Source organism: Octopus bimaculoides, chromosome 27 (assembly GCF_046866305.1).
Source record: "Octopus bimaculoides isolate indiv1 chromosome 27, ASM4686630v1, whole genome shotgun sequence".
Classification (NCBI taxonomy): domain Eukaryota; kingdom Metazoa; phylum Mollusca; class Cephalopoda; order Octopoda; family Octopodidae; genus Octopus; species Octopus bimaculoides.
This window is the reverse complement of record NC_142954.1, coordinates 4,393,728-4,446,227: the sequence shown is the minus strand read 5'-3', so window position 1 is coordinate 4,446,227 and position 52,500 is coordinate 4,393,728. Positions and strand designations below refer to the sequence as shown.

The window sequence follows — 52,500 nt, the reverse complement described above, 5'->3', positions numbered from 1 at the left end:
CAAAACATCGATAGAATAAGTATCAAACTTTAAAAATAAAATAACAACAGTAACTACTGGGGGGGTCACTTCGTTCGACTAAAACCCCTTAAAAGTGATGCCTAAGCATGGCCGCAGTTCAATGACTGAAACAAGTGAAAGATAGAACGTTATAAGACACAACTGCAACGAAAAGAAATTAAAAAAGGGGGGGATTTACTCCCAGGAATAGGCAAAATTAACCATCTTACGATTAATCTATTTCAGTTTAGAAGCCTCAAGAAAAATAAATGACTAAAGGCGGTGCTCCAGCATGGCCACAGTCAAATGGCTGAAACAGGTAAAATAGTAAAAGAGTAACAAATAGCTTTGTGGCTTGTTAAAACGTCCCAGATTCCTGAAGTAGAATGGTCTTACGTCAGGACACGAGACTGTTTTCAAACCGTCAGGAAGTCTAAATGCATAATACATGTGTGTGTGTATGAGTGAGTGTGTGTGTGTGTGTGTGTGTGTGTGTGGGACTATGTGAATAACTGTGAGTCTGTGTGTCAGTGTGAATGTGTATAAATGTGTATGTGTGTGTGTGTGTGTGTGTGTGTGTGTGTGTTCATCATGGACATCTGACGCGCATTGTGTGTGTGTGTGTGGGGGACTATGTGAATAACTGTGAGTCTGTGTGTCAGTGTGAATGTGTATAAATGTGTATGAGTGTGTGTGTGTGTGTGTGTTCATCATGGACATCTGACGCGCATTGTGTGTGTGTGTGTGGGGGACTATGTGAATAACTGTGAGTATGTGTGTCAGTGTGAATGTGTATAAATGTGTATGAGTGTGTGTGTGTGTGTGTGTGTGTGTGTTCATCATGGACATCTGACGCGCATTGTGTGTGTGTGTGTGGGGGACTATGTGAATAACTGAGTATGTGTGTCAGTGTGAATGTGTATAAATGTGTATGAGTGTGTGTGTGTGTGTGTGTGTGTTCATCATGGACATCTGACGCGCATTGTGTGTGTGTGTGGGGGGGACTATGTGAATAACTGTGAGTATGTGTGTCAGTGTGAATGTGTATAAATGTGTATGTGTGTGTGTGTGTGTTTGTCATGAGCGTTAGTCAGTTACTTTGTTTGTGTGTGTGTGTGTGTGTGTGTGTAACTATGTATTTGTGTATTTGCGTGCGTGTGTTGTTTGTGTGTATGTGCATGTCTCTTACGCTATCAGTATATATGTGTGAACATGTCTATGTGTACACGTATATATGTGTGTGCGTGTGTATATGAGCGTTTCGGGGACACTTTTCTCATATATATATGTGTGAGTTAATGTATGTAACTGTATGTGGATCAGAATACGTGTGTGTGTGTGTGTATCTATGTAGGAGTTTTTATGGGCGTCTAATTGTGTGTGTGTGTGTATGTTATGTGTATGTGTATGTATATGAGTAAAAATGTCTGTGTGTGTGTGAACATGCGTCTGTGTATACGTATCCATATGTATGTGTATGACTAACTTTTGTTATAGGTGTCTGTGTGTGCGCGCGTGTACGGATGTGAACATGTATGTATTCGGATATGTGTGTGTGTGTGTGTGTGTGTGTATGTATAAATGTATGTGTGTGTGTGTGTAAAGATGTGTCCCAATCGGGACACCAACCATACAAAGGACAGCGGGGACGAGGCGGAGGCGGAGGCGAAGTAAGAGGAGGAGGAGGAGGAGGTGGACAGTCATCGGACAGTTAACATGAAGAGACGAGGAAGTAGATGAGTAGTAGGAGGAGGCCGGACAACAGCAATAAGTGACAAAAGAAGAGACAGAGAGAGAGACAGAGTTAGAGATAGAGAGGGGTAGAGGTAAAGGGTAGAGATAGTAGAGGGTGGAAAAGTAGGAGTTAAACGGAGCATAGTATTAAGGAACAGAGAGAGAGAAATAGAAAGACAGAGAGGGGTAGAGAGAGAGTGGAATAGAGATTGTAAAGGCTAGAGAGGTGGTAGGAGGCATGCCTGACAGGCCGGGGGATGCTTCCAGTGCACTTTAGTTGACACCAAGACATAACTAACAGGTCCATTCATTAGAGAGAGAGAGAGACAAAGAAAGAAAGAAAGAAAGAAAGACAGAAGGAAGAGAACTGAGGGTGATATCGGTTAGTTAAGGCTATCATTCTTATCTGAAGAACCATCATGGTATCATCTGATGTTGGTTCCATCCTTACCATCTTGGCAATTATTTCCACGATCTGCCCAGCTTCAACAGAACAAACTTCTTCAACTTTGCGACTTGTTCATGTGGTGAGTGGATTTGTAGATTTACATTTAAGTTTCCGGGTATATTAGGGGTATTTTAGGGTCATTTTTGTTGGTGGAGGATTCTGTGAACTGGGATAACTTTTGTGTGGATGGATATGTGTGTGTGTGTGTATTGTTTATATTTTTGTATCTATACATATATGTGCTTGTACACGCATAGTGTATATTTAAATATATATTTTGTATATATTCAGATGGAGTATATGTAATCTGAACTTTTCCCCCCTTTTTTAAATTATTTTTTTTTACGGAATCCCACGTTTTATCGAAATTTTGCCCTATCTATCTATCTATCTATCTATCTATCTATCTATCTATCTATCTATCTATCTACCTATCTATCTATCTGTACGGCCCACTATCGATCCTTGCGTGTTTGTATAAGAAAAGAACTAAATTTTATGAAGATCCGTAAAAATAAAAAAAAGTTACGAGGGGGTCGACGGGCTTCCACATTCACACACAAGGCTTTTGCCTGCCCGAGGTTATAATATACGGCAATTGCTCAAGATGCCGCACACAGGGACTGAACCCGAAAAACACGTGGGAGCGTCTTACCACATAGCCATACTTGTGATTATATATATATATATATATATATATATATATATATATATATATATATATATATATATATATATATATATATATATATATATATATATATATATATATATATATATATATATATATATATATATATATTAATATATATATATATAAATATTTTCATAAAAATGTGTGTGTGTATATATATATATATATGTATATATATATACACACATTTTTATTCGCATACACAGCAACCCCTGCTGCTATAAAACAATTTTTTTCAGGGTAGTGATCTTTCAGAAAAAGGATTAGCATCGAAAGATCGCCAGTTATAGGATTGCTGCCAAAATTTGGTACCTCTAAGTTACGGCGATGTAAACAAACATGACGCGAGCACACATAAATATTTAAAGATATATATATAAAATATATATTATATATAGAGGGTACTTATATCGAAATTTTGCCCTATAACTTAGCGGTTCTCAACCAGGGTCAATAAAAGATTTTTGGGGATCTACAACATAAAAATAAATCGGGAATCCACACGTGTATTTTAAGACCCCACCTGAAAAAAATTTTGCTTTCGATGTATTTAATGGTATTTTTGGTTTAGATGTATTGTAAGAAACAGCCAGGCTTCTTTCTCCAATGTTTTGACATAGTTCGGTAAACTTTTTACAGACTTCACCCACCACGCTTTGGTAAAAACATTTAAATAGTTCGTTCAACCTACACAAGGAAAAAAGTATCTACGAAACTAGTTTTTTAAATATCAAATGGCCATGCCGGTCCACCAGAATCGGTCAAAATCTAGTGTTTGACCCCAGCAAAAAAAAAAAAATGCGCTGTCGTACGGGGTGGGGGTCGGAAAATTCACATCGGAAATGTTCCGAGTTCTCTCACTAATTTTTTTTCATATTTATTACACTATTTTTTTTTTTTTTTTTGCTCAGGTCAAACACTGGCGTTTGACCCCAGAATGAAGTAGTAACCAGAGGGATCCACAGGTAAAAATTTCTTGAGTTGCTGTGTGGTTAGCAGCTTGCTTTCCAACCACACGATTTCCGGGTTCAGTCCCACTGCGCGGCACCTTGGGCAAGTGTCTTCTGCTATAGCCGGTTATTATATAGATCCGCACCCGGTGGAAAAATTGAAAAAAAACACCGGGTGCGGATCTATATATTAACCCTATAGCCTCGGGCCGACAAAAAACTTGTGAGTGGATTTGGTAGATGGAAACTGAAAGACGCCCGTCGTATACTTAGCGGTTCGGCAAAAGAGACCGATAGATGAAAGTACTAGGCTTACAATTGATAAGTCCTGGGGTCAATTTGTTCGACTAAAGGTGGTGCTCCAGCATGGCCGCAGTCCAATAACTGAAACAAAAATTTAAGAATAACTCGAAATGTTTTCCCCGTTGTTTTCAAAGTGCGTACTTCCAAAAAAAACTTGAAAACTTCTTTCTGAGTGCCTTGGGGGACAGGGAAAGGAGAATAAAACAAAAATATAGATTTTCATAAAAAAAATTTTTTTCCATATATAGCCCCACCCCCATTCAGGCATAGTGAGAAAAATTTCCAGAATGAAATATGACAATTGCAGAGTTACACAAGCAGACTGTTATCTTAACACTGTTGAATGAATGCCTGGTGTGAAATTGATTGGTGAGATAAGCTGCAATGGATATATATCACACAGTGCATTTCAATCAATATACTCACTCTACTACTGGCAGATATACGAGTGCATTTTTTACATGACTTATGGACTCGTTGACAGCTTACACACACATACACACATGTATACATATATAAACATTTATGTATGTTTATATACAATACATAGACATATAAACACTGTGTATATGTACAAATATATATGTATGTATAATATATATTTATATATACGTGTATAAGGGATGACCACTAGGTGGACATCCAATGTGCTAGAAAGAGGTCATCAACGACCCAACCGCAAAGAAAAAGTAATATTTTCTTTGTGGTTGGGTCGTTGATGACCTCTTTCTAGCATATTGGATGTCCACCTACTGGTCATCCTTTATACACGTGTAATACAATTTTTTCTGAATTTTCAGATTTGTTATATGCTAGGCCACTTGGTTTTAAATTGAATTAATATTCTATTTATCACCCTATCTATCTATCTATATCTATATCTATATATATATATAGAGAGAGAGAGAGAGAGTTGTAGTAGTACAACAAGGCACCAGTGATTACTGGAAATAACAGTCGATAAATTTATGACACTATAGTGAAGTTTCACTATGTATATTATTGACAAAGACTTGTGAGGGCAGGGAACATAAAAAATTTCGTCTTACTTCTAAGAAGAACATTAGGATAAATGGACAACCCAGAATCGGATAATCCAGTATCTAAGTTTCGGACTCTTCAAATACGTTTGTTATCGTCAGTTTGATTAGTCTTCTTCAGGTAGATTTTTACCTGGACAATATTTCAAATATTGCCACATGAATACCAGTATACTTGCCTGAACGCCTTGCTGTTAACAGAACTGAGAACAATACTGATCCATGATAGAAAATTCCACAAAAGAGTACGCCATTTGGTGAGAGATAAATATTATTTATTTAAAGGTCACAGTACATGTATTGAAGTGCTCCTAATATGTGGTTTGCACCTGAAGAATACGCTTGAGTTCTCTAAATACATGAAGCTATTAATAGCACTTCAATACATGTGTTGTGACCTTTAAATAAATAAGATATGTATATAACGAGCAAAGTAGCTTGTCCTAAATTCTCTAAACAAGATATAAATAGTAACAATACTAGATGGTAACATTTGACACTACAACATGGTTGTTCTGTACAGCATTATGTTAACTACATTTTGACCTCAGGAAAACATTTTTTTCCAGCTGGTTAATGACATAAAACTTGTGTCTGATATATTGTAAGGGAGTGAATCATTGCCCCCCTGCTTTTGCAAGACCCCAGTAGACCATGGTTTCTGGGTCTTTACCCAATCATTATTACTAGATACCTACCTGCTAGAGATGGCAGTCAATCGTCCCTACTCACAATATAATACATATATATATATATTTATATATCCAAAGTTTTAAATTTAAATTTAAGAGAGAGATTTGACGCTAATATCCATTATTATTGTAATTTATTCCTATTACAATAATAATGGATATTAGCGTCAAATCTCTCTCTTAAATTTAAATTTAAAACTTTGGATATATAAACAAAGAGAACAATCCCTAAGGAGTCTAATTTAGACTATTTTTGCGGTGAAATCTCCTGCTATATTGGTAATGGTTACATAGTTTACTATGAAAAATTATATATTTATATATATATATATATATATGTATATATATATATACACACACACACACACACACACATATATTCAGTCCTAGATTGTCAGGTGTTAACTCAGTTGTCTCTCTGAATATATATTGCTTCCTGTATCTAATTGCTATACAAGTTTATTATGAAACATCTGTGTGTTGTGTTAATCCATTTGCAGTATATTCCAGTAAACACACAAACATGCTCTCTCTCTCTCTCTCTCTCTCTCATACACCACAGACAACCATCTGTTATTGCTGACTTGTGTCATTCTTAACAATGTTATCATGTAATTTCCCAGGCATTTCAGCTGTTTTTGGCATGGTTTCTATGGCTGGAGACCCTTCCTAATGCCAACCACTTCACAGAATCTACTGGGTGTGCCTTTTATATGGCACCAGCTCAGGTGTTTTCTATGTGGCTCCAGCAGAGTCACCAGGTAACTTTCAAGACAAAGACCTCTTAGTTGAGAGAGGGAGAGGATCTGGGGGGGGATGTGGCTGTGTGCCAGGTGAGAGGTTAGAGTATGGTAGTGAGACAGGGATAGTTGCCTTACTATAGAGGAGATATTTGGTGACCCTAATAGGGCAAGGAAGGTGTGACAAAGTTAGGGGGGAGAGAGAGAGAGAAATGGTGTTGGAGATGTGTTGGGGTGGAATAGGAGTAGCACAGAGAGGATAGAGTGGAATGTTCCATGAGAAAGTCTGAGGGAGGATATATTGAGATGGTGAGGGAAATTGGAGAGGCTTGGGAGGGGGTAGGGAAAATATGTGAGAGCAAGGAAATTGTGTGGATAGGCATGAGAGAGAGAGATAGTGAAGAAAAGAAACAAAATCTTTCTTTCTGTTTAAAAAATTTTTACATATTTTTTATTTCCAAATTTTATTTTTTTTTGTAACCTTATTTTCTCTCTTTTTTTTTTCTTTTTTTTCAATATGCAGTTATATCGGCATGGCGACAGATCCCCTATTTCAGATTACCCAAATGATAACTTGACAAATGCTTGGCCAAAGGGACTTGGACAGCTTACAAAGGTAAGTCTAGATCAAAATTAGGGTCCATCATCATATCGACCCTTTAACATTCTCATTGTTCTGCCAAATGTAAATATTTATTTATTCATATTGTTTCCAACTAACCATTTATCATGCTGTAACATAGAGATTCCTATATTGCGATTGTATATCTTCAAAACGACATTGTAGGGTAGGTAAGAGAGGCAGAATCTGGTTAGTTTGAACATAAAACAAGTAGAATATTTGGGTCAGATATGGCTGGATTAAATGCCCTTTTGGTGCTAACCCACCTGAGACCATTTTTGGTTTTATGATACAGACCTAGTTTTAACTCTTTAACATGGTTATTCCAGTCATCATCATCATCATTTAACGTCCGCTTTCCATGCTAGCATGGGTTGGACGATTTGACTGGGGACTAACGAACCAGAAGGCTGCATGTCACCAACACGGAAGCGAGACCACTGCTTTGGCAGTGATCCCGCTCGGATGGTGCTGTTAGCGCTCCACTGGCATGAGTGCCAGTTGTTAAATCTGGTTCAGTTTCGATCTCACTTGCCCAACAATGTTAAATATCTATCAAAAAATAGAATTGATATTTTCTGCAAGTTATGTCTCAATAAACTTGTATTTTAACCAAAGAAAAAGCAAATTCCACTTCACCCTTCCATTCTTGCTTGCTTCCATTGACATGTTGCTGTTTTTCTGTCCCTTCTTTTACCCTTTTGTGACGAGGTATAGGGGGACACCTGAACATTATATATAATAAACTCATTAACCCTTTTCAACTGTGAAATTAAAGTTCATGGTTATTCCAGTAATGACAATATCTACCAAAAAATAGAATTGGTATTTTCTGCAAGTCATGTTGCCTCAATAAACTTGACAAAATCCAGCAGAAAATCATTTCAAATCAGACATTCCTTAACTTAACTTTGATTGGCTTATAAAACTGTTTTTTGCAGTTAAGGTTAATGAAATTTTCTAGAGAATATATCTGATTTCTGCAGTTAAAAAGTTCATTTTTGTATTAAAAAAATTCTAGATGTGAACGAAATTATGATAGAAGATTGACGATGCTTGTATGACGGTGATCGTCATTGACAACTATTGCATAACGTCAAGGTAAGAAAACACACACACGATGGACTTTTAGTTTCCATCTAGCAAATTCATCCAGGGTTGTAGAAGAAGACACTTGTCCAAGGTGCCATGCAATGTAATTGAACCTGAAATCACACCCTATCATTCTTTTTTTACCTGCCCGCACAGTCTTTCTCCAAAACTGGACCTCCTCCATTAAAATTACCAAATGCCACAAAAGACGAAGAATCCAAGCTTTAACCCCTGTCCCATCTCTCTGTCCTTCCATTCTGTTATGTCTTAATTCTTAACCGTTTCTCTTCTGTTGGCGTCTTAAAAGGTTGGTATGCAACAGCAATACGAACTTGGAAAATACTTGAGAAAGCGCTACGATGGATTCCTCAACACTTCTTTCAACGCAGAAGAGGTGAATATATTTTCTTTACTCATTTTACTCTTTTCCTTGTTGGTGTCAGTCAGTAGCTCGTGGCCATGCTGGAGTACCACCTTGCATGCTTCAGTCACTTGTTTGACTTCCGGTATTCTTTGTAAGCCTAGCACTTACTTTATCGGACTCTTTTGCTGAACTGCTACATTATGGGGACGTAAACACACCAACATCGGTTGTGAAGTGATGATGGGGGGGGGACAAACATAAACACAAAGACAAATACACACACACACACACACATATATATATATATAATTAACATAATAGGGTAAAAATTTGATATTAATTAATATCAATTTAATACCAGGAAACTAGCACATTAAAAGAATCAGAAGGTTCAGAATAAATTTTCTGAGATCCTAAAAGGATTATAGTACTTGTGTATATAAAAAGAGGCCCCTAAAGTGGACAGTTAATATGCTTGAATTTTTTAAGTGATCTTTTTCGAGCACATTAACTGTCCACTTCAGTGGCCTCTTTTATATACCCAAGTACTATATATATATATATATATATATATATATATATATACATATATATATATGGGAGAATGTACGAAAAAAAACAACAGACGAGGACAGGTGGTGTAAACAACAAAAGGATGTATTAGTTTGACGCTCGGGAATACAGAAAGTCTTTAACGTTTTGAGCTACGCTCTTCAACAGAAAGAATATGGAGAAAACAAGGAGAAAAACACGGAGAGAAAAAAATTGAATGGTGTTTGGTCAACGATCTATCATGGCTTATCATATATATACATATATGTGATGGGTTTTTTCAGTTTCCGTCTACCAAATCCACTCACAAATTCTTTGGTCGGCCCGAGGCTATAGTAGAAGACACTTGACCAAGGTGCCATGCAGTGGGACTGAACCTGGAGCCATGTGGTTGGAAAGCAAGATTCTTACCACACAGCCACGCCTGTGCTTCTAGTGTTTTTAATTTAAAAAAAAATTTATTTTTTTTTAAACCTGGTTTTATTCTATTTGCCGAATCACTAAGTTACAAGGTACACAAAAATAAAACATACACAGAGAGAGAGGAAAATGTAATATTGATCATTTATGTGCCATGGAAACTCAATCAAGCTCTGGCTTTGGCTATCATAACCATCTATATTTACCACTAGGTTCTGTCGTTATTCTCTGTTTTTATTGCTACACTCTATGTTTTATCTTCTCTATTTATTGCCCTCTTCTGCTGTTATTTCATGTTCTCTTGTAGATCCTAGTGCGTAGTACGGATAAAGACAGAACCTTAATGAGTGCCTACAGCAACCTGGCTGGATTTTTTTACCCTTCTTCTCAGGATATCTGGAACCCTGATATTCTCTGGCAGCCAATTCCTGTCCACACTGTTCCGAGAATGGATGATAATGTAAGAACTGATTCTTAACACTGAAAAATGCAAGCTAGGGGATATAACTCAAGTGGGCCAGTGGCATGACTAGATAAATTAAATAAAGAATAAAGCAAAATAAATTCTTCTCAATACATCGAAATTTTCCTTTTGGTAGGAGAAAGTAAACAACAGCCTAGCAATAATTCTATTAAAATATACTGATTTTCTTTCTGTTGATTTTGAAAATAATGAACAATTTAATGAAATAACTTTGTTGACCCCCCAGAAAAGACCATGTCTCTTACTGAAAATAAAAAAAACAACTCATTTATTATACACTACAGGGAAAGAAATCAATCATAAAGGTCAATGTTTTATTTTGCAGTTACTTTACATGGAATCGAATTGTCCGAAATATATGAAACTTTATGAAAACTTCCAGAAATCAAAGAAATTCAAAGAATTGATCAATGATTACAAGGTGAGACTTTGGCTTTATCTTTAAGGATTTTACTTTATGTGTGATCATGTGGTCAACCAGATTGTTGGCTGTTGTTACATATCGCTGGTCACAATGCACTTTACATCATTTTTAGCTTTTGAATGATGTCACCCTGCTGGCCCCTGGCAAGCAGGCCAACATTCCCCTTGATCCGAAGGTTGGTCTGTCGCAGGGTCAGCCATTCACAGGTGAGTGGACTGGGGACGATGTGAAACAAAGTGTCTTGCTCAAGAACACAACACACCACTCCATTTGGGAATTGAACCTGCGACCTAGTGATCATAAGTGCAACACCCTAACCACTGGGTCACACAACTTCACATGTGTTAATATACACTTGATATCTTCTGTGTAATATATACCCATTACCTGTGTGATAAGCATCCAATATCTATATAACATACATCCAATATCTATGTAATATACACCCAATATACTGACAACATGGTGGAGTCACAATGGCCCAGTGGTTAGGATAGCGGACTCGCAGTTTCGATTCCCAGACCGGGCGTTGTGAGTGTTTATTGAGCCAAAACACCTAAAACTCCACGAGGCTCTGGCAGGGGATGGTGGCGAACCCCGCTGTACTCTTCCACCACAACTTTCTCTCACTCTTACTTCCTGTTTCTGTTGTGCCTGTAATTCAAAGGGTCAGCCTTGTCACGCTGAATATCCCCGAGAACTACGTTAAGGGTACACGTGCCTGTGGAGTGCTCGGCCACTTGCACGTTAATTTCACAAGCAGGCTGTTCCGTTGATCGGATCAACTGGAACCCTCGACGTCGTAAGCGACAGAGTGCCAACAACAACAACTGACAACATGACATATATATATATATATACTTTGTTCTTATATTTCAGGATGTGATAACGCTCGTTAGCGACAAATCTGGTGCCACAGGAGACATTGAAAGTGTGACCTCTGTCTATGACAACCTCTTCTGTAAGGTAAGTACAAATATGTTATTTCATATTGGGGGGGGGGGGGGTTAGCGCCCTCACCGCTATCGTCACCACCGTTGCCATCTTCACCATCACCACTACTACCAATATCGTCAATACCAATCACTAACACCACCACCGGCACCATCTTTCATCACCACTACCACCATCACCATCACCACTGCCACCACTATCATTGTCAACATTACCATCATGATGCCTTACTAAGAGCATTGTACCATCTGTTCTTCATTTGCTAACACTATCTGTTAGCTTGAGATTTCCTAACACTACAACTTGTTTACAGCTTTCATAATAGCCTTCATAATAACCTATATTGGCCAGATTATCAGATGTTGCTTTTGTTTGGTTACTGTTTGTGTACCACTACTTTTGTAATGGTTTTTATCTTATTTATAGGTTTCCTATTTGGAAATAGATAATAAATATATTTTACTTTTGAATTAAGAATCTATATTGATAAACATGTCACTTACAAGTGTTATCATTATACATAAATCCTGACTCCAGCTACATAAATGCCATAGCGAGAAATATATAGTCTGAAATGCTAACTGACATTTTATGCATGCATGTATGTTGAAGATAAATAAATTTGTGTTCTTTTAACTGTATAAAAAAAAAAATGCACAGTTTCATAATTGGAGAAATAAATTTCATTAACAAGTTGAAGAACGTGAAGAAAGAGAAAATAATTACTACATTAGTTTATTTATGTACATTTAGCATTTATAGTACAATTGGAAAGTAAAGTCATTTTGTCGTAGAGAATTACGACTTAAAATTCACACTAGCTAATCCTTCATACTAGAGTTCACAACAATTCAAAAAAGTCTTGTTGGATTTTTATCATAGACATGGCATAAAAAATAGCCAATATCGCAATGAGTGAGTGTTGTGGAGTTTAGTAACATTCAACGATCACTGAGTAATTTCCCAAAAATCAGGGTTTTTATAACTGCTCGTATCCGAATTCTAAGAATCGTATTTCGTGAAAGATTTCTTTGACAAAAGTTTAGAATTCGTCTATGGGCAGTAATTTTAACCAATGGGATACCAACAATTATGTGTGTGTATAATCAGAAATATTTTGTAAATATTTAATTCTGTTTTTGCAGCGTGCACACAATTTCTCGTTACCCAGTTGGGCATCAGACGACATTATGTTGAAGTTAAAGGCTTTGGAGATTATCAAAATGAAGAATTACTTCTACACCCCTTCTATGCAGCTTCTGAAAGGAGGTGAGTTTACTTTCTGAACGTTACAGCACTAAACTTTAACCCTTCAGCTTTCAGATTACTCTGTTAAATGTATTCATACTCAGTCATGTTGTTTTGAATTAATCATAGATTATCTTGTAGATTTTGAGAATGTGATTTGTTTGTTTGTTTTTTTTTCCCACATCTATCAGAGTGCAAAGTGCTCCTCATGAACGCAGGTTTGTGAGACGGTTGTGATCTATAAATAGTTTTGAGTAGGAACCAGAAAGAGAAGTATGAGCACACAATGTGTTTATACACACTGGATTCGTAATTAAATTTGAATTCTTTGCAATCAAATTTTTATTTGTTTCAGGTCATCTTCTCTGGGACATCGTAGAAAATATGAATTTGAAAGTGACCGAACCAGAAACCCTTCGGAAATTTATCATGTATTCTGCTGTAAGTTCCCCCCTCTCTCTCCCTTTCTGTCTCCCTTACGATAAATATATATATATATATATATGTAAAACAAAGAATTGTCAGGATAAAACATTAGAGTTAATGACTGACAAACTTGGTGCATAAGAAAATCGGACATTCCATTCTTAATGACTTGATATATATATATATATATAATACAAATGATATGTACATACCTACATCTACATGTATATATAGATGCATATCCGGGTGCAGGGCATCAAAAAAACGTGGACAAAAAAAGGAAGGGAACATAAACAAAGCACAAAAAAACGAACTTTTTTTTTTCGGACAACAGAATGAACATATAGGAAAACAGACAAGCCACATACATACATATATATATTTTTTTTTTTTTTTTTTCCCCTCTCACTCTCTGGGAGAGAGGCACAAGCACATACACAAACATATACACACACGGCAGTAACGTCTGCCTACCAAATTCAATCACAAAGCTCCGGTCGGCTCGGGGCTATAGCAGAAGACACTTGCCCAAGGTGCCACGCGGTGGGACTGAACCTGAAACCATGTAGCTGGGAAGCAAGCTACCTAACCACACAGCCATGCCCATATATATATATATATATATATATATATATATATATATATATATATATATATATATATATATATATATATATATATATATATATATATATATATATATATATATATATATATATATATATATATATATATATATATATATATATATATATATATAGATAGATAGATAGATAGATAGATAGATAGATAGATATAGGGCAGGGAATTGCCAATTAGTAAATAAAATTAATAATTAACTAACGGCAGGTTTGTTTTCGTTTATTTTCTATGTGTGCCATAAATATCGCCATCCGTTGGAGAAAAAATTGTAGTTAGAATTAGTAGTTCTTTGGCTGCTATTTCTAAATTTTCAGTATGTTGGTGAAGCAACTCATGCTGATCCCTATAGGTTTATAATTATATATATATATGCTGTATATGCAGGTTTTATTGTAAAAGCTATTATACTATGAATAGAACTGAAAGAATTTCAATGGTATTCCTTCAGTAAATGGGGTTTTTTTCTCTTTGATTCCTCAGCATGATTCCACAATGATCGCCCTCTTCATGTCTCTGAACCTTTTCAATGACATTTTGCCGCCATACGCTTCCTGCCTCATAATTGAGTTACACAAAAGCGAGGAGAACTCTTATTTTGTGCAGATCTTTTACAAGAATTCTACTTCAGCCGAACCGGTACCTCTCACGATGTCAGGTATGTAACCACGGAGACAAACACCAGTGTTTTTTTTCTTCTTTTTCTTCTTATTATTTAGGCAGTGTGTTGGCAGAATCGTTAGCACGATGGACAGAATTAAAGAATGCTGAGCAGCATTTCATCCATTTTTACATTCTGGGTTCAGATTCTGTTGAGGTCAACTTTGCTTTTTCTCCTTGCTGGTGGTGGGGATAAACTCAAGTACCAGTGAAGCACTGGGGTCGACGTAATCAACTAGGTCCCTTCACTCAAATTTCAGTCCTTGTGTCTATAGCTGAAAGGGTTATTAGGTGCCATGCAGTGGGACTGAGCCCAGAACCATGTAGTTGGGAAGCAAGCTTCTTACCACATAGCCATGCTTATATATATATATATATATATATATATATATATATATATATATATATATATATACACAACGAGCTTCTTCCAGTTTCTATCTCTGAAATCCACTTACAAGGCTTTGGTTGGCCTGAGGGTTGGGTAGAGGACACTTGACCAAGGTGTAACGCAGTGGGACTGAGCCCGGAACCATGTGGCTGGGAAGCAAACTTCTTACCACACAGCCGTGCGGATATATACATATATATATACGACAAGCTTCTTTCAGTTTCCATCTCCCAAATCCACTTACAAGGCTTTAGTCAGCCCAAGGCTACAGTAGAAGGCACTTGCCCAAGGTTCTAAGCAGTGGGACTGAACCCAGAACCATGTGGTCAGGAAGCAAACTTCTTACCACACAGCCATTCCTGCACCTAAATTATTTATAAAAAACAAAAATTTCCATCTCACCAAATTCTATTCAATGCCTGTCCAAGATAATGTATTTCAAGAGAAATATGGTAACATAAGGATTGAGATATGAATACATCTGCCAATGCTAACCACTGTTAAACTTAAGCGTCTTCCTTCTCTGTTCAGGTTGCGAACAGAAGTGTCTTTGGAACCAATTTGTTAGACTCACAGAAGAATCATTGACTGCAAACATTGAGTTAGAATGCGAACTACCTCAAGATTCATGTAAGTTTTTGTTGTTAAACCTGTTGGTTCTGTTTTTTTGTTTGTGGTTGTTTTTTACTTTTTTCTCCTTTTGATACTCAAAGCACGTTTCGCGATTTGCTGCTGCTCCCCCCCCTTCCTACCATTACTCCTCGCCCCACCCAAATTACTAAAATTGCTGCATCTGCTGAAGCTACCACTAATGCTAATAACTACTATTACTGTTGTTGTTGTTGTTAGGGTCGTTGAATGCGTGGCAGTTTTTAACCCTTTAGCATTTAAACCGGCTACATCCAGCCCACATTTTCTACCTGTTTTATCTCTGGATTGGCCAGATCTGGCCTCTCACACCTGCCCTACAATGCCATTTTATAAATAAACAATCACATGGTCAAAATCTCAAAGCTATGAGATAATGCTTATATAAATAAGCATTATCTCAAATAAATAAGCGTTTGACAAAGTAATCTGAATGCTAAAGGGTTAAAGAACAAAGTACAAGAAACCCAAATTACCCCCTTTAAGGGTCTGCAGCATAGGGCTCACACAGTTGACATAATCCTGACATTACATTACACTTTTTTTTTGCATAAGCCTAAGTCCCTTGTTTATGAAAATAAGGCGTGAAACAGTTGTGCTGATGATTGCTATTGAGGCAGAAACACATGACTTGATACTTGAAATTATCTCCCCTCCTCAAGCAGAGCTGATCTTAATTGCTGTTTTGATAATAATAAGACATCCTCTAGAAGTGGAGATAATTTTAATTAATCAAGAATTTGTCATATGGTACTTGATATACCCGTATTTCTCTTATAGTATTCAAGAATATGCCACTGGCCTCTTTGAGTTATTTCCCATTGCTTGTTTTTGTTTAAGTTTATGGAAATTACCCAGGCCATAAATGGTTTCTATTCTTCTTGTTATAAGTCTAAGTCCATTGTCTACTTGAGATAAGGGTCGATGACAGTTATTGAGGTAGAAACATGTATCCACAAATATCTTCTTATCTCCAGACAATAAACCTGTCTTTTCCCCTGTAATGCCATATCAGCTTCAGAGAATTCTTGATTCTTGAGATTATCTCTCCCTTGTCAAGTGGCAGCCGTTCCTTCTATTTGAACTTGCTGCCCCATGGAATATTATCTGCTCTCACTTGTCAAGTACACCCACCATTTATTTATTTATTTATACATTGTTTATGTTTCAATAGTTCTGTTCTCCAGTTGTTGTTTGATGTATTCCTGGATGTGCACAGGGCCCAAAATTGATAATCTGAAAAATTATTGTCTTTCAATTAAGGAAACACTGCTGCTTTTTTGAGTATTAACCATCACAACTACGGTCTTACCGCTGCCTGCAGCAATACTAACATCGGCTGTTAATTCTTGGTGCTTCAAATACTAAAGCTTTCGAGGGTTTTTTTTTCTTTCTTTTTTTTTTTTTTTTTGAGGGAGGAAAACTGCAAAATTGAAAAGCTTGGATAAGTTTTAAGAATTCTGCATGTTTTGAACGAAGTTGTTGCATGAAAATAATAAAATAATTATAATACTTGGTGGTTGTTAATGAATTATTAACATTTAATATTCTACCTGTTTTGTGCTCAAACTGGCCAGATCTGGCCTTTCACACCTTCCCTACAATGTCACTCCAGAAATAAACAACCAAATCATTGAAACCCTTAAGCTTTGAAATAATGGTCTGATTAATTAATTTTTCTCAAAATGACATTAATAAACATTGCGTTCGACAAAGCAATCTGAATGCTAAACACTTAAATAAAATGTGGGATCTTTTTTAAAACAGGGGCCACATTTTTCATTAACGAAACACTTTGAAACTTGGAACACTGGTAGAATGTGTCATATAAAACATCTTTTTTCTCTTAGTCTTCTTTTAAAAAAAAGAAATCCCTAAGTTATTCCATGTTAAAGTTGTCGTATTTCTGTAATTTCAACCAATCACTGACGTCCATTCAGCCGATATACATTAAGTGCCGACTACATAAACAAACGATTCTGAAACAATTAACCCTAACCCTAAGGTTAGGGTTCCTAACCCTAGGGTTAGGGTTAAAGCAAATTTAAAATAAAAAAAGCAAATAAAACGAAGGTATGGAGATTAAATACGCTTTACACCGCTTAATCAGCCAAAGGAGTAAATGTAAACAACTGAATACTTGTCAGTGATTGGTTGAAATTATCGAAATAAGACAATTTTTTACATGAAATAAATTCGAATACAAAAATATTTTTCTGTTCTATAACACAAAATAGATAAGTATACGAAGTTTGAAAGTCTTTCGGTACCAAAAACACTACGTAAAACATTAATGAAAAATGTGGCCCCCGTTTTAAAATAGATCCATTTATTTTTCTCAAAATGACATGAATAATAAACATTGCGTTCGACAAAGTAATCTGAATGCTATACACTTAAATAAAATGTGTGTATAAAGCTGTGTGTGTGTATATATATATATTTGACAGGAAGGACAACAAAAGAAAGAAAGAGACCTCGATATTATGCAAATAGAGGAATTTATCTGTAAAAATATGACACTTATTCAGTAGCCATGATAAAACTCCGAGTTTCGGATGCCAGGGTGGATAACTGAAGAGATGTTGGCGTGGACCCCCGCCCACCCTGGCATCCGAAACTCGGAGTTTTATCATGGCTACTGAATAAGTGTCACATATTTTTACAGATATATATATATATATAGTGTGTGTGTAAGAAAATTTAATTTTTTGCATTAAACAGATGCCTTACCTCTAACTCCATGTCTAATGTTGAAAAGGAAATATAATTGGGGTGGGGTGGGGTGGGGGGGCAAAATGCACCTTACCCTTTAATGAGCCATAAAAGATCAATAAACAATTATATTTTCATACATATTGATAATATACCATATTTATTCATTTGTGTTATACACTCATATATAATGTGCAGCAGGACTAATTTTGAGCTGTAAAATCAAAGAGAGGGGTGGGTGGTGTCCTATCAATGCTGTGGACTGAGTATTCTTCAGTGTTACTTGTACACTAGGTGGCGCCCGTGCCATCAAAAATGACGGCTAATTGTAGTATTTTAAATATAAATATGGATGGGAAATCAAATTAATACACTTGTCAATGTTATCTAGTGGTTGTCTGTTGAGATGTGACATTGATCATCCTTTGTTACTGAAAGGTTATGGTGTGAGGGAAGAGATTGGAGAGGAGGAGGCTCTTGATGTAGAGGAGCTACATGGCAGCTCACATGTAGGAGAGAGAGAATGAAGGACTTAGAGGTATGTCCAAGGAATAGGACAGTAAATGATGAAGTGTCCAGGTGGCGCCTCAGGTAGCAGGAGCATATATTTGGCAGAGTGTTCTGGATGTTTATGAGTCAGACTTTAAAAATCTGTGATATGAAAGAATGAGAATTCGATATAAACAAGAATCGTAAACTAATGGGACCAAAAACTGGAAACTGTGATTACAAATATTTTCTGGGTTCTTAAATTTTGTATTTTCTAGCTTCTTTGGTGAAGCTGTGACCATTCCTGCTAACCCTTGAATATTGGAATGTGCATGCATGTGTGTTCTTCAAATTTTCTTCATTTATCTGATTTTTGTGGGGGCTTTTTCTTTTGCTATGGCTTTCAATTGGCTAGTATTTATGTAACAAGCAGTTTTACTCTTTCAAAAGTTTTGGTATTATTTAAATTACAATTTACTAACTTTGCCTCCAGGCGACAAATTTGCAGAGAAAAATTGAAGTCATTTTTGTCTAACCTTGCTCCCTTTTCTATTACAAGACTTACCAATTTAGCTTGTCAAATGTGTGCCTGTGTGTGTGTGTGTATATATATATATATATATATATACATACAGATACACCCACAATTTAGCTTGTCAAATGTGTGCCTGTGTGTGTGTGTATATATATATATATATATATATATATATATATATATATATATATATATATATATATAATAATAATATTAGGGACAAAATCCAAAATTACAGGTAAAAAACTCAATTAAAATCAATTTATAAAAAATTAAAATTAAATTGTGCTTTTAATTATTAATTTTTCTATATGTGATAGTGGATTTTCATCGATGAGTTCTTGAAAATTGGTTATTTTCCCTAAAACTATATATATATATATATATATATATATATATATATATATATATATATATACATACAGATACACCCACACACGAGTCTTGAGTTCAGTACCACTGTGTGACACCTTGGGCAAGTGTCTTCTACTACAGCCTCAGGCCAACCAAAGCTTTGTGAGTGGATTTGGTTGAGGGGAAACTGAAAGAAGCTTGTTGTATATGTTTGTGCATATGTGTTTGCCCTACACCATTGCTTGACAACCAGTGCTGGTGTATTTATGTCCCTGTAACTTAGCAGTTTGGCAAAAGAGACCAATAGAATAAGTATTATACTTGTAAAGAATAAATCTTAGGGTTGATTTCTTTGACAAAAAATAACCCTTTAAGGTGGGTGGTGCCCCAGCATGGCCGCTGGTCAGCATGGTCAGTATGGAGCATTTTGTCTCCTTTCTTGCCTGTGTGTTACTCTGCAGATATTGTCAGCCTTTGTTTTCCATCATCCGTTTCACTGATGAAAAACAGTTCATTTCTATGTGTGTGTGTGTGTGTGTGTGTATACACATGGATACACACACACACACACACACACACACATATGCATTTGCATTACAAAACTTTTTACATGATCTCAAAAATGATTAAGAACTATTATAATTATTTTTGCTATTTAAATATTATTTCTAAAATGTTTTAAAACATTTTCTTTGTTATTTCACTGTTTGTTTTGTTACTATATAAACTGCAGTTGACAGTTATTACTATGTTGTTTAGCTATTACTTAACTGTTATTTAGCAGTTATTTGATTGTTATTGAAATAACTGTTAAACTGATTTCATTCTCAACGTCCTGTTGGAAAATTTCCGTCAAAACTGCAGTCCTGTACTGAAAGATACAAGGGTTTCAGTTATTTTACCCCTACATTAAACTATTTAGCATTTAAACTGGCTCAAGACAGCTGTACCAAAGTGTCTCCTACTTGTCTCATGCAGTTCTGTGAGACTCAGGAAGTTGAGAATATAAGAATTGTTATTTCACTGTTATTTTTTTAACTGTCTTTTTTTTTTTTGATTTTATATATTTTTGTTTTTGTTGATGTTGATATTTACAACAAAAAAAAAAAAAATCCCCCAATAAAACTTAAAATCACTTTTTATTTCCCCTTCAAAATCTTTTGCAGTATCCTCAGCCACTCTCATCACCGTTGTGTTTGCCATTTTTTTCCTTATTATCGTAGCTATTGCTACGATGTGTTTTCGGCACCGCAAAAGAGAATCATACAAACGTATTCAGGTGTAACTTTTTTTTTCTCCTTCTTTCTTTAATTTTTTTACTCTATTTTTCTACCGTTTCTTTACTATAACAAACAGAAAAAAAAAAGAAAAAAAAACATATTGAATTAAATTTTTCTAAAAAAAAAATTAAATAATTACAATTTGACTTCTGGTTTTTATTTCTCGATTGATTGATTGATTGAACAAAGCCCATCACTCAGATACATCTTGAATTCCCTCCCCACCTCTTCGTTGCATTTGTTTCCATCCTCTCACTAGGATTTAAACTCATAATGTTAAAAAGTCATTCCTAACTAGTGGGGTGGTGTGAGAGCTTTAACACCTCGTGGGTAGGGAGCAGTTATGATGTGTGACTCGTCACAGGTGTACATTGCGGAAGGTGAGGCTCCATGGGGTTTTCGCAAGAACCCTATGGATCCCATCCATTGTTCTTCAGGACTGAACATAACCAATTTCCTAAAGCAACCCTCAGTAATGAGACCTTGTTGCACCCCACCACAAAAAAACAAATGTGATTAGCAAAATTAACCTCAGAGGGATTTAAAATGAATGAATGAATAAATAAATAAATAAACACTGCCAGGCCATTTGTCTAAAGCAGCCTGGCCCTCTGTTGGTTCTGGTGACGAGGGTTCCAGTTGATCTGATCAACAGAACAACCTGCTCATGAAATTAACGTGCAAGTGGCTGAGCACTTTACAAACATATGTGCCCTTCACATAGTTCTCTTTTAAAAAGGCTTCACACAACTTCAGCTTTATATATTAAGATATATGTATATATATATATATGTGTGTGTGTGTATGGGCTTCCTTTGGTCCGTACATGGTCAGCTCTACCATGTTGTGACCCGAGAGTAGCGTCGGTGTCACTTTCACATTCTGGATAAGATCCATATTATTTGTGAAGCAGAGATCCAGTATGTTACCTGCCCTGGTTGGTTGGAGTACTATTTGTTCCATGTACAAAGTGTTGGCGAGGTTCAGGAGGGAATTCACCTGTCCTTGTTCGTATCGCGTCATTCCTGGGAGAGAAAGGCTCTCAGGCCATCTGACATTGGGCAGATTGAAGTCTCCCATAAGAAGTACACTTATGTGTTGTTCTAATGTGTCTAGAACTTCTTCTATTTTTGTAAGGCAGTCTTCAAACTTGCCTACATGATTTGGAGCATCTGGAGGGCGATATGTAGCACATATAACTACATTGAGTTGTCTTATATGTACAATTAGTGTGTCACATACTGAATTTGAGTGTAACAAAAGGACCTGGGGTGTGAGGTCTTCGCGGATGTACATAGCAACTCCACCATGACTCCTTTCTTTTCTGTCAGTCCAAAATACAACATACTGTGGTATGTGTATTTCTGCATTTCCTATATCTGGTTTCTGGTGGGTTTCCATAAGTGCTATGCATAAGGCTTGATTGCAAGCAACAAGGTCTCTCAAGACAGGGATTTTTGTCCTGTTACTAAGTGATAACAGTCCTCTGATGTTCAGTAAGAGCGCCGATGTGATGTGTGTGTTGTTGCCAGTGGTGCCCACCTTGGGTCTATTTGCTGTGGTGGTCTTGTGTATTGGGGATAGTCCCATCTGTGCGATTGTAGCCAGGTCAGCTGCTGTACCATCTTTTGCGCCATGCACAAAAAAGATTGTTGTTCAGCCGCTGCCCTTTCAACAACATGTTGTTGATAGGTCTGGTCTCTGGCACGCACTACATCTGCGTACCTCCGTTCTGGGGTAGGTGGTGCGTAGTCCTTTCCTTTTGGCAGGTAGTTTCTGCCCTGTTTCATGTTTATGTGGCGGGGTCTTTGGTGTGCAAAACGGCAGCCTGCACCTTCCTCTCCGTGCCAGCAGACACCTTTCAAATAGAATTTGCATATTCGTGTGTGCTGTCTCTTTCTATCCTTTTTGTTATATGGGGAGTCAGGTTTGCTTCTTTCTTTGGCTGTTTCATCTTTTGTTTTTGTTTTAGTTTTTCCTGCTTTCAATTCTTCTTTCTTGGCCCTTTCACCTCCATGGTTTTTCGTTTTGATGGTGGTAGGGACACTTTCACTCGGGTTTACTTTCCGAGCAGGTTTCTCGCTTGAATCTTCTTTGTTTTCTTGAGTGGGGGTGACATCCTCATCTGCATCCGTGCCTCCATCCTTGTCATTTTTGCTGTGTTTATTATCAAAGATGGCATCAAGGGTGCTGATATGGGATCTTATGAGAGCATAGGAACGTGTGAACTCCTGCTTCTTTCGTTCTATCTGTGCTAATGTTCTCGTATAACCATTGCTCTTCAGTGCAGCAGTGATTATATTATTTGGGTTTTCTCCTTCAGCACAGCGCCAGGCTCCCAAAAACAATGCCAATTCCATGCTTCTCCAGGTTCTGGACATTTTTGTGGTTAATTTATTAATTTATCTATTTATTTTTTTTATTTTAAGTGTGATGGAGGGTAGTGAAGAAATAGAGAAAGAAAGTGTCTATATTTAGAGAGATTAAGTGGCTGAGAGAGAGAGAATGTTCGTGTCTATTTGAGAGGCGGAGAGAGAGAGAGTGTGTTCGTGTCTATTTGAGAGGCTGAGAGAAGAAAGACGTGATAGAGAGAAGTGAAAAGACAGAGAGAGAGGGGGGTATGTATTTATGATAAAGGTTGAGGGTCTGAGAGAAGAAAGGCTGTGTTAGAAGTGAAGAGAAGAGAGAGAAAGATTGTGTCAGGAGAAAAGTAAAGAGAAAGAGAGAGTGTGTGTGTCTATGTATTTATAGTGGAGAGAGAGAGAGAGAAAGAACAGTGGAAGAGAGAAGAATTATGGGATGATGGAATGAAATAAAGAGATAGAGAGAGAGTGTATTTACGTATTTAGAGAGAAGCAATAGAGAAAGGGGGGAAAGACGGTATGATGGAGAAGAGAGCGAGAGAGAGAAGTTATACAAACTCTTGAAAAGGATTCGACTTGGATAGGGAAAAATAAATAAATAAATAAAGGAACGAACAATTATATATTTGGAACTAAAGAAATTCTCTTAAATCGGGAATAATGAAAGTTAAACCTCTCTACAATAATCTCGTAAGTCAAAAGCAAAACAGAAAACACCTTATGTACATTTAACCTTCTATTTTCCCTAATAATAATAATAAGCTTTCAATAAACGACAGAAAAGAAACAGGAACACATAGGTACTTATCTAGTTTTTCCAAAGAGAGATGGGTATTTCCAAGGCAGTTGAAGATTTTAAACTTCTTTTCAAGTTATGGTGACACCATGTGCCGCTAAATACGAGACATTGTTTACGTTTTCTATGTTCGTAAGGGCTTTTACTTCTTCTGTTTTTCCCTTCTATATGTATAATCCAAATGGTTTTTCTATAAATTTGTCTTGTTACGTTTTCACTCAAAAGTTAGTTACTACTAAAGAAGAGAGGTCCCTAACGCGCACCCGCGCTAGCTAGTCGTGAGTAGTCGATCCTACAACAGGTGCGAGTGCGCGTATGCAAATGAATACATTTATTTACGTTGTTTAGAAAAAAAAATTTAATTATTTTGTTCACAAAAATTTTACTAAAAAAGAAAATGCATGAAGTTAACAAAAACAGGTAGTGTGTTATTTTTATTTGATTTGTTTTTTTATTATTTATTTACGTGGTTTAGAAAAAAAATTTAATTAAAAAAAAATTATTTACGTTGTTTAAAAGAAAAATTATTGTTTAATTATTATATTTATTTGTGGTAAGTAGCTACTTACCACAAATAAATATAATAATTAAACAATGCTGGTGTGTTTACGTCCCCGTAACTTAGCGGTTCGGCAAAAAGAGACCGATAGAATAAGTACTAGGCATCCAAAGAATAAATCCTGGAGTCGAATTTCTCGACTAAAAGCGGTGCTCCAGCATGGCCGCAGTCAAATGACTGAAACAAGTAAAAGAGTAAAAAAAAAAGGTATTTGCTTGGAGATAAAAACAAAGTGATGTATCTGACAGAGATTGAACCCTCTATCACTGGCTAACACCCTTACCCACAAGGCCAACTAGACAGCAACAATATTTGGATTGTAAATTGCATATTTAAACCTATCACATCAATAATTAATAAAAAAAATTGGTTGCAGTATCTCATTTTTTTTTTTTCCAGCTAAACTTTTGTAGTCTTGTGTATAAAGACACGTAGAGAGATGACCATAGGATATCCAGGACAAGAATTCAATCTTTTCCTGGGGTCTGGCTTAAAATGTTTGCACCCCACCTCCTTCAGAGATGAATAAAACAAAAACTAAAATTATGTAGTAAGTGCCTCCATCCTAATAACCAAGAGAAATTGAACCTCCAGCCTTCATCTTCACACAAACCATCTTTTCTACTGTACCATGAAGCCAGTGACATTGTTTACATAACAAGTGAAGTATCTAAAGCTATATTAATGATTGTTTATTGATCCTATATAATTGATAGGTTTAAATATATCATTTGTTGATGGCCTGGTGAGTAAAGACTTCTGTCCATAGAAACATCCTGTTGCAGAGTTCAAAACTGCCCTGGACCTTATTAAGGATTTTTTTTTTCTTCTTTTCCATCTCACCAGATACTCTTTTACTTGTTTCAGTCATTTGACTGCGGCCATGCTGGAGCACTGCCTTTAGTCGAGCAAATCGACCCCAGGACTTATTCTTTGTAAGCCTAGTACTTATTCTATCGGTCTCTTTTTGCCGAACTGCTAAGTTACGGGGACGTAAACACACCAGCATCGGTTGTCAAGCGATGGTGGGGGGACAAACACAGACACACATATATATATATATATATATATACGACGGGCTTCTTTCAGTTTCCGTCAACCAAATCCACTCACAAGGCTTTGGTCGGCCCGAGGCTATAGTAGAAGACACTTGCCCAAGGTACCACGCAGTGGGACTGAACCCAGAACCACGTGGTTGGTAAGCAACCTACTTACCACACAGCCATTCCTGCGCGTTAAATAAAGCTATGTAGCAAGAATTCTTTTTGTAGTTCCTGGCAAAGATTGAAACTTTCATCCACATCTTCTCACTGTCTTTAAACAACATTTTGATTTTGTTTAAAAAAAAAAGGCTATTTTAAACTTATTTTTATCATTTGTAATTGATTGGGGGGGGGGGGCTGATTTGACCCTTTAACATAAAGATTTATCAGCCAAATCTATTGCTTATTTATTCACATTTTTTTGAATTAATCATGCATTATCTTGTAGCTTTGAGATTTTGAAGATATGGTTTTAGAATGACATTGTAGGGCAAGTGTGAGAGGCTGGATCTGGCCGGTTTTAACAATAAACAGAGACATATATACACACGTATACATATATAGATAGATATACACACACACATATAAACATATATATTCTGATGTAAGAAGTGAATATTAAAATCTAATTTTATTTCTGAATCTTGAAGTTTAAAATGTTCCTTTATCCCTGATCCCTATTCCTTGTACAGCACATAAAATACAAATTCCAGTAAAATCACACAGAGAGGATTTTTAAGAATCAGAGGCCACCATTAAGGATGGCGGTGGTTTTGGCATTTATTAGAAAGGCAGCGGGTACTTCACTGAAGTGAAATATTAATTCACCCTATGAGTGGACGGCCAATGTCAGCGTTAAGACACAGACTACGTTTATCAAGAAACCAGTTGAAACCTGCAAAGAGAGAAGAAGAATGGTTAATAAAAAAAACTGTGTCACTTTTGAGAGAGAGACAATATAGACTGTGGTACCCAGATTTGAATGGAGAAATTGAATAAGAAATGAGTTTCCTCAAGAAAATTAAACTTGCTTAACGAACTGAAATTTGATTAGTGAACCACAAAGAGATTGTGTATGAATATAAGTTACCAGGGAACCAATTCCTTTGCAATTTGAAGTTTGAACAGCAAACAATGAGTAGACTTTGTATGCATGTAAGCCACTGGGAGAGCATATACAAATCGTATGCTAAATGAACAAATTGTAATAATGAACAGGTTCTTTTTTTTAAGAAAATTATATTCAGTCCAGCAAAAAGGCTGGTTCTAAAAATCTCTCAGAGATGAATGCACTAGCAAGTAATGTTTGTAGCCATTTCGACATGATTGTTTTGTTCGAATGGACTTTATTGCAATTTTTTAACCCCAAGACGACATCTCTAGCTGGTTAATGATGCTAAATCAGACCAGAACCTGGTGCGGCTCTCCAGCTTAGCAGTTTCAGTCAAACTGTCTAATCCAGTGCCACTCAAAGTGGGGGTCCACAGATCGGTGCCGGTACGTGGCGAGTTTCCAGAAAAGAAAGAAACATTATAAAATGCTTATGTAATATTGTATTATTTGTTTACAAAATATAAGGTAAAAAAAAATGAAGAGACTGCACCCTCAGCAATGGCATCAAAGTGAGGCTTCTAAAAACCCTTGGTTTGGCCAATACCATTTTGAGGGTGTGAAATAGGGATCTGGTTGGCTGACCCCAGCTTATTGAGGATGTTGAAGAGATATGCTATGGGTGAGTGATAGGGGTCAGTTGAGTGGCCCTGTAGAGTGAATAGTTCAGTTTTAAGGGAGATGGTCGGAGGGTGGAAACTACAATATTCTGGTCATAATATCAGGGCCCAGAACATCTGGCATGGAAACTAGGTTTGTGGATGACAAATATGAAGAAGGAGAAATGAGATCAAGGACTGACAGAGTGTATGGCTACAGCATGAGTCCATAACGTGTTGTAGGGAGTGATGGCCATATCTGCACACTCTGTCACCTACCCATCAGACTTAAAGGTGAGTATATTCATTCATTCGTTCGTTCGTTCGTTCATTCATTCATTCATTCGTTCGTTCGTTCGTTCATTTATTCATTCATTCATTCACTACTTTATGTAAAATAAGATAGATGTTTTTAGCCACTGACTTACCCTTGATACATCAGCTATGGCAAATCCGCCACCCATAACAAGGACGATACCCCAGGGGAGTTTATTCTGAATGGTTTTCCAGTTAAGTATGGGTGTCCAGTCTTCCAAGTCTTGTCCTAATAAACAGAAACAAAACAGTATTCAGTTAAACACACACACATACACATGCACCATCTTGGTTTTCTGTCATGTATTTCATTCTAAAATAAAAAAAAATTTGGTTGTTGCTGTTTAAACACCCCTAACCCTTGCTCAGTAAACCCAAATCAAACACATGCCTATGATCATATAAAGCCTTGAAGCTGTAAAGACCCTTTTTATTTGTTATTCTCTTATTCTTTTACTTGTTTCAGCCATTTTAAGTGCAGCCATGCTGGAGCACCTCCTTAAAGTGTTTTAGTCAAACAACTCGACCCCAGGAGTTATTTTTTTAAAGTACTAGTACTTATTCTATCATTTCTTTTTTGCTGGACCTCTAAGTTATGGGGACATAAACACAGTTTATGACAATACCAGTTGTCACCCCTCTCCACGTCACTGATGTTATCCAAGGGAAAGGCAAAGGGGCCGATACAGCTTGGCACCAGTGACATTGCAACTCATTTCTACAGCTGAGTGAACTGGAGTAATGTGAAATAAAGTGTCTTGCTCAAGAACACAACACACAGCCCGGTCCATGAATCGAACTCACTACCTCATGAGTGTGAGCCCCATGCTCTAACCACTGAGTTGAGGGACACAAGCATTGATTTGTGTAAACGTCTGTGGTGGAGGAGAGGGGGACACATATATTGAGGGAGTTAAGTAGACAGGTAGATTGGGGGATATATGGACAAGTAAGTGGATATTTGGACGGATTGATAGGTGGACATCTGTATAAGTAGATATGTAGACAGACAAATAGTTGAACAGGTACACCTGATAAGTGGACACAGGTGAACAGGTAGACAGATAAGTGAGTAGGCTGGTGGATGGATAAGTATGTAGACAGGTGATAAGGTACGCAGGTAGATAGATAAGTGGTCAATTAGACATGATAGCTAAGTGGGTAGGTAGACAGGTAGATAAGTAGTTGGACAGGTATACTGATGATTGGATAGAGAGATAGGTCAACAGGTAGACAAATAAGTGGACTGATCTATCTACCTGCAAGGTAGGTAAGTGATAAGGCACACAAATAAGTAGGCAGGAAGATAGATGGACAGGTAAGTTGTTACGTAGACAGGTAGGCATGTAAGTGGACAAGGAGACATGAAATAACAGCAATACACACTGTATCCTTTCTTTGTAAAACTGGAGACTTTGGATGGCAAAATGAACAGAAGAATGGCCATAAAGATGGCAGGTGTGGCATGTTATATACCTATTGAAGACAAAATTAAGACAGGTGTTTCATGAATTACCTGGACATCCTTTTTTTTTATAGATCTAAAGTGATAATTAACATGGCATGTGCTTGATCTTGCAGATCAATGAACAGACTGGGTGAGTCCATTGACTGGATGGACATCAAAGCAAAAATGAGGAGTTTATTTTAATTTATTCTTCAATGCATTTCTCTTTTAATGTTTTTTTCTTTATGTATAATCTACTAAATGTGTCTGTGGAGTGTTCAGCCACTTGCACATTCATGAGCAGCTGCTTCGTCTATCAGATCAACAGGAGCCCTTGTCATCATAATCAATGGAGCACCAGTATGTGTGTGTGTATATATATATATATATATATATATATTTTTTAAATAACGTTGACCACTAACGTGGACAATTAATGTGCTAGAAATAGATCACATCTTGTGTCTATTAAGACCTAAATTGCTCTCAACATGAAATATAGCAGCATATATATACATACGTACATATATATATATATATATATATATATATATATATATATATACATACGTACATATATATATATATATATACAGGGTGTATAACTTAACAAATAAATGCATGAAATTTTAATACAATACAAAGGACATGATGGAAATTAATATGCACAAGTCAAATTTTGCAACACCCCTACATCACAACTTCTTAAGGGTGGAGAGATGAAACTTTTTATCTTGCCACCCACAGCTACCAGATCATCACTAACAATTATTTGACTTTTGTTTTACTAGTTGGTAAATAAGTACTAAGAAAAGAATCACTTTGGTTTAAGCGAGAAGGTTTTCAAACTTTTTGACTTGCGGACCCCTTTATATCTCAGGCTTTACCTTAGGGACCCCCTTATAAACACTTATGAAATTTATACATAAATATTTGCTTAAAATAACATATATTTTTACATTTATTTATTTAACAGTATTTAACAAATAGGTTTATTGTCAATTAAAATATTTCGATTAAAAACCATATATAAAATCAAATTGCCCATAAAAAGTATTTGCTGTCTACGGACTCCCTGTCTTGTCCTTGCGGACCCCCTGTGGTCCGCGGACCACAGTTTGAAAACCCCTGGTTTAAGTAATCCAATAACACACAAACACTATAAGAGAAAAATAAATTTAAAAAAAAACAAAAAACAAACAAGATTTACTTGGGTTTAAACAGCATCTGCCAGCCTCCAGCCTGCTGCAGGTCACGTGTGATCCAGAGCAAAACCAAGAATACAAAACAGAAACCAATGAGAACTTGAGCAAATCTGCAATAAATTGAAGAATTTCGGTCAGGACACAGTGTTTGGTGATGTTAGTGGAGGTGTTGGTGGTGGTAGCATTGAAGATAGTCATGATAGTGGTGATGGTGGTGGTGGTGGTGGTGGTATTATTGATATTAGCAATAGTGATGGTGGTAGTAGTGGTAGTAGTGGTAGTGGTGATGGCATTGGTGTTGGTTGACTTTGGGGCTTTTGGGTTCAGCCCTATGATCAAAACTGTTCCACCCATGACACCCTCACACAAAGATACGTAATTAAGTCAGCAAATTGACCAAGTTATTAGAACATTGGGTAGACTGCCTTGTGATGTTCATCCAAGATCTGTGCTCTCTGAGTTCAAATCCTAGCTAGGTCAACTCTGGCTTTCATTCTTTTCAGGATTAATAAAGAAAAAGTACTGATCTTGGACTCTTGTTAGTTCTTCTTTTTTTTTCTCTTTCACCATTTTCTGTCTGTCTGTCTCTGTCTCTCTTTCTCTAGAAGAAATCAGATGTGGTCAGACCTGATGAGGAATTGGTTCTGTCAATTCTAAAAAATTTCCGCGATATTCTGTATACTTCAACATGGCACTTCTATGGTTCTATCGAGGAATTGAGAACTCAAAATAAGGACAATACAGAAATAAATACACACATGACACAATAAGACTGTGTTCCAGCATGGCCACAACTTCTGGCTAAAATCAGTAAAAAAAAAAAGAAATAAATAACATGCAGACACACAGACAGAACCTTCAGCTGTGTGGTATTCAGTAACAATAACTTTACTCATCATCACCATTATCATCATCATCATTGTCATCACCATTACCATCGTTGTCGTCGGTATGTGTGTGAGTTGGACGGTCTGACAGGCTCTGGTGTGTCCAAGGACTGCATTGCATCCCTATGTCTTCTTTGGTACACTTTCTTTAACAAGAATTCCTCTCCTAACATCAACCACTTTGCAGAATGTATTGGCTGCTGTTTTTCATGGCACCAATTCTAGTAGAGGAAACAGAACAGGTGGTGGATGGTTGTCTTCCATTTGTAAAGAACATAACACTAATGCACAACATATTCACTGAAATAAATATTCTGTAAGTCTTAAGTACTAAGTATATAATAATTAAGAAGTTTGCTTCCCAACCACATGGTTCTGGGTTCATAAATATATATATATATATATATATATATATATATATATATATATATACACACACACACACACATATATATACATATGCAAATACTCAAAAGCATATATGCATGTATATGTATATATACATACATAAATTGTGTACACTAACACACGTGTGTATATCTGTGTAAGCATAGGTACATATATATATACTCACAAGTGTATGTTCATATATATATATATATATATATATTTATCTTACTCTATATGTATGTATATATATATATATATATGTATATATATATGTATGTATATATATATATTTATCTTACTTATATATGTATATATATATATATTTATCTTACTCTATATGTATATATATATATATATATATATATATAGAAAAAAATTAATTAAGGTACTCAGAAACCTGGATGTTTGTACATTTACAGATTTTTATTAATGTCACATATTAAATGAAGCGCTTTTCACCTAGTCGTGTAGGTTTTTCAAATTGTTTTTGAATATATATATATGCATGTGTAGTGCAAAAGAGAGAGAGAGAGAGATAAATAGATAAATCCAGTCAGATCAATAGATATTTGTATGCATTTTTGCACATGTGCGCGCGCACACACACACACACACACACAAAGGTATAAACTTACCTGTAAGAGGAAATATAGGTGTTTTCCCTGTAACTGTTGGCTTTAGAAGCAGTAGTAGTAGTAGTAGTAGTAGTAATAGTGGTGGTTGTTTTGTATCACTCTTTTTGGTGGTATTGTTGGCGTTGTAGGTGGTGATGGAGTAGTTACTGCTGGTAGTCTTGAAGGTATGGCTGGTGGTGGTGATGGTGGTCTCAGAGGTTGTGTTGTTGATGGTTGTGGTGATGGTGGTGGTAGTGGTGATGGTTGAGGTGATGGCGGTGGTGGTGTTGGTAGTGATTGTAGTGGTAGTGGCGGTGTGATGGTGGTGGTGATGGTTGTGATGGTGGTGGTGGTTTTGGTGGTAGCGGCAGCAGTGGTGGTGGTCGTCGTCGTAATGGTGGTGGTGGTGGTGGTGGTGGTAGTGATGGTTGTGATGGTGGTGGTGATGGTGGTGGTGGTTTTGGTGGTAGCGGCAGCAGTGGTGGTGGTCGTCGTCGTAATGTTGGTGGTGGTGGTGGTGGTGGTGGTGGTAGTGATGGTTGTGATGGTGGTGGTGATGGTGGTGGTGGTTTTGGTGGTAGCGGCAGCAGTGGTGGTCGTCGTCGTCGTAATGGTGGTGGTGGTGGTGGTGGTGATGGTTGAGGTGATGGCGGTGGTGGTGTTGGTGGTAATAGTGGCAGTGGTGATGGTAGTGATGGTTGTGATGGTGGTGGTGACAGTAATGGTGGTTGGTGTCAGTGGAGGTGATGGTTCCAATCAGTTGAGATCCGAAGCCATGGTGAGCTGGCAGAAGCGTTAAGCACGTGGGACAAAATGCTTAGTGGCAGTTCGCCTGTCGTTATGTTCTGAGTTCAAATTTTACCGAGGTCAACTTTGGCTCACACCATTTCAGGATAAAATAAGTACCAATTGAAGGTAATCTTCCAATTTAGGGAGGTAAAAAAAAAAGCAAATAAAAATACAAGGGAAATAACTTAACGTCTTACTAGTATTATCCGTACTCTCCCCGCCCACCCATCCCCCGTTCGCGAGCGCGCATTTTTTTTCTTCATATTCGTTCACGGAAATTTGTTTAACACCTATTACACTTATTTTTTTTTTTTTTTTTTGAGCTGGGGTCAAACGCTTTAGTTTGACTGTTATTTCCCTATACTGGAAGATTACCATAAGTTGTTGTGCAGCCGGTACTATGATATTCAATCACGTGTGTGATTTATATATAAACAGGTAACTTCAATCACGTGTGTGAGTTATTTATAAAAAGCTAAAAAAGAAAAAAACACATTTCAGAGTAGTACGGATGATACTAGTAAGACGTAAGTTATTTCCCTTGTATTTTTATTTACTTTTTTTTTACCTCCATTTACTGGAAGATTGTGGAAGCGCAATGGCCCGGTGGTTAGGGTAGCGGACTCGCGGTCATAGGATCGCGGTTTCGATTCCCAGACCGGGCGTTGTGAGTGTTTATTGAGCGAAAACACCTAAAAGCTCCACGAGGCTCCGGCAGGGGATGGTGGCGAACCCTGCTGTACTCTTCCACCACAACTTTCTCTCACTCTTACTTCCTGTTTCTGTTGTGCCTGTAATTCAAAGGGTCAGCCTTGTCACACTGTGTCACGCTGAATATCCCCGAGAACTACGTTAAGGGTACACGTGTCTGTGGAGTGCTCAGCCACTTGCACGTTAATTTCACGAGCAGGCTGTTCCGTTGATCGGATCAACTGGAACCCTCGACGTCGTGCCAACAACAACAATACTGAAAGATTACCCCAATTGAGTACTGAGGCCAATGTAACCGACTTAGCCCTTCCCAGAAATCGCAGACGTTGTTCCAAAATGTTGTTGTTGCCATTTCAAATGCTTCCAAATATTTTCAACCTTTATACAGGGAGGTAACTCTTGGTAGCAAAAATTGGCCAACAGCAAAATAATAATAATTGATTCTGGTTTTATTGGATAAAAACAGGACGAAGGTTACAAAGGGTTTTGTCCGAAAAGAAAACGTTCGTGTAAACAGAAAGATAAACAAATAAAACTCCCAATTGGGGGAGGCGCTTCGAAAGGTTACACGTGGAAAAAACCATAAAAGCCACGGGAGCCTGGTATAATAATAATAACAACCTTTTCTACTGAAGCAGTAGGGCAGTGGACTCCTGGTCAGGGGATCACGGTTTCGATTCCCAGACCGAGCGTTGTGAGTGTTTATTGAGCGAAAACACCTAAGAGCTCTACGAGGCTCTGGCAGGGGGAAGGTGACGACCCCTGTTGTACTCTTTCACCACAACTTTCACTCACTCTTTCTTCCTGTTTCTTGAGTAACGCTACAATGGACTGGCATCCTGTCCGACTGGGGGAACACATGCCATAGAAACTGGACCCATGAGCCTGAGTAGGCTTGAAAAAGGGCGCATAAATAAAAAATATATATATACATATATATATATATACACATACATGCATACACATATAGATACATATACACACATATATATACTTAAACGCTGAAAGTGAATGTTAAAATGCAAATTTATTTCTGAATCTTCAAAATGTTCCTTAATCCCTGATCCCTGATCCTTGTCCACAATACAAAATACAAAATACAGTAACACCAGAGAGAGAGAGAGAGAATTTTAACAATCAGTGACCACCATTAAGGACAGTGGCATTGACTGTTGTGTTGGCATTTTTGAGAAAGGCGGTGGGTATTTCACTGAAGTGAAATATTAATTCACCCCATGAGTGGACGGCCAACGTCAGTGTTAAGACACAGACTACGTTTATCAAGAAACCAGTTGAAACCTGCAAAGAGAAAAGAAGAATGGTTAAAAAAAACTGTGTCACTTTTGAGAGAGAGACAATATAGACTGTGGTACCCAGATTTGAATGGAGAAATTGAATAAGAAATGGGTTTCCTCAAGAAAATTAAACTTGCTTAACGAACTGAAATTTGATTAGTGAACCACAAGGAGATTGTGTATAATCACAAGGAGATTGTATATAAGTGACTAGGGAACATACCATATTTACTTGTGAATAAGTCACATCATTTTATGTCTGATTTTTACCTGCAAAACCAGGTAAAGTTGATATCAAGTTTGGATGTGATGGTTAAAAATGTTGCACCAAGATTCAGCACTAAATTAGGGGTGTAACTTATACATGAGCACATATCATACACACATGCACACACATACACCTGAAAATAACTTGTCAACATAATAACACGAATGTCTTTGATCATGCACTTCCCTGATTTAAGGCCGGCATCGGACTAAAGATCACATATTTCTCTGACCGCTGCAATATAGGTGCCATGGATAAGTGGTACATACTCACCATATCAACAACCTTCAAGTGACCAGTGGAATACGCAATTGTGTTTGGGGCTGTTGCCACGGGTAACATGAATGCAAAAGAACATGCCAAAGCTGCTGGAAACATCAGGTAGAGAGGGTGCATACCCATAGAAATAGCCTGGAAGAGGATAAAAAATCTGGATCTTAACAGCTGTTTCAAAAACTGAGGCAGGTTTAGGAGGGCTTCAGAAGGAAATTAATTAACTGTAATAGGTTATATTTAATTTGGTTGATTAATTCAGGGTTTAGATGATGAGGGCATTTACTATAGAGTACTTTAGTTTGGCCTTGTTAAATCCTTAAACAAGAACAAGAATCAATAAGTCGTAAGGATGTTAAAAACCCTTAAAACCCTAAAAACCCAGCATGGTCGTAGTCCAACAACTAAAACCAATAAAAGAGTGAGAAAATCTAAAAAAAAAATGTGAACTTACCATTTGCGTCATTATTGGCATTAAAATAGAAGCGGTGGCCACATTGCTGGTTATTTCTGTTAATAATGAGACTAGGAAACTGAGGATGAGACTCATTAACCAGGGTTTCTTGGTAGAAAGAAAGGAGAGCTGACGGCTGATTTCTGCTGATAACCCAGAGACCTGAAGAACACAAGAACAGACAAGTGGGATTGGAGTTTAACTGGGGCTGACTCAATGAACTGAAACAGTGGTGAACTGGTGAGATATTGAACAGATGTGGTAGTGAATGGTTGAGTTAGTATACTGGTGTGATGAACTGGAGTGTTAGTGAACTGGTGTGATGGTGAACAGACATGGTGGTGAATGGGGGAAATAGTGAGATAGTGAACAAATAAAGTGGTGTGTTCAGGAACTGTTGTCAATGAACAGAGGTCTTAGTGAATTGATGAACTTCTATAATGTTGAAACTGGTGTGAAGGTTGACAGCTTCAACACAACCCTGGTTCCATTGTTGACCAAACAGAAGACTGCATCTACAAATTCAAAGTAAGGTTTGGATGCAAGAAGATCATCCTAGGGGACATTCAACACAATATGAAGAGACTGCACCCTCAGCAATGGCATCAAAGTGAGGCTTCTAAAAACCCTTGGTTTGGCCAATACCATTGTGAGGGTGTGAAATAGGGATCTGGTTGGCTGATCCCAGCTTATTGAGGATGTTGAAGAGATATGTTATGGGTGAGTGATAGGGGTCAGTTGAGTGGCCCTGTAGAGTGAATAGTTCAGTTTTAAGGGACATGGTCGGAGGGTGAAAACTACAATATTCTGGTCATGATATCAGGGCCCAGAACATCTGGCATGGAAACTAGGTTTGTGGATGACAAATATGAAGAAGGAGAAATGAGATCAAGGACTGACAGAGTGTATGGCTACAGCATGAGTCCATAACGTGTTGTAGGGAGTGATGGCCATATCTGCACACTCTGTCACCTACCCATCAGACTTAAAGTATATTCATTAAAGTATATTGAGTATATTCATTCATTCATTCATTCGTTCATTCATTCATTCATTCGTTCATTCATTCACAACTTTATATAAAATAAAATAGATCTTTTTAGCCACTGACTTACCCTTGATACATCAGCTATGGCAAATCCACCACCCAACACAAGGACGATACCCCAGGGGAGTTTTTTCTCGGCAGTTCTCCAGTTAAGTATGGGTGTCCATTCTCCAAAGTCTTGTGCTAATAAGCAGAAACAAAACAGTATCCAGTAGAGACACAAACAAACAAACACACACACACATCATGTGTTTATTTTTTTATTTTTAACATCTATTTTTCCATGTTAGCATAGGTTAGATAAATAGATTTTAAGACATTGCTTTACAGGCAGATACCTCCCATGTTGCTAACCCCTACCTATTTTTTCAAAGAAGGGAGTTTTCGTTCTCCACTGATAGGTAGAGAGTTAATTAGGCAGACATTTATATAGGTAAATAGGTGGGTACATAGATGGATGGATGGGTGGGAAGATATGTAGACAGAAAATGGATAGGGGGAAATTTGAATAGGTTTATATACAGATGTGTGATCAGGTGGATAGATAGGTGGACAGGTAGGGAAACTGATAGACAGGTGGGGTGTTAGATATGTAGATAGATGACCATGGGCATGAAGATAACTGGATAAGTAGAGAGGTAGGTAGATAAGTGGACAGGTATACAGGTAAGTGGATACACCGGTGGACAGTGAGATAGGTGAAGAGGTAGACAGGTAAGTGGGCAGGTAAGTGGATGAATAGGCAGGTAGATAAGTAATAAGGTACACAGATAAGGAAGCAGGTAGTTAGATGAACAGGTAAATAGCTAAGTACACAGGTAGATATATGTACATACTGTATCCTTTCTTTGTAAAACTAGAGATGTTGGATGGCAAAATAAACAGAAGAATGGCCACAAAGATGGCAGGTGTGGCATCTGTCATGTACCTGTGGAAGACAAAATTAAGACAGGTGCTCCATGTATTACCTGGACATTGTTATTTTATAGATCTTAAGTGATGATTAATATGGCAGCTATTTGAGCTTGTATATTTATGAACAGACCAGATGAGTCCATCAACTGGATGGTCATTAAATCAAAAATGAGGATTTTGTTTATATTTATTCAAACAGAACAATATTATTTAAATAGAACATGGGCTCAGAGCCTAAAAAATTGCTTGGAGACACAAGGCACATTATAAAAAATGTTGTTAAGCATTTTTTCCAACATGCTGACAATTATTCCAGCTTACCATCTTACTCTACGAGAGAAATAAATGTATAAGAACAAGATTTACTTTGGTTGAAACAGCATCTGCCAGCCTCCAGCCTGCTGCAGGTCACGTGTGATCCAGAGCAAAACCAAGAATACAAAACAGAAACCAATGAGAACTTCAGCAAATCTGCAATAAATTGAAGAATTTTGGTCAGGACACAGTGTATGGTGGTGATGATATGAGGGGGTGGATTGTGGTAGTGGTGGTGGCTATTGTACTGCTGGTATTGGTGATGTAGGTACTAGGACAAAATCACACTGAGGACAAAATCCTCCTTAGACAAACCCCCACCAGACAACACTAAAACAAATGGTTACATTCTCGGATCTTCAAATGCTAGAAATATCAATGTAACTCATAATTTCTTTGTAGACGACCTGAAGATTTATGCTAAAAGTGTTAACAATGCCAAAAAAAAAAAAAACAACTGGAATTAATAACATGTGAGTCGGACAGCTTGGTGGGATCCATCAGGTGCAAGGACTGCATTGGTGCTCCTATATCTTCTTTGGCATGGTTTCTGCAGTTGGATTCCCTTCCTAACAGCACCCCCTTTGCAGCATGCACTGGGTGCACTTTTCATGGCATCAGCACTTGTGTGATTGCCAAATAGCTTGCAAAACTAAGATCCTTTCTGAGTGAGTGGGGCTGCAGTAGAGAAGGGGGTAGCTTTATTCATCATCATTGTCATCATCATCGTTTAACGTCTGTTTTCCATGCTAGCATGGGTTGGACGATTTGACTGTGGACTGGTAAACCAGATGGCTACACCAGGCCTCAGTCTAATCTGGCAGAGTTTCTACAGCTGGATGCCCTTCCTAACGCCAACCACTCCGAGAGTGTAGTGGGTGCTTTTACAGGATTAAAGTACGTTAGAAGGGGGCCTGAACAGAAGAGGTTTCATGCTGTGCAGAAACTACATGGTTACCTCACAGAAGATGGAATGGGAGTGATGAAGGGGAAGCTAGAAGGAAATAAAAGTAGTTATGTTGGTGATACGTACGAAATCGGTCCCAGCGCCTTTAGATGCTGTTCAATGATATTTCTGACTCTGGTGTCATTCTTTGAGACTTTAGTTCGAACACACGATTTTAAGTCACTAGAAATAGAACAAAGAATTTGAGGAAAGACAATGGAATTGATTGGTAATTACAGCTGGTACTGAGTCCATCTGATCCATGAAGGCATAGAAAAGAGGATGTTAAAACAATGCTGAAGATGATGATTATATATATATAATTGTATATATACTCATGTGTGTGTGAAACAATTTCTGTCTAATATATTCTTCTCAAAAGATACTGTTCAACACCAGACAATGGTTCCTCTCAGTGAAACAGAACCCGAAACCCTTTCGTTTTAAAGCAGACTTATGAACCAGAGGGTCATGGCAGGAATTATATAGATATGTGTATTAGATACTGGGTGGTGGGGTACTTACCATCGATGTAGCTGAAAGATAATTAGCCAAGCCCATATTACAATCAAGTTAACCAATGCCAATGGTAATCCGAACATCATCCATGTAGCGAATGTCACCACAGGAGGTAAACCTGCCGCATGGTATAACCTGTGGGAAGAGAGAGAGAGAGAGAGAGAGACACAGATAGACAGAATGTTAGAAAGAGAGAGAGAGAAAGTGTGTGTGTGTGTGGGGGGGAGAAGCAATATGTATGCACATTAACTTCATTCGTAGGTTACTTTATACATTTATATGAGGGAATGCTGAAAAGTTCCTAGCTTTAAGGGTATCCTGAAAGGCCTGGCTGGAGGTCCAACTTTCTGAGTTCTTTTTACAGGGCTTAGGAAAAACTGAAGGACCACTGCAATAAAGTGTGTGAATCTGAAAGAGGAGTAGGAACATCTATATACATAAATGGCGATTTCTGTCTGTTTGTTAATTTGTTACTTTAACCCCTTCAAGACTATCCAACTAATCTTTATAAAACTTGACACGTGTGTGGGGCTTATGTCCATGCGGTCACTTACACACTTGGAATTTCAAAAAACCGATAATTTTTAATCAGCATTGATTTTTAAAAATATCAATAGGACATTTCAATGCAAATTCTCATATGAATGTTATTTTCTGCCATAACTTTTAGAGTTTTCAACCAATTTTCTTGAAATTTTATACAGAGATGGAATATGCGCTAGTAATACTTTCTTGCCATTAAGATGTATGGTTAGAAGCTTTTCATAATATGACTTGTGTCTCCAAACAATCTATAGGCTTTGAGCACATGGTTTGATCTATTTGGAACTAAGGACGCTGGTACATGAGAAACCATGAGAAAAAACACGAAGAAGGTTGATGTAAATTTTGGAGAGAGAGATGATACTTACATATCTGATTGTCCTTTTAAGACCAAATTTGGCCCAGTTCCAGTTATGGAAGCAGTACCTCCTGTGTTGGCAGCATAAGCAATGGCTAGAGAAACAGTTTTACATAGTCTGGTGTAGGATTTGTCTTTGGTAAAATTCCTGGGAGAGAAGTTGTAATGTTAGGCAATGATGTTAGATTACAACAAGTTCTGGGAATGGAATTGGAAAGACAGAAACTAGGTGGAACTTTATTTGGAGAAGTCTATGATAGACCAGGGGCTGTGTGGAAACCAGTTATATACATACATACATACATATCGCCTCTAATGCCAGTGTCGCCTGATTGGCATCCGTGCCTTGAGTCAACCTCTATAATAAAGAGTATAAGCTTTCAAATATGTGACATGAAATGTCTAGTGTGATACCTTCGTAACTTTGGTGAGGTCTTGGTTCTTCTATCAGGGAAGACACTGTCACGAAACTAAGTTCCACTCACCAGTGCTTCATTAACATGAGAGAGAGAGGTTGTAGCCACATTGAGCTCCACTCACAAGACAGGCTGCAACTAAACCAAAAGTCACTCACTCTCCCTTCATTAACACAAGACAGAGGTTGTTATCAAACCAAGCTCCACTCATCAGACAGGCTGCAACTAAACCAAAAGTCACTCACTCTGCCTTCATCAACACAGAAAAAAGGTTGTTACCAAACCAAGCTCTACTCACCTGTCTTTCATTAAAGCAGAACTTTTCTCATCTGTTCCTACTGACCATTCTGTCTTTTCTAAAATGGTAAGTTTATCCAGTTCTTCTCCTTCATGATTAGGGTTATCTACAAAGGAAATATTTCATATTTAACATATAGCATTCAAATTATTATTATTATTATTATTATTGCCTTTGCACAGCTTCTAACGCTGGAGATGTACTACGGTGTCAGCTGTTCACTACCAGTGAACTAAGGTAACACCTCTTATTGTTCGAGCACCTTCCGGAGTATTCAAGCGGTTCCAAGCAGTCCTGTTCTCTGCTGACCGGAAGTATTGTCTATCAATGTGTATCTATCAACAATGGATTCTATTATAATGACAATACTTTTGTGAAATGATCGTAAGATGCATTAATTAACAAATTTTTAAAATGGCATGTTTCATATAGGGGGAGAATTCACAAAAAAAAAACAAAAACAAAAGACGAAGACAGGTGGTGTAGACAACAAACAGATGCGTTAGTTTGATGCTCGGGAAGTGCAAAAAGTCTTTAACGTTTCGAGCCTATGCTCTTCCACAGAAAGGAACACAGGAAGAAAGAGGGAGAGAAAATAATGAAGAATATAAGCTTTCAAATATGTGACGTGTTTCATATATTTAAATATATTTTTAATACAAAACTATTTTAGACATATAAATCTTTGTAAGAAATTTTTTTGATATTAAATTTCATGCTATGTATGTATGTTTGAATATATGCATATATGTATATATATATATATGTATGTATATATATATATGTGTATAGTATGTATATTATACTTACTTAAATTTTCATCCGCATTTTTTAATTGCTCCAGTATGGCATCTGCAATGGGTAACATCATGGAAGTTGTGGCGGTGTTACTAATCCACATGGATAGGAACCATGTGATGAACATCAAACCAAACAGCAACCTAGGGTTGTAAAAACGACAATGAGAAAGATGGGGACGAAGGATAGGGGGTGGGGTGGGGTCTAGAAGTTGCTTTTGTTTTTCTTTTAGGGTTTTGGTTGTGTATGGATGTTATTGGGCAAGCAGCAGAAGCAGCAGTAGCAGCAACGGCGGTGGCAGTGGTGGTGGTGGTGGTGGGGGAGTGCTGGTATCATAAAAACAGCAACCAGTACACTCTATAAAGTGGTTGGCATTAGGAAGAACATCCAGCCATAGGAATCATGTCAGACCCTATTGCACTGTCCAACCCATGCCAGTATGGAAGATGGATGTTCAACAATCATGATGATGGCCCTCAGAACCCAGCCAGGATCCCTTAATAAAAAGAAAGAATGGTTCTTTATTTTTACCTTTTAGGTTCTGTTCCAAATATAAGAAGTGTATGTAAGGCAATTCTTTTATGCAAATTCCAGGTTTCTATAGAAATGGCAACTAGCAGTCCACCGACAAATAGCATTGATGTGTTCTGGAAGGGGAAGAAAAAAACCAAAACAGCTGAACAACTTGACACTTACAAATAACTACAGTATTTGATGGCATAAAAACCATACAGATATATTAGATACACCCTAATTTCAGTGGCACATATTTAGGAAAAATATATTTTCAGTGCATTAAAGCATGTAATATAGGAAAAACTTTGCATATAGGGGCGGATTTTTTTAAGACATATTTCTGGAAAATGCACGTTCCATATTTTTATGAGGTATAGAGATACTAATAAACTGGTGTTAGAACTCAAAATACACTTGCTTCAGAATAAAGCTCTGAGTGCTGTGCATGTCATAGCAGAAACAACTGTAAGCTAATGAAGTTGGTTATATAATTCCTGTTCTCTTGGCATTTCTTTAATTTCTTGTGTGTGTGTGCATGTGTGTCGGCATGCATACGTGTGTGCATGCATGAGTGTGTGTGTATATATATATATATATATATATATATATAAAAGTACTGGATGTTAATAGTTATTGCCAAACTAACATGGCAGTTCAGAAAACTAGGATAAATGCTGCAGTTTATTAGCTCTAAGAGGCCATCACCTGTAGCTAGCTATGTGACACACGAACCTGTGTCCATTACAACCTTCAAACAGGAGGGGTCAGCAGCTTTCCCATGCTGGTTCAAGTATCCACAGACTAGTTTCGGGGTATTTGCCCCTTATCAATGTGGAGTAACCGAACGCAGCCGGCATCGCTGTTGACTGTGTCTGTTTGAAGGTTTAGAGAGATTTAGAAATAATAATATTTCTATTTTTGAAAACCAGTGGATGTGTTCCACTGAATATTTATAAACCTTCAAACAGACAGTCAACAGTAATGCCTGCTGCGTTCGGCTACTCCACATTGATAAGGGGCAAATACCCCGAAACTAGTCTGTGGGTGCTTGAACCAGCATGGGGAAGCTGATGACCTTCCCTGTGTAATGGACACAGGTTTGTGTGTCACATAGCTAGCTAGAGGCGATGGCCTCTTGGAGCTAATCAATGGCAGCATTCGTCCTATTTTTCTGGACTGCCGTGTTAGCTTGGTGATAACTAGTAAAATCCAGTATTGCTGCTGTAATCTCCTTTAGAGAGATTTAGAAATAATAATATTTGTATTTATAAACAAACTGTTTATTTTAGATTTGATTTCTGATAAATTCATGTTTATCTTTGTCATTATCTGTAATCTGTGTGCATAATATGCTTGCATATGTATGTCCAGGGTTAACATAGGTAATTATACTGGTAGTATAATGGATACTTTTATCTTTTTGATTGTAATTTCAACCTCTAACTCTATTAACTTATATAAATATATATGTCCAAACAGTGGAAGGAATCTGTGGTAGAGGGAGACCCAGGAAGACATGGGATGAGGTGGTGAAGCATGATCTTCAAACGTTGGGCCTCACAGAGGCAATGACAAAAGGCCGACACCTCTGGAGGTATGCTGTGACTGAGAAGACCTGGCAAATAAAGTGAGTTCACAGCTGTAACGTATACCAGTGCTGCATAACCAGCCCACTCAAAAGTACCTTGGATCGTAGGGGGACATGCCGTACTTGAGGGGAGCTATTGAGTCAAGTACATCAACATCAATATTAAAATCAAATCAAATGGAAATTGTAGTTGTGAGCCCCATGCCGGTAGCATGTAAAAAGCACCATCCAAACGTGGCTGATGCCAGTGCCGCCTTGACTGGCTTCCATGCCGGTGGCATGTAAAAAGCACCAACTGATTGTGGTCAATGCCAGCTCCTCTGGTCCTGGTACCGGTGGCACGTAAAAAGCACCCACTACACTCTCGGAGTGGTTGGCGTTAGGAAGGGCATCCAGCTGTAGAAACTCTGCCAGATCAGACTGGACCCTGGTGCAGCCTCCTGGCTTCCCAGACCCCAGTCGAACCGTCCAACCCATGCCAGCATGGAAAACAGACGTTAAACAATGGTGATGACGATGATGACGATAAGGGTTATACAATTATCGTGATGTTTCTTTTGAATAAAAGACAAATAAATGCACTTTACTCACGTTGATATAATTTCCGGCTATGGGCTTTGCTTCAGCCACCCCTAACACCGGGAACAACACCAGAGGCAGGAGGGCAGTGACGGCTATGGGCAGGGCCTCGCTGATCCAGAAGATTGCTATTAGTAATATGCAGTAGGCACATTTAGCTTCCTGTTGGAAAGAGAATCGGTAGAGCATCACAAGTCTGGGGGGAGTTCTGTAGGGTTAGAGCATGACAGGGTTCATAGGGGATAGCACTTAGGGGGTGGTGGTTGACCCCTTGACCTGATGTACTGTTCAATGTCCAGTGTCCAGCATCACCACCATCAGCAACACCAGCAGCACCACGACTACCACCTTCACCACTACTACTTATCACCACTGCCGCCACCACAACCACTACCACAACCATCACTACTACTACTACTACTACTACTGCTACTGCTGCTACTGCTGCTGCTGCTGCTGCTACTACAAACACTACATCAACCACCACCAAGAAATTAATGTGCAAGTGGCTGAGCGCTCCACAGACACATGTACCCTTGACGTTGTTCTCAGGGAAATACAATGTGAAACAGAATGTGTCAAGGCTGGTCCTTTGAATTACAGGTACAACTCATTTTTGCCAGGTGAGTGAACTGGAGCAATAAAGTGAAATAAAGTGCCTTGCTCAAGGACACAATGCACCACTGAGATTCGAACTCATGACCTTACGATTGTGAGCTGAATACCCTGACCACTAAGCCACGGGCCTACGCCGACCTCACTTCACCCACATGAATCTCAGAAGGGTCAGGTAGTGGCCATGGGCACAGCCCTTTCTAAACACTAAACCCAATAAAAGACAAACCCTCCACCCTATTCATATCTAAGGTCATGTGACAGAAAAAGATACCCAACAGTGCCCTCTGCTGGGGAGAAAAAAACTTACCTTTGAACCCACAAGGATTGGTATAGGTAACAGTAACAATGGGGTGAGAACCACAATTAAGATGTTACGGATAAGCAAAAGTTTCTTAAGGACTATTTTGAGGCCCATGATGAGATAATGAAGAATGAACAAGAGCTGGGATTGAACTCCTCACGCTGGATTGCTGCAAAGAAAAAGATAAAACAAGCACGAACATATATCAGCGGGTTGAATAATATACATCATCATAACCATCGTCAATATCTATGCAGTCCCCGTTGCCGAGGTTGCCGCCAGGCGAAATGCTTAACGGGACTTCGTCTGCAATTATGTTCTGAGTTCAAATTCCGCTGAGGTCGACTTTGTCTTTCATACTTTCAGGGTTGATTGAAAAAGTTCCAGTTATGCACTGGGGTCAATGTAATCAATTTAATCCCTTTGTCTGTCCTTGTTGGCCAGCATGTTACATATCTCCTTTCTGGGACCCTGAAGGAGGACCAATGGTTGAAGTTCCTACACATCCAATGTATTTCCTTCGATGCGTGGAGTTGGCGTCGTGCCTACTGTTACTGTTGTTGTTGCTGCTACCACTGGTGCTGTTGGTGCTGCTGTTGTGGTTGTAGTTGTCAGTGTTGTTGTTGCCATCGATGCTGCTGTTGTTGCTGCTAGTGGTGCTGCCGATGGTGTTGGAGCTGGGGCTGTTGGTGGTGGTGCCACTGGAGGCAGTGGTTGCATCGGTAGCGTTACTGCCTCCGTGTTTGTTGCAGGTGGTGCATGTGTTGGTGTTATTAAGCCTGCCGATGTTGATGTTGGATGGAATCTTATGTGTATACCATTCAGCCTAAACAATGGATTTACAAATACAATATCCCTACACTCACTCTCTATTTCCTATCTTAACTAAACTAACTATTACTTAACCATCCTCTCACATCGTCTTCGATGAAGGGATATAATAAATATCCTGGAAACAGCTGTAAGACATTCTATTTATAAATGTTCTATATGATACACAACCTTGGTTTTTTATCTCATTACGAAAAGTTGGTAAGTAGCTTGCTTACCAACCACATGGTTCCGGGTTCATTCCTACTGCGTAGCACCTTGGGCAAGTATCTTCTACTATAGCCTCGGGTCGACCAAAGCCTTGTGAGTGGATTTGGTAGATGGAAACTGAAAGAAGCCTGTCGTATATATGTATATATATATATATATGTATGTGTGTGTTTATATGTTTGTGTGACTGTGTTTTTCCCCCCAACATCGCTTGACAACCGATGGTGGTGTGCTTCCGTCCCCGTAACTTAGCAGTTCGGCAAAAGAGACCGATAGAATAAGTACTAGGCTTACAAAGAATAATCCCTGGGGTCGATTTGCTCAACTAAAGGCGGTGCTCCAGCATGGCCGCAGTCAAATGACTGAAACAAGTAAAAGAGTAAAAGAGAGTATACACACACACACACACACACACATTATATATATATATATATATATATATATTATATATATATATATATATATATACACATACACACACACACAGAGTAATCACTTGCCATATCAGGTTTCACCTATTGTGCTCTCAGTACTCCATGAATTTTTCTGGCTAATATATGTAAATTTATATTGCAGACCCCTCAATATATCATGGATTTCTGTGGCCGCTCCTCAATATATCATGGATTTCTGCGGCCGATAGGTATTTATATTTATATTTTGTTAGATTTTAATTATTTCTGTGTTGAAATAAACATTTTCATGCCTAAAAATCAAAAAATTAATAAACGAGTAAACAGCACAATCCTGCACTGAATGACACATTAATTAAAACATCATCATCATCGTTTAACGTCCGCTTTCCATGCTAGCATGGGTTGGACGATTTGACTGAGGACTGGTGAAACCAGATGGCTACACCTACAGCTGGATGCCCTTCCTAACGCCAACCACTCCGAGAGTGTAGTGGGTGCTTTTACGTGCCACCGGCACGAAGGCCAGTCAAGAGGTACTGGCAACGGCCACACTCGAAATGGTGTATTTTACGTGCCACCTGCACAGGAGCCAGTCCAGCGGCACTGGCAACGATCTCGCTCGAATGTCTTTTCACGTGTCACATAATAATAGTAATAATAATAATTATAGCAATAATCATTATCATCATCATTTAACGTCTGCTTTCCATGCTAGCATGGGTTGGACGATTTGACTGAGGACTGGTGAACCAGATGGCTACACCAGGCTCCAATCTGATTTGGCAGAGTTTCTACAGCTGGATGCCCTTCCTTACGCCAACCACTCAGAGAGTGTAGTGGGTGCATTGTGGATAAATATTTTTGACACTCTCCTTGCCAGCATGATGAAGCAATCATTATGAGAATGGTGTTAATTGTATGATTAAAGAAATCATTTTAAGAGTTGTGACCTTCCATTAATTATCAGAATTTTATAATATTTGGAGGTGAAAATATTGAAGGAAGGTGTAGGGGAGGTCAGATAAGCTAATGGTGAAGATAGTGAGGTGTAAATGTCAGAAGAGAATGGGAAAGGCGGGTGTAACAGTGAAAAGGAAGAAGTCATGAAAGGGGAGGGGAGAAAAGAAAATAAGGGGTTAAAATGAAAATTCTTAATCCTTTAGCATTTAAACCGGACATATCCAGTCTAAATATTCTTCGTGTTTATATCCAAACTGACCAGATCCAGCCTCTCATGCTTATCTTACAATGTCATTCTAAAAATAGTGGCTGTGTGGTAAGTAGCTTGCTAACCAACCACATGGTCCCGGGTTCAGTCCCACTGTGTGGCACCTTGGGCAAGTGTCTTCTACTATAGCCTCGGGCCGACCAAAGCCTTGTGAGTGGATTTGGTAGACGGAAATTGAAAGAAGCCCGTCGTATATATGTACATATATATGTGTGTGTATTTGTGTTTGTCCCCCCTAGCATTGCTTGACAAATGATGCTGGTGTGTTTATGTCCCCGTCACCTAGCGGTTCGGCAAAAGAGACCGATAGAATAAGTACTAGGCTTACAAAGAATAAGTCCCGGGGTTGATTTGCTCGACTAAAGGCGGTGCTCCAGCATGGCCACAGTCAAATGACTGAAACAAGTAAAAGAGTAAAGAGACCGAAAAGGGAAAGGGAAGCTTAAAAGCGAACAAAAATAAAGGGCACTGAAAAGGAAGTATGATATTGAAAGAAAGGGTCTGAAAGTAGTAATGGAAGAATTGAAACAGCGCCTTGTTGCAAAGAAAGCAAAGATGGTAAGATACGACCAAAGAATGAAGGGTTACCGAGCAGAATAGGTCATTCAGAGTAGACCAGAAGAGATTCTATAAAGAAATAAATGGAGAGTGTACAGATGAAAAGTTGATACCAGATAACATTGGAAGTCGAAGGTTTTGGCGTGACATCTGGAGCAAAGACAAAGAGAACAAGAAGGATGCTGAATGGTTGCAATAACTGAAACAAACAGTAGTCTGTCCAAAACAGGCAGCTATGTAGTTAATGCTGTAGCATCCCTTTGCTTCATGAATAGTCAAGAAGGAAGGCAAAAATAGCCTAGCTATGGAAAATGAAGAAGGCAAAGATAGTGCATATATATATATATATATCATCATCATCATCATCGTTTAACGCCCGCTTTCCATGCTGGCATGGGTTGGACGATTTGACTGAGGACTGGTGAAACCGGATGGCAACACCAGGCTCCAATCTAATTTGGCAGAGTTTCTACAGCTGGATGCCCTTCCTAACGCCAACCACTCCAAGAGTGTAGTGGGTGCTTTTATGTGTCACCTGCACGAGGGCCAGTCAGGCGGTACTGGCAATGGCCATGCTCAAAATGGTGTCTTTTATGTGCCACCCGCACAAGAGCCAGTCCAGCGGCACTGGCAACGATCTCACTCGAAAATCTTATGAAGGCCAGTCAGGCGGTACTGGCAATGGCCACGCTCAAAATGGTGCATCCCGTGTGCCACCCGCACAAGAGCCAGTCCAGGGGCACTGGCAATGATCTGACTTGGCTTGCTGGGTCTTCTCACGCACAGCACATTTCCAAAGGTCTCGGTCAGTAGTCATCGCCTCGGAGAGGCCCAATGTTTGAAGGTCTTGCCTCACCACCTCAGCCCAGGTCTTCCTGGGCCTACCTCTTCCACGGGTTCCCTCAACTGTTAGGGTGTGGCACTTTTTCACACAGCTATCTTCATTCGTTCTCACCACATGTCCATACCAGCGCAATCGTCTCTCTTGCACACCACAACTGATGCTTCTTATGTTCAGCTTTTCTCTCAAGATACTTACACTCTGACGGGTATTCACATTGACATTACACATCCAACGGAGCATACTGGCTTCATTCCTTGTGAGCTTACGCATGTCCTCAGCAGTTACAGCCCATGTTTCACTGCCATGTAGCATGGCTGTTCGTACACATGCGTCATACAGTCTGCCTTTTACTCTGAGTGAGAGTCCCTTTGTCGCCAGCAGGGGTAAGAGCTCTCTAAACTTTGCCCAGGCTATTCCTATTCTAGCAGCTACACTTTCAGCGCACCCACCCCCACTACTAACTTGGTCATCCAGATAGCGGAAGCTATCGACTACCTCTAGTTTTTCTCCCTGGAATGAGATAGAAGTTGTTTCCTGTTTGTTTACAGTGTTTATTGCACCTGAACATCTGCCACATACAAAAAACTAACTTCGTAGTTAATCTGCCTTTGATATTGCTGCACCTCTTATGTGTCCATAGCTTGCACTGGGTACATCTTATAGAGTTACTACCTACTCCTTTTCTACATAACACACACACACACGTGTGTGTGTGTGTGTACATACATATATATATTACAACACTTAATTTAATGTTTAGCCTCTTCTTAACAAAGTAGAGTAATGTACTTTCTACTGTTAATTCATTTGCATTAATTATTTGAGAAAGGTTGTGAACATGCATATATTACAATTATTTTGGTTGTAACACATGTTCTGTTGAGTTATATTAACTTCTTTTTTTTTTAACCAAGGTTCATGAACTCATCAATGAACATCCACAGTCACATATAGAAAAATTAATTAGTAAAAGCACAATAAATAAGTATAATATAATACAAAGTAAATATCATAAGATAAAGATAATTATTATCTTATATTATATATACTTATTATATTATAATTATTTATTGTGCTTTTAATTATTAATTTTTCTATGTGTGACAGTGGATTTTCATCGATGAGTTCATGAGTTCTTTCCCCTAAAACTATATATTTATATATATTTTATACTGTGAAACTTAATTTAATTTTAATTTTTAATAGAGTTTTTACCTGTAATTTTGGATTTTTATCCCTAATATTATTATTATTATTATATATATATATATATATATATATATATATATATATATAAATATATAATAATAATATTAAGGAATATATCATTCCAAACGTAGAGGAATATTCAATTTACTAATACTAAATTAAATTTCACAATATATTTATATATATATATAAATATAATTCAGAGAAAGATCACCATTATACAATTCATACATTGTCTAAATTGTACAATGGTGATCCTTCTCAAAATTATATTTATATATACATACATACATATATATATATATATATATATATATATATATATATATATATATATATATATATATATTATTAGGGATAAAAATCCAAATTTACAGGTAAAAACTCAATTAAATTCAATTTATTAAAAATTAAAATTAAATTAAGTTTTACAGTATAAAACACACACACACACACACACATATATATATATATATATATATATATAATGTATATGTTTATAAATGTATAAGAACTTTTAAATAAGTTCTCCAGCGATAATGGTGCTTACATACCGAAGGGCTTGGTAAAAATTATTAATTGTTGATTTATTAATAAATTAATAAATTGATAAACCTTTACCCTTTTAATTTGTAATATATATATGTATGTATGTATGTATGTATATGCATATATGTACACATATGTGTGTGTGTGTGTGTGTGTAGAGGGGAAAGAGAGAGAAATAAATAAACAATACATAGACAGATCAATCAATAGATATTTGCTTGTACACACACACACATACATATGCATACACTCAGGTAGAACTTACCTGTCAGAGGTAAAAGAAATACAGGTGTCTTCTCTGAAACCACTGGCATTGATATTAGTGGCAGTGGTGGTTGTGATAGTAGTAGTAGTAGTAGTAGTGGTGGTGGTGGTGGTAATAGTAGTAGTAGTAGTGGTGGTGGTAGCATTAGTGGTGGTGGTCGTCATCGTAGTAGTAGTAATAGTAGTAGTAGTGGCAGTTGTGGTTGGTATTGACAGTAACAGTAGTAGGCATTGGAAGTGTTGGGGGTGGTGCTGGCTGTGTTGGGGGTGGTGCTGGCTGTGTTGGGGGTGGTGCTGGCTGTGTTGGGGGGTGGTGCTGGCTGTGTTGGGGGTGGTGCTGGTAGTGTTGGGGGGGGGGTGCTGGCAGTGTAGGGGGTGGTGCTGGTAGTGTTGGGGGTGGTGCTGGCTGTGTTGGGGGGTGGTGCTGGCTGTGTTGGGGGGTGGTGCTGGCAGCGTCGGGGGTGGTGCTGGCAGTGTTGGGTGGTGGTGCTGGTAGTGTTGTGGGGTGGTGCTGGTAGTGTTGGGGGTAGTACTTTCATAAAATGCAAAGCAGATCAACAAATGAAATGATACTAAGATGTCTGTATGTCCTCGGAGTTATGTGGAGACTATGAAGT

General features: G+C 37.9%; 3 protein-coding genes across 7 annotated transcripts; 1 reads left to right on the top strand and 2 right to left on the bottom strand.

Annotated features, from left to right (window-relative positions):
• The first annotated feature begins 1,870 nt into the window (after positions 1-1,870).
• LOC106883800 (prostatic acid phosphatase) lies at positions 1,871-21,039 on the top strand. Of its 2 annotated transcripts, none has more exons than XM_014934936.3 (11): positions 1,871-2,261; positions 7,125-7,217; positions 8,623-8,709; positions 9,959-10,111; positions 10,461-10,556; positions 11,439-11,525; positions 12,659-12,782; positions 13,117-13,202; positions 14,310-14,484; positions 15,409-15,507; positions 20,785-21,039. In XM_014934936.3, the coding sequence occupies exons 1-11, from the start codon at positions 2,154-2,156 to the stop codon at positions 20,901-20,903; spliced, it is 1,227 nt and encodes a 408-aa protein (XP_014790422.1). In that variant the 5' UTR covers positions 1,871-2,153; the 3' UTR covers positions 20,904-21,039. The 2 variants fall into 2 exon arrangements, with proteins under 2 accessions (XP_014790422.1, XP_052833171.1); XM_052977211.2 differs by lacking the exon at positions 20,785-21,039 and adding an exon at positions 16,789-16,913 and having other exon boundaries at positions 2,007-2,261.
• Positions 21,040-25,982: 4,943 nt separating this feature from the next.
• On the bottom strand, positions 25,983-32,386 carry LOC106883796 (Na(+)/citrate cotransporter). Of its 3 annotated transcripts, XM_014934931.3 has the most exons (5): positions 32,248-32,386; positions 31,238-31,443; positions 30,341-30,445; positions 27,797-27,912; positions 25,983-26,554 (listed from the first exon to the last, which is right to left on the bottom strand). In XM_014934931.3, the coding sequence occupies exons 2-5, from the start codon at positions 31,341-31,343 to the stop codon at positions 26,489-26,491; spliced, it is 393 nt and encodes a 130-aa protein (XP_014790417.2). In that variant the 5' UTR covers positions 31,344-31,443; positions 32,248-32,386; the 3' UTR covers positions 25,983-26,488. The 3 variants fall into 3 exon arrangements, with proteins under 3 accessions (XP_014790417.2, XP_089199363.1, XP_089199364.1); XM_089343238.1 differs by lacking the exons at positions 31,238-31,443; positions 32,248-32,386 and adding an exon at positions 29,070-29,159 and having other exon boundaries at positions 26,265-26,554; positions 30,341-30,432; XM_089343237.1 differs by lacking the exons at positions 31,238-31,443; positions 32,248-32,386 and having other exon boundaries at positions 30,341-30,825.
• A 2,348-nt stretch (positions 32,387-34,734) lies between these two features.
• Positions 34,735-52,018, bottom strand: LOC106883795 (Na(+)/citrate cotransporter). Of its 2 annotated transcripts, XM_014934928.3 has the most exons (15): positions 51,885-52,018; positions 45,781-45,943; positions 44,868-45,017; positions 42,704-42,819; positions 42,185-42,315; positions 41,375-41,480; positions 40,671-40,808; positions 39,766-39,894; positions 39,328-39,423; positions 38,346-38,450; positions 37,901-37,992; positions 37,132-37,247; positions 36,017-36,178; positions 35,563-35,700; positions 34,735-35,025 (listed from the first exon to the last, which is right to left on the bottom strand). In XM_014934928.3, the coding sequence occupies exons 2-15, from the start codon at positions 45,886-45,888 to the stop codon at positions 34,864-34,866; spliced, it is 1,749 nt and encodes a 582-aa protein (XP_014790414.2). In that variant the 5' UTR covers positions 45,889-45,943; positions 51,885-52,018; the 3' UTR covers positions 34,735-34,863. The 2 variants fall into 2 exon arrangements, with proteins under 2 accessions (XP_014790414.2, XP_014790416.2); XM_014934930.3 differs by lacking the exon at positions 44,868-45,017.
• Between the last annotated feature and the right edge of the window lie 482 nt (positions 52,019-52,500).

Excerpts from the sequence above, each read along its gene's own strand:
- LOC106883800 (XM_014934936.3), top strand. The coding sequence starts at position 2,154 with ATGGTATCATCTGATGTTGGTTCCATCCTTACCATCTTGGCAATTATT. Across the intron at positions 10,112-10,460 it reads TTCCGAGAATGGATGATAAT|TTACTTTACATGGAATCGAA; the intron begins GTAAGAACTGAT and ends TTTATTTTGCAG. Across the intron at positions 15,508-20,784 it reads CGAACTACCTCAAGATTCAT|TATCCTCAGCCACTCTCATC; the intron begins GTAAGTTTTTGT and ends AATCTTTTGCAG.
- LOC106883796 (XM_089343237.1), bottom strand. The coding sequence starts at position 30,689 with ATGGGTGGAACAGTTTTGATCATAGGGCTGAACCCAAAAGCCCCAAAG. Across the intron at positions 27,913-30,340 it reads CAGATGCTGTTTAAACCCAA|GACAAGACTTGGAAGACTGG; the intron begins GTAAATCTTGTT and ends TCTGTTTATTAG. Across the intron at positions 26,555-27,796 it reads CCATAGCTGATGTATCAAGG|GTTTCAACTGGTTTCTTGAT; the intron begins GTAAGTCAGTGG and ends CTCTCTTTGCAG.
- LOC106883795 (XM_014934928.3), bottom strand. The coding sequence starts at position 45,888 with ATGGGCCTCAAAATAGTCCTTAAGAAACTTTTGCTTATCCGTAACATC. Across the intron at positions 45,018-45,780 it reads CAATCCTTGTGGGTTCAAAG|GAAGCTAAATGTGCCTACTG; the intron begins GTAAGTTTTTTT and ends TCTTTCCAACAG. Across the intron at positions 35,701-36,016 it reads TGCCAATAATGACGCAAATG|GCTATTTCTATGGGTATGCA; the intron begins GTAAGTTCACAT and ends ATCCTCTTCCAG.